Source organism: Ornithodoros turicata, chromosome 10 (assembly GCF_037126465.1).
Source record: "Ornithodoros turicata isolate Travis chromosome 10, ASM3712646v1, whole genome shotgun sequence".
Classification (NCBI taxonomy): domain Eukaryota; kingdom Metazoa; phylum Arthropoda; class Arachnida; order Ixodida; family Argasidae; genus Ornithodoros; species Ornithodoros turicata.
This window is the reverse complement of record NC_088210.1, coordinates 2,576,544-2,648,632: the sequence shown is the minus strand read 5'-3', so window position 1 is coordinate 2,648,632 and position 72,089 is coordinate 2,576,544.

Sequence of the window (72,089 nt, the reverse complement as noted above, 5' to 3'; positions counted from 1 at the left end):
TTTTTTCCCTTAAAGCAAACCTGAGTGAGGAGCAAGGGAAAGGGATCGTTTGTACCCCGGAGGAAAAGGCGCGCCTGGATTGGCCCGAAATCGTAGAAGTGCTGTCGTTCTACCAGCTTGGGTAGTAAGTTTTACCCCTTTTTGTCCCTTAAAGTAAAACGTGAGTGAGGAGCAAGGGAAAGGGACTTTTTTTACCCCCGGAGGAGAAGGCGCGCCTGGTCTGGCCCGGAATGGTAGAAGTGCTGTCGTTCTACCAGCTTGGGTAGTAAGTTGTACCCCTTTTTTTCCCTTAAAGGAAACCTGAGTGAGGAGCAAGGGAAAGGGAGCGTTTGTACCCCGAAGAAGAAGGCGCGCCTGGATTGTCCCGAAATGGTCGAAGTGCTGTCGTTCTACCAGCTTGGGTAGTAAGTTTTACCCCTTTTTTTCTCTTAAAGCAAACGTGAGTGAGTAGCAAGGGAAAGGGACCGTTTGTACCCCAGGAGGAGAAGGCGCGCCTGGACTGGCCCGAAATGGTAGAAGTGCTGTCGTTCTACCAGCTTGGGTAGTAAGTTGTACCCCTTTTTTTCCCTTAAAGGAAACGTGAGTGAGGAGCAAGGGAAAGGGAGCGTTTGTACCCCGAAGGAGAAGGCGCGTCTGCATTGTCCCGAAATGGTCCAAGTGCTGTCGTTCTACCAGCTTGGGTAGTAAGTTTTACCCCTTTTTTTCTCTTAAAGCAAACGTGAGTGAGTAGCAAGGGAAAGGGACCGTTTGTACCCCAGGAGGAGAAGGCGCGCCTGGACTGGCCCGAAATGGTAGAAGTGCTGTCGTTCTACCAGCTTGGGTAGTAAGTTGTACCCCTTTTTTTCCCTTAAAGGAAACGTGAGTGAGGAGCAAGGGAAAGGGAGCGTTTGTACCCCGAAGGAGAAGGCGCGTCTGCATTGTCCCGAAATGGTCCAAGTGCTGTCGTTCTACCAGCTTGGGTAGTAAGTTTTACCCCTTTTTTTCTCTTAAAGCAAACGTGAGTGAGTAGCAAGGGAAAGGGACCGTTTGTACCCCAGGAGGAGAAGGCGCGCCTGGACTGGCCCGAAATGGTAGAAGTGCTGTCGTTCTACCAGCTTGGGTAGTAAGTTGTACCCCTTTTTTTCCCTTAAAGGAAACGTGAGTGAGGAGCAAGGGAAAGGGAGCGTTTGTACCCCGAAGGAGAAGGCGCGCCTGGATTGTCCCGAAATGGTAGAAGTGCTGTCGTTCTACCAGCTTGGGTAGTAAGTTTTACCCCTTTTTTTCTCTTAAAGCAAACGTGAGTGAGTAGCAAGGGAAAGGGACCGTTTGTACCCCAGGAGGAGAAGGCGCGCCTGGACTGGCCCGAAATGGTAGAAGTGCTGTCGTTCTACCAGCTTGGGTAGTAAGTTGTACCCCTTTTTTTCCCTTAAAGGAAACGTGAGTGAGGAGCAAGGGAAAGGGAGCGTTTGTACCCCGAAGGAGAAGGCGCGCCTGGATTGTCCCGAAATGGTAGAATTGCTGTCGTTCTACCAGCTTGGGTAGTAAGTTGTACCCCTTTTTTTCCCTTAAAGCAAACGTGAGTGAGTAGCAAGGGAAAGGGACCGTTTGTACCCCCGGAGGAGAAGGCGCGCCTGGTCTGGCCCGAAATAGTAGAAGTGCTGTCGTTCTACCAGCTTGGGTAGTAAGTTGTACCCCTTTTTTTCCCTTAAAGGAAACCTGAGTGAGGAGCAAGAGAAAGGGAGCGTTTGTACCCCGAAGGAGAAGGCGCGCCTGGATTGTCCCGAAATGGTCGAAGTGCTGTCGTTCTACCAGCTTGGGTAGTAAGTTTTACCTCTTTTTTTCTCTTAAAGCAAACGTGAGTGAGTAGCAAGGGAAAGGGACCGTTTGTACCCCAGGAGGAGAAGGCGCGCCTGGACTGGCCCGAAATGGTAGAAGTGCTGTCGTTCTACCAGCTTGGGTAGTAAGTTGTACCCTTTTTTTCCCTTAAAGGAAACGTGAGTGAGTAGCAAGGGAAAGGGAGCGTTTGTACCCCGGAGGAGAAGGCGCGCCTGTATTGTCCCGAAATGGTAGAAGTGCTGTCGTTCTACCAGCTTGAGTAGGAAAAACATAATAAAGAAAAAATGGTGTTCCTTCACGAATTCTTTTGCGGACGATCTAGCGAACGGATTTTTGTTTTGAAAACGGCTACGATATCAGGTCACCAAAAGGAACACGTGTTCTTATTGGGACAACTTCGTATTTTCATAATTAAAAAGTTAATTAACGATTTTTAGGTAATTAGTCATTTGACGGTCGAGCAACATTTGGCCAAGAACGTCCGCCGGCCCAGAGATGATAGAAGTGAAAACAGCATGCCTATAGTCCTTACAGTTTTTTTATGAAAAATCTGTATCGCCTAAAAAAAGATACCCTGTATGCAGCTACTTTTGAAGGGAAGCCCCAGGCAGAAACTTCGAGTAGAAGGTGTCACTGACGTCGTCTTATTTCTGCTCTGTGTTGTTTCGTAACAGTAACCCCTGAAGGGGGGGATCAAAATATTCGTTCGGTCGCAAACTCAATGTACAGAAGGTGCGCTGGGGAACCACAAGACGTGTCTATGGTCCCTAGGGTGCTACGTAGATGTCGTCCAGCTCTGGTATGTCAGAGGCTAACTTGTAAGTCCCCGTATAGCCCTGCACTCTTAGAAATGAACTTCACTGTACTGCGCGCTCACTGACAGCCACGATCTCTGATGATATCGTCATCTGCCCTGATTTGTTGATGGCTTAGTGGACTGGCGGCGGCCTTTTGTGTAGGAAATTTGGTGTCACGCTACGACAAATGCCTGAACCGGAAGGGCGATTATTTTGAAAAGTAGCATAAAGGCATTGAAATCTCTCGCGAATTGCCGCATTTTTAATTTGCTCTAGGTTCCCTGTTGTTGCTGTGTGGACCTTGAAAAAAAAAAAACTGGTGCCTATGAAGTATTAGTGCATAACTCCTAAACAACAACAACTTTATTTTCAGCTGGAGAGTGGGGAGGTTCATCGCCAGAGGCCATACTCTAGCCCATTGCTGGTGGGGATGTGCATAACTCCTAAAAGCACAGCTTTTACTGTTGGAAAGTCTACCAGCTGATGATTTGTGAGTCTAACAGCTTTTGGAGGGGCACCACGGTAATATTATATGGCGGTTTAGGCCTTGAAAATATGCGGCCATCACCGAGAAGAAAAAAAATATGTAGGAATACAAGGGGAATAAAGTCGAATGAAATGCTTCCACCAATGATGTAACCGGCAGGCACGAGGTCAACAAATGGAATTCAGATTGCATGATATCCGTACATTGAAGATGCCCCCTTCGAGATTATACTCAATGCAAAATTAAACAGCAATTCTTCGTCTACTCTTGAAAAAGAAATAAAGAATGAATATCCGCGCAAAATATTAAAGAAAAAAATCCCCCATTGTTCAAAAGCCACGACAGACCACGAACACATGGAGATGAGATCTCAAAACCTATAATATCGTTAAAAAAATACGCAAAGCACGTCTTCTCTATGTAAACCAAATTTTTTGACAACACTACTCACGGTGCCCACAGCCCTCTTGCCTTATGTGCTTCATTGTGACAGCCATTCCCAGAATCGTTTTTCTTTTTTTTTTCTCCTGAACTTCTCAGCAACGTTTTGCACCAAGATGTCCGTGCAGTGAAATGTCCGGATCCCGTATCGGAAGCTGTGAACTACCGTAATTTCACTCGTATAAGCCGCACCGCAGATGAGCCGCAGGACGCATTTTTAGGAACATTTTGAAAATTTTCTGACAGATAAGCCGCGGGCAATAAGAGACGACTGATGTGCGCGACAAAAAAGACCATAGGGAAGGCCATATAACCCTGTGGTCCATACTCCGGGGTCAGCTCTAGAGTTCTATCAAGATCGGATTGTGCTCTTGTTGGGCGTTTTTCATGGATTGATGGGCCAGTGGTCTTCCAGAAGACGTGAATCACTGTCACCACTTTCATTAAAGCTGCTTGAGAGAAGGCACCAGAACGGTCAGTCTACTTGAGTATGGACGCGCCCCTGTTACGTATTGTTCGTGCATTGGCAGTGCGGTGCTCTTCCAGAGACACTGTCAGCCCTTTCGTTCAAACCAGCGTATAGGGAAAATACCAGGAAAAAATAGTCATCAGATAAACTGTACCGGTTGATAAGCCGAAAAGCATGCCCGTGAAAAAAAAAATCGCGCATAAGCCGCGGCTAATACGCGCAAAATTACTAACCGGTCATTCCATTTCATCCCGCAAGGGGCGCCGGTGACTGCCAGTGATTTTCAGCGCCTCCTGGACGAGAGCAATATATGCATCTAAAATATGTAATTCGAGTTACAGGAAGAGGTTGCCGAATTAATTTTTAATTCGATGGAGCTATAGCTAATCTCGACTTACTTGTCGAGATGCAGACATGGTTACCATGTAGACATGTCTCCATCCCATAGAGGTGCTATTACCTTGGTGAAGAAGTACGACGATGACGGACGTCGGAATAATCAACTAAGGAATCACCATAGACGATGAGAAGGATGATACAAATTGCTCGCAATGCAGGCTGTTGTCTGTCTCTGTTGGTCCTCGTTGTTGTCTCGTTACCTCGTTACGTCATCACCTCGTCACCTCGTTGGTCCTTCCGTTTGCTGTTGGTCGTCAGGTAAGTACATCTTCATTGCAGCTCTCTCGCAAGTTTGACCTGCAATAACGTCTTACTGTATCTTACCACATCTATGCGGGAACTAAGTACCGGATGACTATGCCTAGCTATCTGTCTTCTTGTCGTTGACGTACTGATTTGTCGTTTCTGCATTTTCCTCCTAATTACCGTTTTCTGTCGAAACGGAAATGAAAATGGGATTTAGTTTTTGAAAAAAACGTATTTTTGTCTTTTTCAGGCATGAAATTCTTCAGCGTCGCTTTGACCGTTTTCCGCTGTTTTAGCCTGGCGGCCACAGCCTTTTTCTTTTGTCTTGTTATCTTCGAGGACAACGATGTCCTCATGACCGTCTACACGCTCTGCGGCCTCCTCTCACTCTTCCTATTTGCAATATCAGACGAGGACATCCGGGGCATGTTCTGGAAGAGTGAGAGGGACGAAGACATGATACCCCAACTGACAGTGGACCACTCAGCATCGGCTAACACGCCCACGGGTTGGTCAGAAGAAAGCTCTACGACTGTAACTGTTGAGTGAGGTGGTGACGTGCCCCGTTTGTAAATAGCGTTCGGTTTTCTTGTTTTTGTTTTCCGTTTTTGTTTGTTTTTCTTTTTCTTTTCGTTTTTTTTGTCTCTGTTTTTTTCCGTTATTTTCGTTTTTTGTTTCTTGTGTTCTTTTTTATTTCGTTTTTTCCCTTTTCTTCTTTTTTTTTTCGTTTTTCGTTTCATTCGTTTTTGTTTTTCTCGTTTATGTTTTTCCTTTTTGTATTTTGTTGAAATTAAACACAAATCGAAAAAAAAGAACACAAGGTAAATCGAACAAAAACTTTTATATTTTATATATTTTAAATATTTAAATATTTAAACTTTTATATTTATTATTTGTATTAAATATTTTGTACATAGCGTTTCTTTTCCTTTTTTTTCTTTTGCAAATAGCGTTGATAGGGAGGGTTGGAGGGCGTGACTCAGTTGCATGACCTCATCCAACTGAGTCACAAGCGAACCGGCCTCCACGTGGCGCGCTCTGGAAACGGCAAACTTGCCGGCTAACAGGTTCGCACAGGACAATTTGTCCTGGACTCGGTTACGTACTAGCCCTTGGGGACGGAACTGTCCCATGGTGTCGGCCCTGACTTACGCAGGACAACTACCACACATTTGTGAAGTAATGAGTTGAAGGTTACTGGGTGTAACTACTGTTGCCCATGTATTCCAGATGGAAATTTAGAAAAATTTGGAAATATATATAGATTTTATTTGGAAACTCTTCAGGAACTGCTTTGGAACAGCACAATTTTTAGCATTTGACTCAAAACATAGAATATCCTCATCTTAATATATATATATTTTTTTTTTCAAATCTGTGGCATTTGCATTTAATCAAACATCCTCTATGCCTACCCCCCGTATGGGGGCAAAAGGTAGCCATTACAGTGTCGCATCGTTCATTAGGTTAACTATGCACCAGTTATGCTACCCCGCCATCGTGAAAATATAATGGAATAAACAAGTCCCCCAAATGTATAAAATACAATATATATATATAAACAGGGTGTCCACGCTAAGTGTGAACAGATTTTTTAAAAAATATATATAACACTTTTTCCAAGATTAAATCAATTGCAATAGAGCATATGCTAAAGGGCACTCCCTAGCAGGGCATTAGCAAAGTCCAAAGGCAATGTCTTAATTAACTTTCATTAATTAACTTTTTAATTATAAAAGCTACAAAGTTGTCCCAATGAGAACATCTGTTCCTTTCGGTCACCTGATATCGTAGCCGTTTTCAGAACAAAAATCCGTTCGATAGATCGCCCGCAAAAAATTCGTGAAGGAACGCCATTTTTTTCTTTATTTTGTTGATTGCGCTTCTTAGAAGACGCGTCTTTCTTTCATCCCCAATGTGAGAGGGAGAAAGAGCACACTATCGCCTCTCGCGTCCTGGAAAAAGGTTAAAAGGAAACAGAAAATGCAACCCAAGATAAGGCCAGTTCCGATAGAGTCACCCGATACATTTGTTTTTGTTTTGTTTTCGCAAGTTAAAGCTCATCTTCGACGCATGAGGTGGCACTGTGCTCCTTCCCCCTCTCCCGTTGGGGATGAAGGAAATACGCGTCTTCTAAGAAGCGCAATGAGCAAAAAAAAAAAAAAAAGAATGAAATGGCGTTCCTTCACGAATTTTTTGCGGGCGATCTATCGAACGAATTTTTGTTCTGAAAACGGCTACGATATCAGGTGACCGAAAGGAACATATGTTCTCATTGGGACAACTTTATAGCTTTTACAATTAAAAAGTTAATTAATGAAAGTTAATTAAGACATTGCCTTTGGGCTTTGCTAATGCCCTGCTAGGGAGTGCCCTTCAGCATATGCTATATTGCTATTGATTTCATCTTGGAAAAAGTGTTATATATACTTTTAAAAAATCTGTTCACACTTAGCGTGGACACCCTGTATGTATATAATAAAACATGGCCAGTGTGATTCATTAAAGGTACTGTAAAGCAGCAGGCAAGCTGTTAATATTGGCAGCAGCATTTCAAAGCTTATTCCGAAAGAAACCCGCACTGCGAACGATCAACGCTTGGTCATCGTCGGGCACCTCTATCGGCTAAGTCATGGGCTAAGCAGACGGCTTCATGAACTGCCTTTGAAAAGTTTTTGTCGATCGAGATAGTTCCAGGCATATATTCCCTCAAAATCCAAGAACACTGGTACAGCTCGAAGCAGAGTTAACTTGGACGCGCCTCCGACCTGCGGAGCGGAAAGAGAGTCGCCCTAGGTGGGCATTTTCCTGCGGCCTCACTCATCTTCACGTCACGAAGCACAGACTTTATTGGCCTCACTCACCCTCTCCAGTAACTAAACCTCAGTCGCCCTCACCCTCAAATTGCATTTTAAATTTTGGCATCACAAACCTCACCTCGGGGCATCGAGATCCCGAGAGGCCTCACCATCCTCATCCTGACATGCCTTCACCTCATGCGGCTATTCACAACCCTTATGCCCGCACATATCTTCTCCTCCTCACCTCATGAGGGGCCTCATGCCCTGACAGCGCGTCATGTACTTTCGCCTCGTGAGGACCCACATGGCCTCATGAGTCCTCATCCTCACGTGCCCTCACCTCATGAGGACCCTCATGGCCTCACGACCCCTCATCCTCACAAGCTTTTTGTTTCTAATAGCCTTTTGTTTGTAACTAATAGTTTGTAACTAATGGCCTCATGGGCTGACGTGTCTTGGTGTCACTAGGAGGCACATGAGCCTCAAAAGAACTTTCCGTCATGTTGACATGAGACGTCGGCGTTGAACTACTGCGCCTGTAGTTGGTACTAACGATACTGCGCGGCATTAAACTGTTTGTAGGGTTTCGTGTTGTGCTTGGATAAATTTGGTGACAGTTGTTACTGTCACAGTGAGGTTTAACGTTAGCATCAGAAAATGGGAGCCCGAACACATCACCTCATCCGTCAGGCCCCTCACGAAAGGCCCTCACGGCCTCATTCGTGATATTCCTCACGGAAGGCCTCAGGGCCTCATCTGTGAGGTTCCTCACGAAAGGCTTCACAACCTACCTCATCTGTGAGGTTCCTCACGAAAGGCGTCACGGCCTCCTCCGTGAGGTTACTCACACAGGGACTCACGGACTCATTCGTGAGGCTCCTCACGGATGAGGCCGTACCCTCACATAGATGACCTCACCACGACAGGCTTCATGAGACCGTCACGGAGGGCCTATGAAGCCTGCATAGGGTCACTATGCAGGGTACGACACGCAGGACTGACCAGAATTTTATTAGATATTCGCGATATGAAAAGTCGTGGAAGAACAGTTGCCGACGGTGCCCACTCAGAGTTGGTGATGTAGCGGGAGTTAGTGCAGCCGTTAATTAACTTTCAATTAACCTCATAATCAGAGAAAATAGGTTGACCGCGCAATTGCAAAGTCGCAGAGCACAGCGCGTAGGAGTATAGTCCACTAGAATCGAAACCGCTGTGCTTTTCTGTGCCCTAGTGACGCACACGCGCACACATAAGTGGGATGATGATGTGGTAGATCATTCCCCGCCATTATGGCGGTACACTGCCTCATTGCACTTGTGGAAGGGATGAGAAAGTGATGATGATGGAAAGGCGTCCTATTAGAGCTCGTCCATTAGTCAGCACCAGCTCGTATGCCTTGCATCAGATGTGAGGGGTCCCACCATGACCCGAGAATTTTGGCGAACTGAGACCTGATACCTGAGACGAGGTAACGGCAATCCTTCCTCCTCCCCCAGACAAGATGATGGGGACACGCCAGGGGTGCACTTGTGCGCGCCCGCAGCCAGTTTCCCCATTATCTTGTCCCGGGGGCATTGCCGTTACCTCGTCTCAGGCCACACTGGCCCATGATGCAGCTCAATGGCAACGTGACATCACCACCCACTCTCTACTTTACTCCGGTTAACCCCACATTGTCCCTTACTCTCCCCCGCCGAATGTCGCGTTCCTTTACCACAGTCTTCCACCGCATGAGACTTAATGTGGTTTTTACACCGGCTTTCAAACACCTCCTCGGTGTCGGTGCGTCCAACCTCTGTTCCATGTCTGGTATGCCCGGTGACCTCCATCACGTCCTCCTGGTCTGCGGACAGTACGATCGCGAGCGCGCCTTCACGGAAACTGCTCTCCACCGCGTCGACCAACTCGGGTTAGACTTAGCCAGAATTCTCGAACCATGGTCGGACCCCTCACATCTGATGCAAGGCCAACGAGCTGTTGCTGAGTTCCTCTCCAGCACTGGACTGATTGACGAACTCTAATAGGACACATTTCCATCGTCATCACTTTCTCATCCCTTCCACAAGCGCAATGACAGTGTACCGCCATAACGGCGGAGAATGACCCACCACATCATCATCCCATTTACGTATGTGTGTGTGTCTCCCCTAGTGAAAAATATGCCAAAGTGCGCTATTTTCGCTCGTTGCGCGAGTTCTGTGAGCGCTTTTTCATATAGCTCTCTTTTCTCAAGTGAAGTCGTGCTATTCCTCAAAGCAAGGGGCACCCAGCTGCCGTTGTTTCCCCATCCATCAGTACCGTTATTTTTGTTTCGTTAGAACCTGGTAAAACGTGCACACATATCGAGTAGCGGAATCGGTGATTTTATTTTTGCTGTCTGTGTGGTTTTTCAAAGTTCAAGATTATGAGTTTTATTGCCTGACAATTATCCGATGAAATCGCGAGCTGTCTTGTGTGTGGGGGGGGGGGGGGGTAGCACATCAAACCAGATAGTACTATGATGGTAGTGCAGATTGGCGGCATCACCATTCCCCCTCACACTCATTCCTGGGGACAAAGCGGTGTGCTACATGCTTCGAGGAACAGCCTGATGTCATATGAGAAAGGGTGAGATGGGGAGAGGAGAAAGTGGCCGCAAAACCCGCGTAGCTCGAATATGTTGTATTTTCGCACATTTTTTACTAGAGCTCAGAAAAGAGCTGCGGTTTCGATCTGTGAGGGGTAGACTTCTCAGGGCTGTGCTCTACAACTTTGCAATTACGCGGACAACCTATGTTCACTAATCATGAAGACTAATTATGAAAGTTGATGAGCGGCTGCGCTAATTACTGGTACACCACTTTTGAGTAGGTATTTCAAATAGAGACTGTTCTTCTGGGCAGAAGAAGAATACCAGAGAACAGTCTCTCTTCGAAATATTGGCGGCCCTCGTCCTGAGACAATTCCTTTCATAAATACTCACGATGCTTTTTTAGGTGTCCTTTGTTTTCGCAAGTTATGTGCAGTATGACACTGAAAAAATGGCTAGGAAGCAAGCGAGCTGGTGAAGATGATGCATAATGTAAAAAAAACCCCGAGACTAGGGAACACGAAGGGACAGACACAACACGAAGTCTTGTGAGTCTTGGTGTTGTGTCTGTCCCTTCTTGTTCGCTAGTCTCGGGGTTTTTACATTATGCGTTATGTGCCGTGTTTGGTGGCACCAGTATACTAGAAATATGTTTGAAGACAGACGAAAAGCCGGGAGAGGTCACGACGAAAAAAGATGAAACACCGGCTTGACACAACAGGAAACAGAATTTACTTCTAACGTTTCAATGTCTATGCGGGCGTCCTCTTCAGGTGTCGTGGGGAACGAGCAGGCCGACAGCGCCGCAGAAGCAGCACTCTCTTCTCGGAAACGGACCAGTATTGTTCTGCTGAGAGAGATCGCCGTTTCATTCACGCCAGTAGCCACATTGATTGGTATCGGGTGTCTCGAAACCTATTATATCCAGCACTGGTGGGCTTTAGAAGAGCGGGCTTCGAAGTGGACTTTGTGTTAAATGTCGTAACCCATCTAGGACAGGCTAGCAGACTTTAGACGTCAAGCAAGCGTATGGCACAATGAGCCACAGCATATGGGTTGTTTTCAGCGGACGTTACGGGAAGAGCTGTAAGGTGGATAGCTGACAATTTATGTGATAGTCGGTGCACATGCAGACCTCAGATGGAGTACCATCACCGTACAACAGTAGATAGCCAATAGGGTAGTGTTCTTATAGCTCACTCCTCTCCAGCATGGTCATGCATGGCTGCTTTACCAGGCCTCCTTGCACGGAATGTGTGCATAAGCTTGTGCGCTGATGACATATCAGTATGGCCATCCAGAAGACAGTGGCCAGTGTTACAGAACGCCCTCTATTGATGTCATAAATACATTTCTTGCCCGCATGCACATGCATAGATATATCATATGCGGAGATTGTATAGTTGTCTTTCACTCGTTGACATCTGCAACATCTGAAGAACGTCCAGCTCTACATAACCGGGCACTTGGTGCGCCGCCTAACACATCGGATATGCCCTCGACTGCAGTGTGTCGAGAGCAGGAGTGAGGACACATATAAGACAGGGCGCTGCTCCGACTCAATGTCCTACGATACCCCGACTTACACACTTTCTGACTTACCCTCATACGTCAAGTGATGGCACATACTATTCCTATTTTAAACAACACGTACGTCATAACAGACATTGGAAACGATAGCAAAGAGTGGTACAAAAGCCGGGACATGAAAAGCAACTGCGACAAGACTATTATGTCGGTACTGAATAAGAAACCACCTCCCAAGTATGAGTACAAGGTATCTATAGCAGCCCCTCAAAGCCGCCGAAAAACGTAAAATACTTGGGCGTCACTATGACAAAGAAAACACGAATTGGAGGAAGAACATCGGTGTGTGGGCAGCTGCCTTATACGGAAACTAGTTTGTTTGGGATGCGGCCTGAGGCACGCGACAAGGGAAACAAAACTATGACTGCGCATAAGACCCTAATTCGAACCACCCCCCTTGGTTCCCTTCCCTCGGCCTACTCAGTGGGCCGTAACTACAGCCCTGCTCCGCTTCTTGAAAGACTTGGGCCTTGCGTCTGCCCTCTGACTGGACATTCATGCTGTACTGCACTGCAGTGCGTGCCTATTTTTCTTTTCATTTTTTTTTCCTTTTCCTTCTTTCTTTTTGTTTATTTTCAGTCTCCTTTTTTATCTTTTTCTTTATTTCTCTTCTACGGAATAGCAAGCTGGCAATAGCCTGGCTGACATTTCCTCTTTTTTTCTTCTTCCTTTTTCTTTCACTCTATTAAACATATCCCCCCCTAATTCGACCACCACAAAGAAAAGCTTCCGTATTGTGTAGGGTGGGATCCACGTACAAAAGATCACATATATCGACTAGAAAAACTGTGCACTAAGATTCATTTTCTCGCGGTATGGTAGTCTAGAATTAATCGACTCTAAATGTTTTTTGTTGTTGTTTTTTTCTCTATTCTACACCAGACCTCTGCCTGTTTGTCACATACCACAGTACTCGACAGCGCCACGAATTTGGTAGACGTGAACTACGCTCGGAGATATAGGGGGCCGAACAAGGTCGCGCCGGAAAGCTACGGTCTTGAGAAGACTGCGATGATCCCTCAAAGGGACACGACTTTCGGTCCTACTTTTCTTTCAGTCGAAGGCAGGGAACAATTGTGTCCATTTGTGGAACCCAGCCCTTCCCTTCCGATTTGTTTCGGTTTCAGTCTGTTCATCAAACCTCATGATGACGTTTCTCGGGTAGAGGTCTACTGCCTAAAACTCGAGAAAAAGAAATATTGCAAACCGGGTAGGTGGTGTCCAAGCAGGGTAAGTCACAGCGAAGCTGTTGCGCCAGTAGTAATAGGGGGCGCATGTCCAGGCTTCGGGGGGTCCAAACTACGGCACCCCTACCCCTGCGCGTATTTTTCCCTGTGCGGCGCGTGTGCGGAGGGTTTTCCGCGCGCTTATAACATGCAGAGACATGCAAAGAGGGGTCATACACAAAAAGTACAAGTCAACATATATTTATTAATGTCAATCAAGTTGTCAATTGTAATGCCAATCAAGTTGCCAATTGTAAAGCCAATAGTGCTGGGAATTGTGCCAATCAGGTGAAGGAGAAAAACCCAGCCGAAAAACCTTCACGACCTGTAATAGAAGAAACAAAAACACAAGACAGTACATGGGAATAATGTACAAAATTTATTATATCCAGTCCCTAGATTCTGAACGAAAACATAAAATCAACATTCGTCTGTTGGATATCTATCTGATTTTTACAAAAATGTACAATAGGTGGCGGTTACATAATAGTTTGTTTAAGTGAACACAGATGGAGTTATGCGGCGATACCTAACACATGCCCCCCAAAAGATAATCGAGCGTGTCAAGTCTTTTTTTTTAACAAAACAGGCATATACACGCACACAGAAGACTTGACCAGCGATGATTTCGGTCAGTTCACTTCTGGAAAAAGGTCGGGTGAAATGTTCATTTGTGGTTGGTCGTGGAAGGTCTTTAAAGATTGTACGTGGATGACCTTAGTAGTGGGATTGGCCTGGTTTGCAGTTGGCTTCGATATTTCGTAGCAAACAGTCCCGATAGGTCTCACTATCTTGTATGGGCCTTTAAAGATTGGTGTCAACTTGTGATCGGAAGCTTGAGGCCAATCATAGAGGACAAGGTCGCCGGCACTGAACTTTCTGTCAACACGGCGTGCGTCGAACCTTGCTTTGCTTGCGTTGTGTGCTTTCTCCAAATTGACTGATGCGGTTGCACGGGCAACTTGTAACAGGTCGAGTTGGTTTTCACGTGTTTCATCTGAAGTCAGAGTTCCAAAAGAAAGCTCTTGTGGAAGTCGCGGTTGGTAGCCGTGAAGGAAGTAAAAGGGAGAAAGGCTAGTAGAGCTCTGAACTGCAGTGTAGATGGCTAAGAGCGCGTGAGGGAGAGCTTTGTCCCATGCCTTTGGGTTGGAGTAGGACAGTTTCTTGAGCATTGTTACGAGTGTGGCATTGGCCCTTTCCACTAGTCCATTGGCTTGTGGCGTATATGGTGGTGATAAACGGTGCTGAATGCCGTACTTATTGAAGAACTGCTCAGCTGAGCGTGAAACAAAAGCAGGTCCATTGTCTGATATGTAGACACATGGAGGTCCGAAACGTAGCATGATGTCCTCCTCGATTATGTCGATTACGGATGCTGAAGAAAGAGAGCACGTTGCTTGTGCGAGGAAATATCTCGTTGCGTGATCAATTTGCACAAAAAGGTGGGTATTCCCGGCGTCAGTTTTCGGCAAGGAAACGATGTGATCACCGGACACACATTCCCACGGTGTGTGCGGAATTGGAAGAACTCCAAGTTTACCGCTAGCGAGTGTCGTTCGGCGGTTTGTGCGTTGGCACAGATCGCACCCACGGGTGTACGCACGAACATCTTGTCTTACACTGGACCACCAGTACTTGGAACGCACTCTTTCGAGCGTTTTTGCGTCGCTGAGGTGGCCAGCGTCGTCGTGGCAAAGTCGTAGGACTGTTGAGCGTAATGCAAATGGAACTAGAATTTGCTCTTTCTTGTGCCCTTCGAGGTTTGTGACGTGAAGCAGCACTGATTCAGAGACGTTGAAAGAATCGTGCACTTGTCTCAAATGGTGAGTGTCAGGCTGTTTGCTCAGCTTTTCAAAAATCTGGCGGCAGTATTCGTCTGCCTGCTGAACGCGGATGAGTTCTAAGTCTTGAGAGACAATCACTGCAAGGCAGACTGTCTGTGGTTGCGGGTAGCGGGACAGGTGATCTGCAATGACGTTTTCCTTTCCTGCTCTGTGTACGGCAGTGAACTCACTCGCTACAAGGTCTACGGTGTAGCGGGCAAACTTGCGGTTGATTTTTGCTTTGTTCACAACGTAAGCGATCGTGAAGTTGTCAGTGATGAGTGTGAACTTGTGTCCGTGTAGATACAAACGAAACTTGTCCGTGACGGCCCAGTGAACTGCTGTACACTCGAGCTCGTTTATGTGGTACCTCTGTTCCGGGTCCTTGAGTGATCTGCTCGCGTACTCGATGACGCGTCTTGCATTTCCTTGGGTTTGGGACAAGCAAGCTCCGAGTCCTTTGTGTGAAGCGTCTGTCTCGACAAAAGTTGGGCATCCTTGCTTGAAGAATGCAAGCAACGGCGGCGATGTGATCATTGCCTAGAGTGTGTCGAAGGCACTTTGTTGTTTTGCGTCGAGGACGATCTGAGGCTGTGTAGTCAAGTCGTCGCTTTCGTTTGTTTTGCGGCCTTTCGTTTTGAGAAGCTCAGTGAGCGGCTTGGCGATTGTTGCGAAGTGTTCGATGTGCTTTCGGAATGTGTTGGCGAATCCCAGAAAACTTCGTAGTTCAGGAAGAGATGTCAGTGTTGAGTAACGACTGACCGCTGCGGCACGCTCTGAGTCTGGAAGAATGCCCTCGGGCGTGATGACCCTTCCTAGCAGGTTTATGGTTGACGATGCAAATATACATTTGCCTGGTGAGAGGGTGAAACCCATGGTACGAGTAGCGAGGAAAATCTCACGGAGGCAGTGGATGTGCTGTTCGAAACTGTCGTGCGCACATGCGATATCGTCTACATAGGTTACAACTCCTAACTTGCGGAGGTGTGCATAAGCCATTTTTATAGCTCTCGTCATAGTTGGTGGACCGTTCTTTAATCCAAAAGGCATTCGTAAGAATTCATCATGATGGTCCTGTGTGACGAAGGCGGTTTTGTGCACATCTTCTTCTTTGACTTTGATAGTGAAGAAGGCGCTTTTGATGTCCATGTTAGACATAAAGCGGCATCCAGCGATTGTTGAGAGTACGTCATCCATGCAGTCCACGGGCTGTGGGTCAGCAATGGTGATTGGATTTATGGTGCGGGAGTAGTCAACAACTAGACGTTTCGGATTGGTTTCGTGAAATGGTTGTTCTACGATGAAGGCTGGTGATGCATAAGCAGATGTCGAAGGACGACAGATGCCTTGCTGTCTCCAGGTGTTGACATGGTCAGAGGAGAATTGGCGGTCAGGTTGTGATAGGCGATACGGTTGGCATCGAACTGGTCGATCGTGGGAGAGGTTGATGTCCAGCTCGACATATGGACAGTAGCCTACGTTTGTCGTTAGTGAGAAAATGTCTGCAAATTCGTCGACTAGCGAACCTACTTGCTCCTCTTCTTCACTTGACAGAGACTTTGAAATGGAAACTTTGTTACGAATAGACATGTCCATATATGTGGTTAGCTCGATGTGTGAAGTCGGTTGAGGTGAACAATCCTGAGACGATAAAATTGCGTTGCCTTTGCTAGGAGCAAAAGACGAAATGCTGTAGGGTGGATTGTCACTGACGTCATGTGTGCGGCTGAAATTCTCCGGTTGGAAGACACAGTTGATGCTGAGCGAGGCGGGCTTGATACACTGGTATTCCTGTATCGACGATGGCGTGGACATACACAAACTGCCGTCTGGTTCAAAGATGTAGCGAGCGTGAACAAACACAGTCCGTTACACAGTCCGACACGTGGCATGACGTAGTCAATGTTTCCGACCTGAATGCGGAGCGTTATCCATCCCGATGGCGTAGTGTTGCCTCCGGCTGTTTCCAATGGCCCATTCTGCCACTCATGTATATGAATTTCTGATGGGGCCATGCATTCACGAATTAGTGTCACTTGTGATCCAGGGTCACAGAGAGCATCGATAGTCGTTGAGCCGTTGATGATGGTGTTCACAATCGGCATATGAGCACAGTCTGCGAAAACACAGTTCACTACGTTGGAGTTTGGTTGTTTCGAAGTCTCTTTTGTTTCGCGGTGTGGCTGACGCTGAAAAACCGTCTTTGACTGCGGTGGTGTCTTGGACTGCTGATTGCCGCTGTTGATGTCGTGTGTGTCGTCTCTGTCTTTGTTGTAACGCTGTGGCGGCTGTCGTGGAGATTCTCTTTGTATGTCTGGCGTTGCGACTATTGCAGTGCCTGGCTGCGGAGCTGGAAGATGGCACTGGTAGGAAATGTGTCCTCTTTTGCCGCATCTCCAACAAGAAAGATCTTCAGGGCGATCGCCAGAAGTAGGATTATACTTGTGTAGATACGGTGCGTGCGTCGTTTGGCTGGAACGTGATGGTTGCGGACAATTTTGATTGCGTGTAATCTCTGGCTTGCTTTCTTGTTGATCAACTTGCCGAATTGAGTCCAGTGAAGCTGCTCGGTCAACGAGTTGTGTTACTGAATGAATACGTGTGGGACGCAAGGGGGATTGCCCACACGTTTTCCTTAATGTCTCCAATTATCATGGATATGCGTTCCTCAGCTGTGAGCGGGTGTGGCGACATTTCTAGTAATGCGTCCTTCTCAAAAATGTATTGTACATTTGTCTCATTGCGTCTGAGCGTCCTCTTCGCCTGAATGTCGATAAAATCCATTATTGAAAGGCGGCGCTTGAAACGTTCGAGGAAAGCAGATTTCCACACCGCCCAGTCACTGTGTTGTTTTCCGCACGTTTTTTGCCAGTCAGCAGCAAGCCCAGAGAGTCTTGAAACTGCGTTCAAAAGTGTAAGGTTCGGCGACCAATTTGCTTGTGCTGCGACGCGCTCGACCTCGTTGGTCCATGTTTCCGGTTCGTCAAGTTTTTCCCCAGAAAACCTGGGCAGGGCTGCAGCGGTGTCAGGAATTGAGGTGACTTGTATTGGTTTGCATTACACCTCGGCGAGTTGTTGTACGGTGATAGCTAGCTGAGAAACAACGGCAGTAAGCCCCTCAAGAGTCGCTAGCTGCGGCGCGTGAGTCATGGTGTCAGTTTTCTCGTTCCCTCCCCGGCGCGCAGAAATGGACTCGTCCTCCGCGGGCGACGCTTGAGCGGATTGCTCTATGGCGGCCAAAAGGCGGGAAACGAGAGTACTTTTGTTCCCTGATGTCTGGAGCAGTGATTTCCCCAGAAATTCACTGCTGAGGGGGTGCCGAGCTTTCAAGGGGGGGGGGTATGCTTGGTGAAGGTTCCACTTACAAAATTTTTCTTAGACACGGAAAGAATCGTGGCACAATGGTGACATATCTGCGGAGCTTTCCCGTTTTATTTGTACATGTTAATACGTTACAACACAGTACAGTAGAATACAGATTCATTATGAGCGGCATTTCAACATTAAGATGCATAATTGCACGACCGACAAAGAAAAAAGACTTTCACCTTGGCTCACGAAACTCAATGAATACCTAGCAACCAACGGTGAAGACCTCAGACGAAAAAAGCAGAATACCTCGCTTGATTGAGTTGGGCGCAAATGATTCCTTGTGATCCACATTGAATTTGCATGACCGAACACATTTTTTCTCGTATGCGCGTACTATATGAATGGAACAGTGATTTTCAGATGAATTTGGACAAATGCATGGTAGGATCATCTGCATCACTGTGGTCCTACAGACCAAGTTTGATAGTACAGGATGTAATTCACTGCGCCGGACTCACTACTAGAATGTGTTGGTGGCCGAGTTGGGTGGTGTCACCTGAGAAATTTCAGAGGGGGGTGTAGGGAAATCCCTGGTCTGGAGTTTACGTTGTTTTAGCTGTTCTTGGAGCGCTGACTTCGACAGTGCTTGCAATATGCTAATGTCCCTGATGGCGGGTTCCATGGCAGAAATATAAGTTCACGAATGAGAGTTTGTTGCGATGCATCGTGACAAAGAAGGTACATACGTTGCTGTCAAGTGGTGAGCGTTGCGGGCGGGCGAACGAGCGAGAAAAACGTTCTGGTCACGTTGCAAAACACATCAAACTTCTTGTGGTGGCGTTTTCGTTGCGGCGATGATGTCGGGATTGCTTGGAAAACCGGGTGGTTTTCGCACTGCACAGTTACGTGGCAGTCGGCTGCGCCATGTTGGATATCTATCTTATTTTTACAAAAATGTACAATAGGTGGCGGTTACATAATAGTTTGTTTAAGTGAACACAGAGGGAGCTATGCAGCGATACCTAACACATCAAACTGCTTACCAATTGATCGCTTACAGACCCCCACACCAGCGACCTGAAAGACGACTTATCTTTATATGACACTATATTCGCACTGAATAATACATACAATATTGCGGCCACACTGGATAATCTGGAAAACATACATTTCATCATCACACTGTCATTATAGCAACAATAATATCAACTCCAATAATACATACGTGATGCTGGTGGACCCCAAGCGTCTGAAAGAGAATCTCATTTATTATCATATTCTATTTTCAATAATACATACAATATTGCGGCCACATGGGATAATCTGGAAAATATACAATTCAGTATCATCACACTGACGTTATAGCAACAATAATATCAAATCCAATAATACATACACTGTGGTGGTCTGAAAGAGAACCTCATTTATTATCACAATCGTATCCTATAACTTTTACTCACATTCCTGGTGGTGTGGTCGTCCTTCTCTAGTGGCTAAAAAGATACATGCAATTAGTAATAACTAAACTTAGTCATATGTTACTACATACAAGACCAATCGGTAGCTCCAGCAAAATCGTCTGAAATGGAAGTCATATATTAAAGTCAAAATTAATCAGATTTATTACATACATCTTGGTGGAGGTGATTCATGATCTGAAACAAGAAATAAAATTTGAATACTTTTTCATAAACATTATAATTCCTTACCGTTTTCAAAGAAAAACAGGGGGCTTGTGCTGAACACTGAGAAAAGACAATATTCATGAGCAAAAAACAACACCGCCGCAAAGCAAAAACTTACCACTCTCGTCCGTCATCTTTGAAGTGCTGACAGGAAGGAACTTTCACTTTAAATGTGCTCAAGCCTCATTATCAGACAACCTCCTCTCCACTCGATTCCATTTATTACATGTGGAACAAGGTCAGCTCCTCATTTTCCTATTCGTTCCCCAAACTATCAACTTTCTCACTCCCAAAAATAATTATGTGGAAGCTCTTTCGCCAATGTATTGGAAAGGAACAGGAGGAGGAGGAGGTTGAGTCAACTGAAGGGAAGAAATGGCGACTGAAACAAGAAATTTATGAAGCGAAAGCTGATGCTATCAGGCGTGTTTTGTCACACGAACGTCTCCTTGCACTCAAACGACAGTCGGCGAAAAGTCAATTTGATCAAATCCATGGTTGGGGGAGCACTGCATGGTAATAAATCTAGTTTTCAACTCATCTTATTTTCAGTTTCATTTCTACCTCTGCGACACAATGTCGGACATAAGACCGTTTTCTTTCATCCACCCAGCGCGAATTATTATATGTGGACCTTCCATGTCAGGAAGAACTTACCTAGTTCGTAACATCCTGAGAAACTTATCAGTATTCACAGTAGTCCCAGAACAAATATTTTATGTCAGTAAATATGATGCTAGCTGGCAGAATGAATTCACTAAAATTACATTTAGTAAAGAATTACCAAAGACATGGGATGAGAACATACCAACACTGATTATAGTTGATGATCTCATGACTGAAAAGAATGTTATGCAGGATATGGTTCATCTCTATACGAGAGCATCACATCACAAGAATGCATCAATTATTTTTCTCTGTCAATACTTATTCCATAACCATGTAAACTATCGCACCCTATCACACAACAGTACATATATAATATTATTCAATAATTTAAGGTCTCGAGCGCAACTCGAACTTTTAGGACGTCAAATCTATGGGAAATCGCAGTTACCATACTTCATGAATGCATTCGAACAGGCAACAGAGAAACCGTTCGGTTATCTAGTGATTGACCTACATCCACTTACACAGTCTGATAAAAGATTGCGAACGGGTATAACCAAGCTCGAGTCACAATTTGTTTTCATACCAAAATGAAAAGTTACGTCATCATTTAACTTTCCTTAAAGTGCTTCCAACTTGTACTCCAAAAGAACGGGAAACCATTTTGAGGGAGGCTCCTCCACACAGCATTGAAGCTCTTTCCAACGTTTGCAAGAATATATTGAATGGTAATGTTAAACTTTCACTGAAACTATACAAAGATTTAAAGAAATATAAAGCCACCATTCGATACATTGCATATAAATCATTGCACAAATCGCCAAAAAAAATACAAAAGTTTCTATATCGCCAACAAGGAGGTTTGGCTCCATTACTCCCACTGTTACTAACAAGTTTGACCAGTATATTAGGTGGTGTAGCAGGGCGGGCCATAGCTAAACTGGCCGGTGTTTGAAAATGGCAACAAAAATCGAGGTATTAAACCCAGTGGACACTATTTTGGAATCTAATGAAAGTGAAGACGTAAAGGTAAAACGTATGCTAACAGCTATGTACTACACCATAAAAAATCAATTGAAACCAACAATAGAATCAGATCCGCCGATAATAAAACCACTACAAATGACGGAAAGCATTAGTAGAAAATTCGATTATGATTCTCTACCAGATGAAATAAATATTAAAAAAGTAAGACGAATAGTGTCAACGCTACCAAGGAGTTTGTCATGGAATGAAAAATGAGAAATCATTCATAACGGCAAAGCCATTCAAGGCTCCAGTATAATGGAATTGGTATTGTACCTCTCCGGTCATAATCGAGTGAGGCCCGCTTGGTTTGTAAAGGTGTCAAAACTTCTACCATCGCATAAAATCAGACAGAAAAGAAAATCAAAGAAGAAAATATTGTTTCAAGAACAAAGTTGCTTTCATCTTCGGACGAAGAATATTTCTCAGAAGAAGAATGAGCTACAGGTCACCTGACGGTGGGCTCGGAGGGGTCAAACGTTATCAAAAGGCACAGAAAATCACAAGGAAAGAAGCACAACAAGAATTACAACGTGATGATGTCTATACTCTCCACAAAGATGCAAGACGCAGATTTAAGAGAAGGAAAGTCATCTCACTACACCTGAACGATCTCCGCCAAGCAGATCTCATTTCATTCATTCAATACAAGAAATACAATAAAGGATTCTCCTACATACTGCATGTGATAGACTGTTTGTCAAGGTAAGTCATGGTCATGGTCAAGTCTGAGTTTTATATGTACCTCCTATCCAATGACTGTACTGGATTATATCCATCAAATACACTGGACAATTTTACAGTTGCTTTGAATGCACCCCTACAACTGAGTGGAAAGTATGAAGTTGGATTACAAGAACTATCCATTTGCAATCTATTCTATAATATACCACGGAGTGATGACAGTGTCATACAGATTGATTACAAAGACTTTGCAGAGGTTCGCGAGACTATCGTCGTTAAAGAAACCATTCAAATGGCCCTTCTAGAGCTTTTCGAAGACTTGAACAGTTCTCTCCATTATATTGATGGGAGATATGTATTCAGTTTGCCACATTCTATTCAGTCAATTAAATTTATAGATGAAAACTTGCAAGAGGCTATTGGAGTGTCATCCATTCAAGGCAATACTATAATAGGTTCTAAGGTGCCTCGTCAGGACACATTTATTCGAGAGGAAATCGCTTCGCAGCTATGCATACTAGAAGAAATTTCTATTCTTACTTCAACTGGCTTGATCGCATTCATTCCAGGTTGTCTATCAAGACCACATTAAATCGTTTTTTTTAGAACGCACAAAATTGAAGCAAGTGTAACATTCCAAGAGAATAGTTATAGATTGTCACAATCATTACACACTCTCTTTGCTATTCCAGAACAGCTCAAGAATCTCCTCAGATTAAATAATTTTAATATAAAAGATGATACAGCCTACTACTATGGAGATCCATTTGAACGTGCATATCACTTGACTATAGAGAAAGAAGTACTTCTTACAAAAAGAATAACTATTCCACCAGATCATTATGAAACTCCGAAATTACTGCTACATACAATCAACAATCAATTAGAGGGCAAAGCTCTACTCACATATAGTAATGAGAGAAAGTTCTGCACTATCAACCCAATTGATGGTGTCACCATTCATCTATCAGAATACCTCTCTAATATGTTGGGTTTTGCACCACTTACGAGTTTTGCGAGCAGTACAATTGGAAACACGCACCTCAGGCTTACACCCTTATTCCATCATTTTATAGTTCATTGTGACATTATCGAATCATCGCATTTAGGTGCAAAGGAGTTTCCAATATTAAAATTAGTCCCATACTCTGCAAAGGAAGACAATATCGTTCATTATGCATTCCAAAACATACAATATTTTAAGCTATTGCATAATGAAATAAATTTCATTTCAATTAAGTTGTGTGACAACTCTGGTCGACCTCTCCACTTCAAAGGTCCAGGCAAAACAGCTTTAGCTCTACACTTTAGACATGTTTCTTAAAGAAATCCCAGAAATCCACTATGGGAATGGATTTGGTGGCCTTACGCCATACTCAGGACCAATGTTCCAAAGGGGTAGTGGATTCTTTAAATCATTGCGCAAGTTTGCGTTACCACTCCTGCGCCGAGCACAACCATATGTTACTAAGACCGCAATGAATGCTGCAAAAAATCTCGCACGGAAATTATCAGATGGACAACATTTGAAAGAAGCTATTAGAAACAGTGCGTCTGAGCTTAAAGCACAAGTCTTAAAAGATTTCGCCGGAGGCGGCAGACGGAGAAAAAGAAGAAGAAAAGATGTCTTTGACAAGAAACCCGATTGGAGTGGTGAATAAATATTTTCGTCAATGCAGTTGTCCATTGTTTGACTAGGAAAAAGGAGCCGTCCAAAGCTTGCAGTGGGGGGCCAAGATATGGCAAAACGGGAAATAAGGCAAGATAACTGATTGCGGCGGGCCGTTCGCGACATGGGACGAATATTTTCGTCAATGCAGCTCAGCTGTCCATTGTTTGACTAAGAAAAAGGAGCCGTCCAATGCTTGCAGTGGGGGGCAAGATATGGCAAAACGGAAATAAGGCAACATAGCTGATCGCGGCGGGTCGTTCGCGACAACTTTTACAATCGCATTCGGGTTCAGTGCCTGTGAGATGATACGAAGCCTTCGCGAAAAGCGGAAATAAGAGTCATATAAGAGTCATATAAGTGGTCTGGCAAGCCCTGAAAAAATAAAACAAAGGAGAGGGTAATACTTGTATTCAGTCGCAAACATGTCACTGGTCAATGTAGTCCACGCCCAGTCCGAACTGGTTTTGAAGGGAGAGTGTGAGCTATTTCAAATCCCGCCAACTCAAATCTCTATAGAATCATGTGAGAATCAATTGTTCTACCCTTACCGGTGGCAAATCTACAATTGAATGGAATATAAGCAATCTTTCTGATCTCTATCTTGATGTTTGTAGCATGTACATTAAACTAACTATGCAGATATTGAGAAGTGATGGAAGTGATCCATATACAAGAACTGCGGATGGCGTAGTCAACGATGTTGTATTCCCTGTGAATAACTTGGGAGCTGCAACGTTTAAGTATATTAACGTATATATAAATCAGCGATTAGTATCATCAAATTGTCTGAATTCCTATCGATGTATGCTTGACACTTTGCTGCACACAAATACTCATCTTCAGAAAACAGTAGATGATTGTGGTTTGTATATTTATGATTCAGGTGAATATGCTGCAAATGATCCAAATTCCAAAGTTGCTAAAGCACTCATTTCTAGAACAAGTGGTGGTAAACTATTCGAAGTTGTCATGCGTGTTATTACAGATTTGACAGATCAAATTAAGCTATTATTACCTGGATTGAATGTCAGGGTATCAGCCGTGCACGCTAGCGATACGCATCGCTTATTGACTGGTCCAGGAGAAACACACCAACATCAAATCAAGATACACAATGCAGTATTGTCATTACGCCAAGTCAAAGTCACTAACTCAACTTTCCTGTCTCACCGGTCTATATTAAAGAAACGTCCAGCATGCTATACTATGCGAGGTTTAGAGAGCAAAATTAAGACATTAACTGCCGGCTCGGTGGATGGAGTTTTTGATAATCTATACACTGACCGCATTCCAGATCGAATCTCAATGGTTATGACACGAACAGAAGCCTATCAGGGTGACTTCAAATTGAGTCCGTTCAATTTTGAACATTTCAATGTGAGTTCAGTAACGTTAACGATTGACGGACATAGAAAACAACTCTCGTACGATTGGGACAATGATCTATGCAGAGGGAGCTATTATGAATTCTTCTCTCAACTGAATGATAGAAGCGTCGAGCTACGTTATCAGAATTATAAAACTAATTCGTTCATATTGCATTGGAACCTCAGTGCAGACGAATCCGTTGGTGGTTATTTTAATCCAATACGTAAGGGAAATTGTAGAATTGAACTTAAATTTGCAAAACCATTGCCTCACGCGGTGTCGATTATACTTATAAGTGAGAGCCCCAAGATCTTGACCGTCAATGCTGACCTTGCAGTTCACGTGGATTAAATCATGGACGTTCTAGACCTTGAATTATTGTTTTCAATGAATCCTCAAACTGTGAGAATGTATCGAGGAACCTACGCTGTCGACAGAGTTTTGCCACTTCAAGAAGAAGGTTTCATTGTCATTAATACGCATCCACACGACGGCCCAGGAGAGCATTGGTTGTTGTACATGATGGATCGCAACGATAGATTCATCTATGTGGACAGCTTTGGTGTACCACCAATTGAAGAAGAATTGCTAGATCTACCTGTTGACGAATATTGTGACAAGTGTATACAGAGTCTCTACAGCTCCCACTGCGGTCTCTTTGTTTCCGTATTTGCTTCCCGTCTTTGCAAGAATTATTCACTCAAAAGCATTATGTCATTATTTGACAATAACCTTGTACATAACGATCGCAAGGTAATAAAAATGACTGAAGAGGAATACCTCGTTTAAAAAATTGTTTTTATTTGTTCAATGTAGAAGCTCTTTGAAGATAATCCTCCAGACTCACTATCTTGCGAGAGCCGTCTTCCATTCGCTGGACGATGTAGTGCGAATGTTGAATGTAATAATTCCGAAGGATTGGTCTTCTCAAACCGGCATTTATGAGGGCCCGTGAAATCTGTTCACCATCGCGATAGCGTCTTAACAAGTCACATTTCACAGCGACAAACTTTTGCAGTCTCTTCCTTAGTTGTCCACGCCTTGTTCTGAGTTGATATGGTAAACTTCGCAAGATGAGTTTGAAGTCACTTTCAGGTCCGTTGCAGTTCAAGTATGAGTTTAATTTCAAAAGGTCCTTGTACATCATCCACTGTATAGTCAATTGAAATCTCTCAGCCGAGTTCATGCTGATTCCGAGTTGGGGTGGCATCCAAGATATGGCCTGATATTACGATCTAGCTAGTCTGATGATTTTGTTGAAATCAATCCACCGCAGCGACATCTTCTCAGATGGTCACCATTTTGTATAAAGAAGCATCTGGGTGGTGTCTTCAATGTTTGAACAATGGGCAAATCGCCTGTCAGGAGGCACTCGTAATCTAAAACAAAAAATCTTCTTAGAGTAAGTGGAATAAGATAAGAAAGCCGTAAACTCACAGTCCTCCAGGGAGAGTGAATAGCACACGTCTGTTGTATATTGAATAGCACACGAAAAGTGTACGAGGGGATTTAAAACACAGGAAAACCTAGTGTCACATAGGAGAGTGTGCAGGAATTTTGAGGAGCTTTTGTTGGAGTTCCCTGAGCAAGGTAAGAATGTTCTAAAATTTGACACGTTTGGTCACATGTCTGCATTTCCATAAATTATCGGACTCGATACAGAGTCTGTCCTCGACCCTAATACGAACGTGAAAAGTGCCGTGCAGAAGCATGTTATGAGCTCCTTCTGCTGCATTCTAATCAGAACCTATGATTCGAAAATATTGACAAATGAAAAATATTTAGGCCCAGATGCCGCTTCCAGATGCGTTAACTGCCTGTTACGTTTTCATGACAAGGTGGTCGATATCAGTCGTTGCCCTGCCCCCATTAAACTCAGAGACGAAGAGACTCGTAAACATGTCGCTGCAACGCACTGCGAGTATTGCGGTGTGTTGTTTAGTGTTCATAGGAAAAAGGTGCGTCATCATGATCACAGTCGTGAAAGCAGTGTCAGCAACTTTTTGGCTACCATTTGTAACAAATGTAACATCAGTTGCAGCAATCACGGCAAAATTCCTGTGCTCATCTACAACCTTCAGTTTGACATCAGCTCCCTACTGCATTGCTTCCATGCTTTGAAGTGGAAATGTCCGCCCAAACTCATCGCGACGAGTTCTGAGAAGATTCGGAATGTTGAATACGGGAATCTCATGTTCAGAGACACAACGCAATTTCTAAATAGTTCCCTTTCTTGCTTGGTAGATAGTTTGAAAGTGTCGGAAGGAATTGAAGCATTTAAGTGCCTACAGCAGGTGTATGGTAATGACTTTGCCCGTTTAACCAGGAAAGGCGTGTACCCTTATTCATGGATCAAAAGCTTTGAAGTCTACAATGAAGAATGCCTGCCAGAAAAGGATGTTTTTTATGATTTGAATGGTATACACATCAGCGATGATGACTATGCTTTTGCTTGGGAAACATATATGATCATTTTGAATGCAAATCGCTGAAAGATTATACTTTGATCTATTTAGAATGTGATGTCTTGCTCCTGTTAGATGTTATGCAGCATTTTAGACAGCTTTCTATGAAGACATATGGCTTGGAAGTGCTGCACTTTGTCAGTCTACCTGGATTCAGTTGGCAGGCTGCTCTCAAGTATACAAAGGCCGAGATCGAGCTGCTTACAGATGAAGATATGTATCGAACCATCGAGTCTTCTATTAGAGGTGGTATTTGTCAAAAAGGATTGAGGTATGCCTTTGCCAATAACAAATATTGTGCAAACTTTGACCCAGAGAAAGCACAAAGTTATATCTCCTATTGGGATGCAAACAGTTTGTATGCCAGTTGTCAAACATTGCCATTGCCTATTGGAAGATTCGAGTGGGTGCCCGAATCCGAATTTTCGAGTTTGGACATCATTAACCATCCTCAGGATGCAGAGTATGGCTACATTTATGTGTGCAACCTCGTCTACCCACCGGAGTTACATCAGAAGACCAGGTATTTCCCACTAGCTTCAATGAAGCAAAAGGTTGACGAGAGCTGGTTGTCTGAGTATCAGTTGGCTCTAAAAGATCAGTTGAATTACAAACCTGCGGCACAGAGTAAGTTACTTCTCACTTGTAATGATAAAACAGAGTATGTTGTACATTATCGTTTGCTGAGTCTATATTGTAGGTTAGGTATGCGGGTGAGCAAAATTCATAGAGTGTTGAAATTTCGTCAGGGTACTGTCTTTGGCCCATACATCGAAATGAACATTAAGCGACGCATTGCAGCGCAAACGGACTTTGAGAAGCAGATACTGAAGTTAATGCCCTTTATGGTAGGATGCTCCTTTCCCCCAGGCGATTTAGATCAATTAAGATAGCATTCAGCAAAGAAAAGGCCCAGAGATATAGCTCCTCAAATGATTGCATTCGATTTGAAATTTTGTCAGAGAATTGTGTGTTGTATGAGATGAAGAAAAGGAAGGTAAAGTGTAGCTTCCCATTACAGATTGGTTTTTGTATTTTAGATTATAGTAAGTTGGTAATGTATGAATTTGTCTATTGCACTCTATTGGAAAAATTGAATTGTCCCATCACCATCATGTATTCGGATACCGATTCTATCATTGGTGTGTTTCATACGTCAGAGTATGAAGAAGAAATCAAAAAGATGGCAGATGATCACCTCGATCTTTCATCCTATCCCACTGATCATCCACGCTATAGCAATAAATATAAAGGGGCACTGTTCCGCTTCAAGGATGAGACTGGAGGTAGGATAATTGAAGAGGCTGTTGCCTTCAAAGCAAAAATGTATTCTATCCGATTGAGTGACGATAGTCAAATTGCTAGAGCAAAAGGTGTTAAGAAAAGTATTGCTCGTAAGGAATTGCACCACGATGTATATAAAGATGTTTTGTTTAATAGTGTGAAGGTGAGTCATCCACAAAGGACCATATGTAGTAAGTGCCAATGCATGTATACAGTGGAAACAACTAAGCTTGCACTTATGCCCTATGATGATAAGAGATATCTCTTTAATGCCATTGAGTCATATCCATATGGAAGCTGTGAAATAGGTAATGAGTAAGTATATTCTTTGTTACGTGTATTGTGCTTCTTCTATTACAGGTGGTGAAGGTTTTTCGGCTGGGTTTCTCTCCTTCACCTGATTGGCACAATTCCCAGCACTATTGGCTTTACAGTTGGCAACTTGATTGGCATTACAATTGACAACTTGATTGGCATTACAATTGGCAACTTGATTGGCATTAATAAATATATTTTCACTCGTATTTTTTGTGTATGACCCTTCTTTGCATGTCTCTGCATGTTATAATCGCGTGGAGAAGCCTCCGCAAACGCGCCGCATGGGGAAAAATACGCGCAGGGACGCGCCGCGCAGAGAAAAATACGCGCAGGGCTCAGGGGCAGGGGAGCCGTAGTTTGGACCCCCCGAAGCCTGGATACCCCCTATTACTACTTGCGCTATTCTCCCCTTCCGTGGATTCCTTTAAGTATTCCTTCGTACCCATCCGCACCCCTAGTTACAGATGTGTTAATGGCTTACCACACTGTCTACGCAGCAGGCCACAGGCTAGCTCTCCAGTGGGTTCCAGACCATTGTGGTGTCGTGGGGAACGAGCAGGCCGACAGCGCCGCAGAAGCAGCACTCTCGTCTCGGAAACGGACCAGTATTGTTCTGCTGAGAGGAGATCGCCGTTTCATTCTGCGACGCCTCGTGACACCCCTGACGGCTTCCCGCCAATGGACAACCGACATTCTCCCCCATCTATGTTGAGCAGAGTTGATCCAACGCTCGCTTTCCGCATGCCACGAAGCACCTCTCATCAAGATGCTGCTTTAATCCACCGAACGCGACTCGATGTGGCCTTTACCGCTCAGTGGAGTTACCACTTGAGACGAGTTGACTCTCCCACCTGCTGCCACGGTGGTGCTCTTGAGAATCTAGAGCACATTCTTCTTCATTGCCCCCACTACCACCCTTCCCGAACCGCACTCTCCGAGTCTCTTAGTCAGCTGGATTCTGGCCCCTTCTCTCTATCGAAATTGCTTGGTCCCTGGCCCAATCCAGCCCTGCAACGATCTGCGCTCAAAGCTCTTTTGACATTTCTGGACACCATCGGACTTCGATCGTTATTGTGAAGGGGCACATTATTTTATTCCCCACATCCCCACCAGCAATGGGGTAGAGTATCGCCTCTGGCGATTAACCTCCCCATTCTCCAAAGTCAAAATAAAGTTGTTGTTGTTCCTTCGTACCGCATACTTCAGAGGAGTGGAACAGCCCACTCAACGCAGTTTTGTCCGAAGCGCGTAAACGAATTTGTAAGAGCCGTGGAACAATTACCCAATCTAAAACCTCGTTAGGCACTTTATTATTCTGCAAAGACCTCCATAGCTCCGCAGTATTGGAAATAAAGATCGTCAGATGTGGAGTCCACAAGTGCATGTCAACAGCTGTTCTCTTGGCGGAAACCAGATAGCCACTGATAGGCAAGTCAGCCCATACGGCACAACATGAGATAACTCGCTACCACATCGCCACCCCCTTGCTGGGGCCCACGCGACCTGCCTTAAGCTACAGTTACACTCGCTATTGCGCCATCATAACGCCTATACCCCAATAACAAGCGCTCGACGTAAACGCAACCACCTGTTGTGCGTATCAGCATGCCTGGTCTTTGTTCGAGGAAATCGATCTCAACGGCTGTTACACAGTGTTAGAACGGTTCTTAGATTCTGGTGTTACCGAGTTACACGCAGTACGCGTAGCTGGTACCTTCATTGCCTCCTGCTCATATCCAGCTCTCTGGTCGATTTACAGCGACTCAACGTTAGAAGCACTGGGTCAGACTACAGGAATAGGCTCCCTGTCTGCTGCAGTGAACGACGTCTGACACGTGTATGCATTTCATCAGTCGCACTGGAGCACGGGAGAAGTCGATGGTGAATTCTGGAAGCAGTTTGCGACGCAGATTTAGACGCAGCTGGAGTGCTATACTACCATCCGCCAAGTGGACACTTTTAAGGAGCGCGCGAAATGTCAGAGGAGGTCCGAGCATATGTTTTACAGAATGAGACCTGTCGCTGGCTGGCTCGACATCGCTAGATGGAAACTTTCAAGAAAGCCAGCGAGCATGGAGGGGTCCCGAGTGGATCGCACCTCAGTGACTGAAAGGAGTTGTGAGCGCGGCTCATTGTGGCGCGGATCGTGGACAAGGGGGAAGAGACACAGCTAGGATAGAGTGCGGCATACTTTGAGCTTGAGGGAACGACAGGACAGACGAAGAAGTAGACAAGACAATGCTCAAAGAACCTTTTAGCCTCGTCCCGTCTACTTCTTCGTGCGTTCCCTCAAGCTCAACGTATGCCACCGTCGTTGAACCTTCACCAGCTCGCTTGCCTGCTCACCCTTATTTCATCTAGGATTGAGTTGTGCCCGCCGAGAAGATTCTTGTTTTCGGTGCGGACCTGGCCGGACATATGCAGAACAATTGCCCCCATAAGCGTTACCGTGACAGAGGAGGCATAGAGCAGGGGCACAGGGTCCAATGGGTTGGTGGCACGCGTAGCAACGATTGATCGGCAAGTTGGTAGTTATGAAGAAGGCGACGGGATCGACATTGTGGTAGATGGGCACACGGTTGCGGCAAAGCTCGATTCAGGGGTGGGGTATAACTGCGCTACGAAGTAGTGACCAAGCATTGGCGGGACAGGCCTAGAGCGTGGGGTCTATTCGCTGGATAGGCGCGTTTGGCACTGTTGTTGAGACCTAGTTACGATACGTGCTTATTGCGCTACGGCGTGATAGTGGGGAACCGGGGAGACTAGCTCAACTACTATGCGCTGTAACTGACCGGCTGTGTGATGGTGTTGGCAAAGGCGGATTCATGGTTTCTCTGAGGGAGTCCTGCCTTAACTGGATAGCGCGCTGTTACACTGTCGAGGTCACTCTATGTAACGACAGAAATTGAAGGGACACTGATTGCCCTGCAAGACTTCGAGGATATTATTGCCGTAGACGAGGCGTTAAGAGAGGAGGCGCAGGAACACTGGACTGTAAAAAAGGAGGTCGATGCTATTGACGTGCCTGTGGTTGGGAGCCTGCACTCAATGGGACCTACACTCCTTATTGAGGATACTGAGGAAACTGAAGTGGAGGAATTTGACGCGACGGAGGCGACTGTTGAGCTTGTGGACGGTCCTGGATGTTGGCAGGGACCTGACAAGTGTAAGTCTATAAGAGGCAAAGGGGCGACTCGACGCTACCGGATGCGTGGGCGGCGGTAGAACAGGGGTCGCATGGAACGCTGGGTGAGGATGGTATTCCGTTCCTAATGACTGACATTTGTGGAAGGCAGGTTAAACAGCTTGCCTAGCTATCTCGACGCAGAGAGGAAGTCATTCGGTTAGCGCATCATGACCTACCTGCAAGACCAAGTTCCGGACTGGGAGCGCCTCTTTCTGGGTCACGACGACAGCGGATATCCGCGAATTTTGTCACGTAGGACGTGTCAATTTGCATCACCCGGCGTCAAGGACAGAGTACCGACCACACCTCGGCCGAGACTCGGCCGAGAACACCGTCTGAGCTAGTATACATCGATTGTATAGGGCCGTTGAAACCGCCGTCGGCGTCGGGGTTCCCGTATGCATTATTTTTGGCTGGTGTTCGGCTAACTCCTGCACGGGCGCAATGGGCAGTGATCAAACGCGAGGCGTACGTCATCGTTTGGGTCTTGGGGAAGCTGGGCACGAGGGTATTCGGAAAGACTATTACCGTCAGAACTGACCATAGCCCACTGCTGTTTCTGGCACGTATAGCGTCAACGAGCACCGACCTTGCACGATGGGCCCATGCGTTACAAAAGTAAGATTTGTGCATACAATATCTTCGCGGGAGTGGGTGGCTGAAGCCCTGAGTCGCGTTGACCGCAGGCAATTGCACTGAGATGAAGAAATCTCTAGATACAAGGGACACTTGGGGATGATTTAGCTTTGGGATTGAGTGGTTGTGCTGGATGGGTTGAAACTATGACAAGGTGTCCCGGAAAACGTGTCATTGAAATATAATTTAAAAAACTACATCACCAAGATTAATGGAGTCAACGACATCTGTTCGTACTAGGTTTTTGCCACCTCCTGATGTGAATGTCGTGTAAAGTAAGTTTAATTATGTAAAATTTTTGTGAGCTGAACTCGGAAATTTACCGAGTAAATATAACTTTTTCACACACCAGTGTGAGGAGTGTGCCGAATTTACTAAAAATAATCATAGTTGACAGGGATATTCAGACGCTATCCCATCAGAAAAAATAGCCGACCATCATGCTCTGTGGAGCTCCCAGAGGATAGCGCGCGACGAATATTTCAGCGCAATCGTTGTCAGTCCGATGAAAGGAGGTTAGAAACCCAGACCATGGGGCTGTTGCAGTGAAGTTTCAACAGCGCCAGTTCGGGCCCAAACGGCCACGGATCCCAACAGTAGGTAGTTTCATCAGTGGGTTTTGCATGGTGTTTCAAACGGTATGGTGCCAAGGAAAGCTGCAAAACCTGTAGGAAATCCACAGAAAAAGCGGTGCTTCTTCAAAAATGCGAACAACTCGAGACCGTGTATTTGAAAGTGCCGCGTCGTCTGCTCAACTACCGAGTGTTGCATAATTTGGGGCGGGGGGGGGGGGGCTGACGTTGCTGCTCACTCGCACCATCTGGCCCAGAGAAACAGGTCTCGTCGAAAGAGATAACACAGGCATGGCTTATCGCGTCGGGCTTTCGCTGGGATCATGCCTTCGCTCTCCCAATTTCAGGAACTGACACTTTTTCTGCTATCACGCTGTGGGCTGGGTTTGCAACCTCCTTTCATCCGACTCACAGCGATTGCGCTCAAAAAGTCGTCGCACGCTATATGTTCGTGTGCTCCGAAAAGCATGGTGTTCGGCTAATTTTTCCGACTGGGTAGCTCCTAAATATCACCGACATTTATCACGAATTTTAGTGAATTCGGCATGCTCTTCATAATGGTGAAGCAAACAAGCAACAACAACTTTATTGCGAGATCATGAATGGGGAGTTACTCCACCCCATTGCTGCTCTGCATTGCTGGTGGTGATGTGGGGAATGAGATCACGAGTCCCTAGATAATAAGGGTCGAAGTCCGATTGTGCCTAGAAAGGTCAAAAGAGCTTTGAGCGCAGAGCGTTGGTGGGCTGTATCCGTCCAGGGACCAAGCAATTTTGATAGGGAGAAGCGGCGAAAGTCCAACTGACTAAGAGACCTTAAAGTGCGGTTCCTGAAGGTTGGTAGCGTGGGCATGAAGAAGAATGTGCTCCACATCTTCGAGAGCACCGCAGTTTGAAGAGTCAACTTGTCGCAAGCGGCAAGGCCAGTGAGCTGTAAAAGCCACATCGGGTCACATTCGATGGATTAACGCAGCATTTTGACAAGGGGTGTTTCGTGGCATGCGAAAACCGGGCGTTGGATCAACTCTGCTCAGCATAGATGGGGGGAGAACGTCGGTTGTCCATTGTCGGGAAGCCAGGGGTGTTACGTGTTACGAGGCATCGAAGAATGAAACGACCGTCTCCTCTCAGCAGTACAATACTGGTCCGCTTCCGATACGAGAGAGCTGCTTCTGCCGGCGCTGTCCGCGTTCTTGTTCCCTACGACACCACAATGGGCTGGAACCCACTGGAGAAGCAGCCTCTGGCCTGCTTCGTACACAGGGCGGTAAGTCATTAACGCATTCCTGACTACAGGAGCGGATTTTAGGAAAAATCTGCAAGGGAACAGCACTGCAAGCGACACTGCCCCGACGACCGTTTTATGGGCGGCGCATTCAAAGACACGCCCCACCCGGGAACGGACCGCGTTATCAGGAGATGTTTCTTTTTTTTATATACCGTATTTTCCGGTGTATAACGCGCGTGTTATACAGTAAAAAAGTGTTCTGAAGGGGTCCTGTGCGTTATCTAACGGTGCGCGTTATACACGAAAATATTTTCCTGCGGAGTTCCTTTTCAGGTCGGTGACGTACAAATTCTAGCCTCTTCCAGAGTGTGCCGTGGCTTTCTCCCATATCTCTTAGGGTCAATTGACAAAACCGGCGAAAGGGCACTGAACTTCACAAAAGATTAACGCTACTGCTTAAGGATGCTATTCAGCAGTCAATAATCTTGAAGTCATTTCAGAAGAATGGCGTGATTGAGAAGGGACGCGAAACAGAAAGCAGAGAGTAGACTGAAGTATACTATGACAGCGACGCTGTTGCATCGGAGTTTAACTGATTTGACTAAATATGTTTCAAATATAGCATATAGATATATGATACACCGCTTTGATTTATTGTGTATACTTGTGGCACTACAGAAGCTTGTAGCACAATTGTGGTGCGCGTTATGCACCGGTGCGCGTTACCGGGAAATACGGTAATTTGCGCCTCTTGAGTCCGTCGAAAGCCTGATTGCCTTGTCCGCGGCGCGCCAAAACCATGGCATAAAGCTCCGATATTACAAGGTTTCTTAGTAGTTAATATTGCTACTATACTACTACTAGTAGTATTTTAAAAGTAAGAGGGACGGGCAGCCACGCTGCTCCAACACAAACTCACTTACGAACGGACGAACGAACGAAAAGTAACATGGTTTTGCTTCTCATTGTTTCTTAGTTTTGTGGAAAGAATTCAGACACGAGAGGTTATGTACATATTTCCTGTAGTCGATGAACCACATGTTAAATACATTGCATTTAAGAAGCTGTATATGAGTATGTTTTCTATTGACAGTGAATTACTATTGAGTCTGTTTTTCATGGATTGGATTGGATTAGATATGGAGAGGTCAGTTCCGACCACGACCCAGTCAGGACTGACTACTCCACACTGCTTCAAAACGCTTTTCAGTATATAGAGTGTTTTTCCCCTGACTTTTTAAAATTTTTAAGGAAGAATTGGTAAGATTAGCTGTATAAAAATCGCTGACACCCCATAACTGGGGTGTATTGTCATCAAGCAGGAGTGCTACCTATGAATGTAGTCCCCACTTGACAGACACTAACTTCGTATTGCCAACTGTAGGATGGGACAAACGGAAGCTTGCCCACATCACAATTGGAAAATAATTCTGCTCTCACACAAACACGCACTAACTTTACGTTGCCGTCCATAACTGGGTGCCAAAAGATCTAAGAAAAGACCTTACCGGAACAGCATCGCAAGCGGTACTGCCCCGACGACCTTGTTATCGGCCGCGCGTTCAAAGAAACGGCCCACCCAGGGGCGTTATCAAGGCACCCTTTTCCAAATATGAAGGACCAGCTCCCAGTGGAGGATGACCGCATCAGAAGAGCCGCAGGGGAGGAAGAAGAACGGGCGGAAGATGAGCGCATTAGGACAGCCGTTAGGGAGGAAGAAGAAGGAAAAAGGGGCTGTAGATGACCGTATTAGGACAGCTGCGCACTCTAAGAAAAAAGGAGTAATTTTACTCATTTTGGGGAGTAAATGCATTGCCACAAAAAATAGTCCCTTTCGGGAGTAAATGAATGTCACAGAGTGGAGACAGCATTTCACGCTCTGTTCTAACAGTCCCAGGCGTAGGTGGGCATTTTCTTGCGGCCTCAATCATCCTCACCTCACGATACACAGACTTCATTGGCCTCACTCACCCTCACCAAATTTTCCTCACCAGTAACTAAACCTCAGTCGCCCTCATCCTCACATTCCATTTTAAATTTTGCCCTCACAAACCTCACCTCAGGGCATCGGGATGCCGAGAGGCCTCACAATCCTCATCCTCACGTGTCCTCACCTCATGAGGGCCCTCATGACCTCACGTACCTTCTTTTCATGAGGACCCTCATGGCCTCATGACCCTTCATCCTCACGATCCCTCGCCTCGTGAATACCTTCATGGCCTGACGTGTCTTCAAGTCACTAGGAGGCACATGAGCCTCAAAAGAAGTTTCCGTCATGTTCACATGACACGTCGGCGTTGAACTACTGTGTCGGTAGATGGCACTAATGATATTGCGCGGCATCATACTGTTTATAGGGTTTCGCGCTGTGCTTGGATAAATTTGGTAACAGTTGTTACTGTCACAGTGAGGTTTAACGTTAGCGTTTGGCACCAGCAAAGAGGAGCCCGAACCCATCACCTCATCCGTGAGGTCCCTCACGAAAGGCCTCACGGCATAGGCGCCGACTGCGGGGGGGGGGGGGGCCCTTGCCCCCCCGGAATATGAACTAGGGGGGGTGATCTATGAATATGAACTAGGGGGGTGGGGGGGTGTCGAGTGATATAAAATCTTACGACTTACATAGAGCACAATTTACGAAGAAAGAAGCGCTAACTGTTTCTTACTCTGTAGGAGTGGAAAATTGCTAAGTAGGCTGAGTAATACAGCCTTATATCGCTTTTTCCGAGATCAAATCAATTGCAATATAGCGTATGCTGAAGGGCATTCCCTGGAAGGGCATTAGCAGACTCCCAAGGCAATGTCTTAATTAACTTTAAATAATTAATTTTTTAATTATAAAACCTACGAAGTTCTTCTAATGAGAACATCCTATCGCTCCGGTCACGATACAAAAGCCGTTTTCAGAACAAAAATCCGTTCGATAGATCGTCAGAAAAGAAATCGTGAAGGAACACCTCGTTTTTGGTTATTTTGTTCATTGTGCACCTTCGATAAAGCGTCTTTCGTTCACCCCCAGTGTGAGAGAGTGAAAGAGCACAGTGCCCCCTCATACCTCGAAAACAAATGTATCGGGTGACTCCATCGGAGCTGTCCTTATCTTGAGCTGCATTTTCTGTTTTCTTTTAATCTTTTTCCAGGGCGCAAGAGGGGATAGTGTGCTCTTTCATCATCTCGTGTTGGGGACGAAGGAAAGACGCGACTCTAGAGATGCGCAATGAATAAAACAAAGAAGAAAATGTTTTTTTTTTAGATGTCCCTTAAAAATTATGGTCACATTTAGCTGAGACACCCTGTATATGACAATAAGCACGCATGGCATTTGGCTATTAGAACGAGTTAACCCGTAAGGACATTACGGCCTTGCACAATGCTGCCTGAGAACGAGAAATTTGGCGAGTTAGAGAATAAAGGAAGTTTAAGCCACATGTCCGAAAGTAGCAGAGTGGCTACTGTGCTCGGTTCCTTTGTATTAGGTCCGGCAATCGAATCCCCTCCCGTACAATACTTTACCGGCCTCGGTGGCTCAGTCGGCAGCGTGTTCGCCTTCTGATCGCGTGTTCGAACCCGGTCGAGGACGGCAGCAACTTGGTGGCAGGGTACAAGTTGCTTAGACACGCCGTCTTCCGCGAGGGACGTTAAATACGGGGTGCCGGGTGATGAGCTTTCATCGCACGTTAAAGAACCCTCAACGTTAAAGAGCAATCCACAGACCGACCGCTGTGGCGTCGCTCATGATCTCAGTTGTCTCGCGACGTCAACCCCCCATTATTAATATTGTCGTCGTCGTCTGTTTCGAAAACAAGGCATTCCACGTGATTCTCCTCCTGCTATATTATTGGCTCAGAGTGCAACGTCTCGTTCCCGTTGACGTCTTAACGACAGTCAACAAACCAAGCGTACTCTCGTTAAAAGCGACATGGGAATACCAAAAGTGGCAGGTATCGTTCCTGGCGATCGTTATCGCCTTGTACCGCTACTCCTCTATCGACACCGTCGCTAGTGCTGGACAGCGGCTCGGAATAGGGCCACTTTCCGACACCTTCCGACAAGTCACCGTTTCTCTTTACTTGGACGTAGGGGGCGCTGTGAGAGAGAGCTTACCCTGCACACCGTTGAAGCTGCATGCTGACGAAATCGTTACTGCTAACTTCCCCATAAAGGTGGGTGTCCGCCAGGGCTGCCCCCTGCACTGTATGCCCTAGTGTTTGGCCCGCTTTTAGAGTCCCTCGCATCCTCGGTTGCATCCCGGATGCTTGCCCTTCCGGGCACATCTGCGTTACCGCTTTTTGCGTATGCGGACGACCTGTCTCTCATCCTGACCGACGAGGAAGCTATCGGGAATGTTCTCCAGGTAATTGAAAGCTACGGTAGGGTTTCTAATGCACAGATCAATAGAGATAAAAGCGCACTACTTTTCCTCAACCTCATCCCGTCGTGCTCCGCACCCTTTGGTATTCCTGTGAAGAATGCCGTGCGCGTTCTTGGGTATGATTTCCTGCCTTCAGGAATATCTCCCAGCACATGGGCACGTGTCCATATGCGAAGTATTCCTGTGCTCCGGGACTTGAAAGAGCTCGTACTCCCCATTACCTGCAGAGCGCGAATTTGCTGCGTCTTGGTTTCTGAGTAAATATTGGTATTTAGCCAATATCTCCATCCCTCCGCGGACTACTCTTCAGGCCGCTACACGTGCGGCGTTTCAGTTTATCTGGGGCGGTTCTGTAGAATGGGTATCGAGAGGTCGTATGTATCGGCCTCGCGTAGATGGCGGCCTTTTGGTGCCCGATTTCAAAGTGAAGTGCCTTGCCTTAGGTCTGCGCGCGATCTTTCAGGGTCTCCTAGAGCAGCGGCATCCTGCTCAGGGTCTACTAACTTTTCTGTTAGGACCCGACATTCGTTTTTTTTCTGAGCTGACACACACTCGCCCGCGCTCAGAGTGCGTGGCTCCCCACCTGAAGGCATACGTTGTGGCAATGCGCAGCCTGCGAGCTTCTTTCCCTGATGGTGACATAACATCATGGCCCGTGCGGCGCCTTTACATGGCACTTCTTGCGCTTAATCGGCCACCCCCGAACTCGACGCCTATTCAGCGCCACATAGCGTGGCGCACGACCACTGCTGGCTGGTTGGACGCCCGTCGGGCCAGTCTTCAGTGGCGCTTAGCGCATGACGTCTTGCCGCTGCGTGAGCGTTTTTCCCGTTTTGGTGTAACGTCACCCGGCTGTCCCTTCTGCGAGTACAGGGAGTCAGCAGAACATGCTTTCAGTTTATGTTTGTTGCCGGGTGCCCTGTGGCATCGTGTAGCAGGCCTCTATAGCCTGACGGATGTTGAGTGGAGCACAGTTCGTGGTCTGTACCCCCTCCCTGTCTCGCAGCGGGATAGGCGGCATTTTGTGCTCTTGGTGGTCGAAATCAACTACCAAGTGTGGATTTCACGCTGTCGACGAGTGCACGCGCAGGAGAGCCGCAGTGTGCAGGAGGTGATTCGGCTAGTTAACGCCGGTATTCGCAAAGTTCTTTGCAGGGAGCGTGCGGTGCTTGGAGCAGTTGAGTTTCACCGTCGCTGGATGACCTCTGACATCCTCTTCAGGGTGGACAATGGCAAGTTCCATGTTAACCTATGAGGTGTCCACATCCTCGTGTTGTTCTCCCACTTGCAGCTTTCCAGTGTCATGAACTGTTGCATGGCGAAACGGACACGTATAGCAATCTCTGACCAGCCTTAGTCGGTGGGCGAGAGTCGGTATTCAGAATGTTGTTCGAGTCTATTTGAGATGCTGCAGGAAGCCTGCCCCTGTGGCCGGCCTTCCATTTGATGCCAATACACTCTCTCTCATCGACTTTCCTATAGAGTGTTGTTATCTAGCTTGTTGCGTTAAAGGGAGCCAGCCAATATGGCTGGTCTTCCACGATGATGCCAATACATGTATCTAGCTTGTAGGACAGTAACGTAAAGTTAGTGTCTGTCCAAAGGGGACTACCTCCATAGGTAGCTCTCCTGCTTGATGACAATACACACATCGACTCAGCCGCCGGCTCAGGCAGTGTCACGCGTGGAATTCCTTCTCGCTCTGGTGAAGAATGCTCCTGGTGGCTGTATACAATCTTTTCAGCACCAGGATGAGTCAGATTTTGAGCTCAAAGCTATGTCTCTCCAAGGGGCTGCAACCCTGAAAGGTTTGGCCTCTGTAGATGTAAATGGTGTTGCCATTCCTTTGGTTTCTTTGGAAACCAACCTCACCGTAGTTACGGTTTCTAAGGCACCGGTTGGTATGGATAACGCGCACATTGTTTCAGTGCTGGGCCAGTATGGCACAGTAAAGGACATTGTCCGCGAGACATACGACCATCCGGAACTCAATTTCATAGAGACCGGCAACCGCCGTGTGATTATGGAAATGAAGTCCCCGGTGCCAAACTTCATCCGCGTTAGGGGTAGGCGACTTATATTTCGCTACCCAGGCATGCGGAGAACTTGTTTTAGGTGTGGGCAATCCGGACATTTTAAAAAGTCCAGCTCGGTGCCTGTGTGCTCTAAATGTGGGGAGGTAGGTCATGCTACCTGTGAGAAACCCTGCCGTAGGTGTGGGGGAGACCATGCTGCTAAGTCATGCTCGGTGAAAACCTGGGCGTCCCGTGTGGTGGGCATTCCAAATGTCTCGGAGACCGGTGGCGCTGGGTCTGCACCAGCAGAGAGTGCGCCTTCTGCGGTTGTAGTGTCGGAGGTCGCGGGTTCTGTGGCATTGGAGCCTGCAGCTGTTATCGCTCCTAACACAGTGGATGGGGTGGAGGCAGGGATGTCCTCCGTAGTTTCCGTGCCGCTTCCGAGCGACTCAAGTGAGGATGAGTGTGACCATGACAACTGTGATGCAGTCGTCATAGTAGGGGGCGAGAAGGTGCCTCGGGGAGAGCCTGCTGTAGATGATGGTCGCCGGTTCCGGAGCGACGTATCTCTTTCGAGTGACGACCAAGCGGGGGGAAAAATGATGGTGACATTGACATGGAGGCACAGGCGTCAGCTGTTCTCTCAGAGGAAGCAACATTCGTGTAATGGTAGTTTTTGTGAGGGCATTATTTCAAATTATGGCACTTTCTGTGGCTACGCTGAATTGTAGGGGTTTTTCTCGCTGTACTAAGCAACTTTCAGTATTACAGTGGGCTTCTAGTCATTCCATTGATATTCTTTTGCTGCAGGAAACTCATTTTCTTTCAGCAAGGGCTGTCAGGAATTTAGAGGCGAACCATCATGTTAGGGTGTTTTTTAGTCATGGCTCACCTCGTCGGTCAGGAGTTGGCATTATAATTTTTCCATCTTGTCGCGGCGTGGTAAAGTGGTTTGATCGCGATTGGGATGGTCGCGTTATTTCGGTTGAGTTGGACCTAGCGGGCACAATTCTCACAATTGTGAACTTGTACGCTCCGGTCCGCCGGGGTGACCGCACGGAATTTTTTAGGGGACTCGATTATTTCATGGTGGGTAACTCAAAGCTTGTGATTGCGGGGGACTTTAATTGCACTATTGACGGTCATGGGAGTGGAAGCAGGCCTGTAAACCAGGGCCTGATGCAATTAGTTGGCGGCCTAGGACTCATAGATGCATTTTCGCACATAAATACTGGAGTTTACCAGTACACGTGGTGCAATGCTCAGGGTGCACATAGCCGACTTGACCGTTTGTACGTTTCTGCTTGTTTGGGTAGCCATGTTTTGAAATGTGATGTGCTTCCCTCTAGAGATCTTTCTGACCATGAGGGTGTGCGTCTATCGCTCACTGGGTTGCGAGGTTCTCGCTCCGGATCCGGCTGTTTGAGGCTTTGTGCCGAGCTACTGCAAGACACAGAAATTCGCAACGACGTCAAAGCGTTCCTTGTTGATCGCTGCGCTGACACTTTAGTCTCACCGGAATGGTGGGAAGAGACCAAATTAGGAGCCGCGAGACTTTTTCGTCAATGGAGAGCTAGGCGTGCAAGGGAGAGCCGGGAGGAATTTGTGCACCTCCGGCAAGTGCTGTCTATTTTGCGCCATCCTGGGTCGCGAGGCCGAGGCAATGATCAAGCCATACAGGACGTGCTAGGGAGGCTAGCCTCTCTGAGGTTACGTTTCTGGGACCAGTTTGCGGCAGCACAGACTGTCGAGCGCTGGTCGCGAGAAGCATATTGCTCGCGCCTTTTACTTGGCCGTTACCTCCGTCGGCCTCCCAGTGTCATCGAGCAACTTGTTGCAACCGACGGTTCGGTTCAGGAGCACCCTGATGGAGTTTGATCACTGCTGCGTGATCATTTTATGGTGCTTTTTGACTCCGTGCAGCCTGCCGACGTCGAGGGTCGAGCGTTTTTGCCGGACGCACGACGTATCAAGCTCAGCGCAGCTCCGTTCTCTGTGGACGAATATACTGCTGCCGTCAAAGCTCTTCACACAGGAAAGTCTCCCGGTTCCGATGGCCTCCCAGCTGAATTTTATAAATGCTTCTGGTCCACTCTTCGGAGGCCTTTGACAGTTCTGTTGAATCAGTGCTTGGCACGACGTCTCCTCTGTCCGTCCATGCGTGAGAGCATTGTCACCTTGTAGTGCAAGGGTGCTTCCAAAAAACAAGATCCAAATGCCTATCGTCCTGTTTCATTGCTTAATACTGACTACAAAATTTTATCAAAAGCGATTTTGCAACGGATCTCTCCAGTCCTTGGTACAGTCATTCCTGCTTTCCAGGCCTGTGCTGTCCCTGAGCGGTCCATCACGCTTCATACGCAGGCTTTAAGAGACGCCTTGTACTGGGCACATAGTCGGCGGCGACCTTGTGTTTTAGTGTCGTTTGACCAGAGGAAGGCCTTTGATCGTGTGCTTCACGAATACATGTACCGTGTGTTGGAGGCGAGTGGGTTTGATCGCGAGATCATATCGTGGTTCCGAGCACTGTTTGCTGGTGCGTCAGCTTCCATTGGTGTCAATGGGGGTACCTCTGCTAAGTTCCCCATAAAGGTGGGTGTCCGCCAGGGCTGCCCCCTGTCACCGGCACTGTATGCCCTATGTTTGGCCCGCTTTTAGAGTCCCTCGCATCCTCGGTTGCATCCCGGATGCTTGCCCTCCCGGGCACATCTGCGTTACCGCTTTTTGCGTATACAGACGACCTGTCTCTCATCCTAACCGACGAGGAAGCTATCGGGAATGTTCTCCAGGTAATTGAAAGCTACGGTAGGGTTTCTAATGCACAGATCAATAGAGATAAAAGCGCACTACTTTTTGTCAACCTCATCCCGTCGTGCTCCGCACCCTTTGGTATTCCTGTGAAGAATGCCGTGCGCGTTCTTGGGTATGATTTCCTGCCTTCAGGAATATCTCCCAGTACCTGGACACGTGTCCATATGCGTAGCATTCCTGTCCTCCGGGACTTGAAAGAGCTCGTACTCCCCATTACCTGCAGAGCGCGCCTTGCTGCCTCTTGCTTTCTAAGTAAATATTGGTATTTAGCCAAGATCTCAATCCCTCCGCGGACTACTCTTCAGGCCGCTACACGTGCGGCGTTTCAGTTTATCTGGGGCAGTTCTGTAGAATGGGTATCAAGAGGTCGTATGTATCGGCCTCGCGTAGATGGCGGCCTTTTCGTGCCCGATTTCAAAGTGAAGTGCCTTGCCTTAGGTCTGCGCGCGATCTTTCAGGGTCTCGTAGAGCAGCGGCATCCTGCTCAGGGTCTACTAACTTTTCTGTTAGGACCCGAGATTCGTTTTTTTTTTCTGAGCTGACACACACTCGCCCGCGCTCAGAGTGCGTGGCTCCCCACGTGAAGGCATACGTTGTGGCAATGCGCAGCCTGCGAGCTTCTTTCTCTGATGATGACATAACATCATGGCCTGTGCGGCGCCTTTACATGGCACTTCTTGCGCTTAATCGGCCACCTCCGAACTCGACGCGTATTCAGCGCCACAGAGCGTGGCGTACGACCACTGCTGGCTGGCTGGACGCCTGTCGGGCCAGTCTTCAGTGGCTCTTAGCGCATGACGTCTTGCCGCTGCGTGAGCGTTTTTCCCGTTTTGGTGTAACGTCACCCGGCTGTCCCTTCTGCGAGTACAGGGAGTCAGCAGAACATGCTTTCAGTTTATGTTTGTTGCCGGGTGCCCTGTGGCATCGTGTAGCAGGCCTCTATAGCCTGACGGATGTTGAGTGGAGCACAGTTCGTGGTCTGTCCCCCTCCCTGTCTCGCAGCGGGATAGGCGGCATTTTGTGCTCTTGGTGGTCGAAATCAACTACCAAGTGTGGATTTCACGCTGTCGACGAGTGCACGCGCAGCAGAGCCGCAGTGTGCAGGAGGTGATTCGGCTAGTTAACGCCGATATTCGCAAAGTTCTTTGCAGGGAGCGTGCGGTGCTCGGAGCAGTTGAGTTTCACCGTCGCTGGATGACCTCTGGCATCCTCTTCAGGGTGGACAATGGCAAGTTCCATGTTAACCTATGAGGTGTCCACATCCTCGTGTTGTTCTCCCACTTGGAGCTTTCCAGCGTCATGGACTGTTGCATGGCGAAACGGACACGTATAGCAATCTCTGAACAGCGTTAGTCGCTGGGCGAGAGTTGGTATTCAGAATGTTGTTCGAGTCTGTTTGAGATGCTACAGGAAGCCTGCCCCTGTGGCCGGCCTTCCATTTGATGCCAATACACTCTCTCGTGAGATTCTTGTGACTCTCTCCTGCTTGATGACAATACACACCTTGTGACTGGTTTTCCGCCTCGATGCCAATACACGCGTGAGATCCGATAACTTGCTACAAGAAGCCGGCCCCTGTGGCCGGCCTTCCATTTGATGCCAATACACTCTCTCTCTGATATCCAATAACTTGCCTTTAACGCAACAAACGCTCTAGTCTACAACCAAATAACTTTCCAAATTTGGGTACGCCGGTGCCGGCTTGCCTTCGGTGGCCCCGACTGCGGGAGTTTAGGTCTGTTTCTGGCAGTTCGTACTGGACTGCAGGCGCTGATCACCAGGGAGCACGCAGTGCTCGGCCCAGCCGAGTGCTCCCGTCGGTGGTTTGCTCCACTCGCATCTTCCGCTGTGATCAGCGTGAGTGGCACATCCTCTTCTAGCCAGTTTGCTAGGCTTGTACTGTCCTCCGTTGCCACTCTCCCGTATATCATGGATTGTTGGCATGGTATGGCCCGTAGCAGCAATCTCCCTTAGGAGCGTTGTTATCCTGCGTTTCAGCATAGTGCTACACTAGTGTTCCTGCTCGTGTAAAGGAGCCTACCTCCATAGGTAGCTCTCCTGCTTGATGACAATATACCTATGAGTTCCAGGCAGTTTGCTAGACTTCCATGTATATCATCTCCCGTATATCATGGATTGTTCGCATAGTAAATGGCACGCAAAAACAGCAATCTCCCTTAGGAGCGTTGTTGTCCTGCCTTTCAGCATAGTGCGCTTCTAGTGTAAAGGAGCCTACCTCCATCAGCAGCTCTCCTGCTTGATAACAATACACGCATAAGTGCAAAGTGGCATCTAGAACGTACATCAATCCCAGACCTGCCGTGAGCTCGTCTTCGGGTGTTGGCGTTGCGATGGTTGTCGACTAGTGCGTTTGTTGCGTTAAAGGGAGCCAGCCAAGAGATATGGCTGGTCTTCCACCATGATGCCAATCAGGGTGACATACTGAGGTATACTGATGCCAATCAGGGTGACAGGGGCTAAGACATACCCCTACCCCCATTCCGGCAGATTGTCTTGCCGCACGCTCCGTTTTCCCGCCAATCCCGCGTGCGCCTTTCGCCCCAAGATTGCGCGAAGGGCATGACATATACTCGCCGACGAACACTTCATTGCCTGAAAAGGAGCGAAGACGCAGGTGGTGCGAAGAGGAATCACATTCGCCTCCTCTCAGCGCGCGGAACGCGCCGGACACTGCACAGTGGATAAAGTTCTGGTGTGAAATGAAAGCGCAGCAGCTCGCTGTCTTACATGGCGACCCCCCCGTCTTTTCTCTCTTTTTTTTAGTGCCCTCCCCCCCCCCCGCCCGAGGATCTTCCGTGGATCCGCCCCTGATGCCAATACATATAAGTGCAAGTGGTAGCTCTCCTGCTTGATGACGATACACCTGTGTAAGTGCAACCCGTAATTACGACACTCACTGAATGAATTTTTCCCAAACAACTTGTAAAGTGTAAACTGTGGTGTGTAAAGATCGCTTCTTGGCGTTTTGGCTAAGATCAAAGTGTAGATATGCAGCACGCAACAGGATCCCAGCGTGCAGCCCACGAGTTGGGGAATACGGCTCATTCCCCAATACTCATCAACACAGGGGCTGTTGAGAGACATGTTAGGATGTCAGAAGTTCTACAGGGGCTGCTTAAGGCACTTGGTAAAGACGCCAGGGGTGTGAACTCCTTCGGGCAGGGACGGTTCACACTTACGACGACTCCGACGAGCGCTGCCGAAGCGCTGTTCAAGTATGGGGTGCTGGATGTAGCTGGCAGAGAATACCAGCTCGTGCCTCTTGCCAGCATTACGACTCTGGTTACGGTGCATTTCCTCCCCGTGGAAGTGCCGAACGAGGACCTTGCCGACGTAATGAAGATGTACGGGAAGGTCATATCGGCCTAGAGGGAGTATTTTCTTGAAGCTCCATCGGTAAAGAGAAAGGTAGCAGGAGGGTCATCATCGAAGTAAATACTGACACTCCAAACTACGTCGAAGCCCGGGTTCAAGGACGGGTTCAAGGTGATGTGCATTTAAGGGATGAAAAAGGCATGCAGGCGGTGTGGCATGGAGGGTCATTTTTCGTTCCACTGCATTACGCCACAATGCAAGAGATGCGGGGACTTTGGCCACCTTGCCAAAAGCTGCAAGAGGACCACACTACCACCACGTGTACGGTCTTCGCTTATGCCAGCGTGGTGACGTCAGTAATGAACAACACATGTACCGGGGACTTCCAACCGGACGAGATTGATCTGTTGAACTGTTCAGCTGTTCATTGAACAGTTATCATCCTGCACTGAGTTACAAGCTTCTGAGGACGCGACGATCGCCGATTATCTGGAGAAACGTGGCTACACACGCAGGTTTATCAAGGACACTCGCAAGCGCATGCAAACATCTGGACCGCGCGACGGGAACCGCACCCGCCAGACACGCGTTGTCTGAATCTATCCGGTGGGCTTTGCTTCCGTTGGATATCAGGACTACGTTCAAACCGCATGCTAAACTTCGAAGAGTCATATTGAAACCGAAGGACCCCGTCTGAGTAGACCAGTCTGGAGTAGTCTACAAAGTACAATGCAAAGACCGTGACACGTGCTACATTGGCGAGACAGGCAGAAAACGGAACACTCGTTTCAAAGAACATAAACGGGACGTAAAGAGCGCGACCCACGCCACTCGGTTTAAGACGGAGCTTACAGAGCATTGTTGGGACACGGGACATTGTTTCGACTTCGACAACGCGGTGATCTTGGCTCGCGAACAAAGATGGGGACCCAGGAAGCTTCTTCAGTCGTGGCACATGCGTGGTGACCCCTCGGTTTGTAACAAAAACCGTGGCCCCCTTTCCGAACAATACTCCCATCTCGTTAAATAGCGACCGGTTGTATATCTCTCATCCAGTTGGGCACTGATGATGTCCGTCGCATGACGGACGAAACGTCTGAGTAAAACTTGTTATTTTGTTATGTTAAGTAGGAGTTCTCTACTTTTTTTGCCCAGCTATGTCGTCTCCCGGCTTTTGGAGTATTTTTGTATTCAGTCTTACTTCAGGTACCCTGTATACAGGGTGTCCCAGCTAAATGTGCCCATATTTTTTTTTAAATATATCACTTTTTCCTATATCAAATCAATTGCAATACAGCATTAGCAGACTCCTAAGGCAATGTCTTAATTAACTTTAAATAATTAACTTTTTAATTATAAAAGCTTCGAAGTTGTTGCAATGAGAACATCTTATCTCTTCGGTCACCAGATACCAAAGCCGTTTTCAGAACAAAAATCCATTCGATAGATCGTCCGAAAAAAAAATTGTGAAGGAACACCTCGTTTTTTTTTTCCTTTGTTCATTGTGCATCATCGATAAAGCGTCTTTCGTTCACCCACAGTGTGAGAAAGTGAAAGAGCACAGTGCCGCCTCATGCGTCGAAGATTGGCTTTAACTTGCGCAAAGAAAACAAAAACAAATGTATCGGGTGACTCCATCGGACCTGTCCTTATCTTGAGCTGCATTTTCTGTTTTCTTTTAATCGTTTTCCAGGACACAAGAGGCAATAGTCCGCTCTTTCATCCTCTCGTGTTGGGGAATAAGGAAAGACTCGACTCTAGAGATGCGCAAGGAATAAAACAAAGAAAAAAAAAAGTTTTTTTTTAAATGTCCTTTAAAAATTGTCACATTTAGCTTGGACACCCTGTATATGACAATAACCACGCATGGCAGTTTTAACATATTCATTATTTTGCTATTAGAACGAGTTAACCCGTAAGGAGGCTACGGCCTTCTACAATGCTGCCTGAGAACGAAAAATTTTGCGAGTTTGAGAATAAAGGAAGTTTAAGCCACATGTCCGGAAGTAGCAGAGTGGCTACAGTGCTCGGTTCCTGTTTATTAGGTTCGGCAATCGAATCCCCTCCCGTCCACCACTTTACCGGCCTCGGTGGCTCAGTCGGCAGCGTGTTTGCCTTCTGATCGCGGGTTCGAACACGGCCGAGGACGGCAGCAACCTGGTGGCAGGGTACAAGTCGCTTAGACACGTCGTCTTCCGCGAGGGACGTTAAGTACGGGGTGCCGTGTGGTGAGCTTTCATCGCACGTTAAGGCGGTGCATCACCACCGACGCTCTATGGGAATTCCCATACATTTTTCAACTCCCGTAGCGCCGCGAAAATTTGGTTGATCTCCGTGCAACAGCTTTTAAATGGAAGAGGATGCTTAGATCTAGTGCCTGATCGAAGCAGATTTTCCGTTTTAGACTCAGAAATTTTTAGATCGTCGTCGAAAAGTTTGGGAAAAGCTATATTTCGAGATTCCGCTCGCTTACAAAATAGAGCCGCCCAAAATCGAAATTCTGGCTCGATCACGCACTAGAAAAACATGTCAAGAACCAATACCAACAAAAAGATTTCATCTATGTTAGGCCGTTGACTCGGCACACGACTTTTTGTCAGGTATGGTCCTCCGTGGAGTACGCCGCTTCAGGATGGGCAGCGTAGTGCTGCCATCTGTCATCGAGTGTGTCGTCACAAGCAACAACAATTTGACCGCTGGAAATGATATACCGCTGCACGTGGCCGGAAGACGACGAGGCCGACGTTGACCATGTCGCGGGAGCACGAGCACGGGCAGCGTAGCCCAGCCCCAAATTTTATTTATTGTTTTTCAACGATGCTCATTTTCTCGGGGGAACAGTAGATGAAACTTATGTGTCTTGGAATTCCCAGTCGCAGCCACAGAAATGTGGAAGGATCATGCTTGTCAAAAAAATAGTGGCGCTGTATAGGTTATACAGTGAAATCTTTTCTTTTACACTGGATGCGGGAAACCTGGCAGCGATTTTAGCAGTCATCCAGTAAGATGTCAACGGGAAGGGGGTCTGTTGTTTCATGGGACAACTTTACAATAGTTATTTGAACCGCACTGGGTATCCCCTCGTCCCATGAACGTGGTTAGGAGCGTGGATCAAGTGCGGTCCCCTAGACTCTAAGCATTTGGAATTTCGGGCGGCGGATGGAGCTGGTTGAGGCAGATTTCAGACACATCCATATCGTTTAGTGTACAATAAGGTACAGCGGACAATTTGACGGGCAAGTGTGCAGATATGCTTCGGCTGAGAAAAGTTATTCAGGATCGAAGTTGAATCAGAATGGAAGCTGAAATGGAATCGGAGCACTTGGGACTCAGGTCGAAGTACGGTAAATAAATGCATAGAAATGTTGGCTCCCTCAGATTGGGAAATGAATCTCATCGTTACGGCGTCATGAGCGAGCACTGGGATGACAGAATTGCGTCAAAAACCGGCGGCACGGCAAACCCACCGTGCCGTCTTCCTCACACCGTTACACAATGAGGGCGTCAGGGCGGACACTGATGAACGTGAGCATATGATGACTGTAATACCTTAGTGGTACCTCAGAAAGTTGTACATGTATAGTTGCTCGCACGATGAAGCAAAGATTACAACACCTGGATGCTCACATGTCAACGCAGACTTGTGCCCGTTACCAAAAAATAGGAACTAAATACCGTTACCCGTTACTTCAGAAAAAAGTAACTAAATACGTTACTCGTTACCAACATACAAAAGTAACGAGTTCTCGTTACTCACAGGTAACGAGTTACTTTTTCGTTACCGCCGCATAGTTAAAGGAGCCAACAAACATGCCGTCACTTGCCTTCAACTCATTATTAATGAGAAATTGCACTTCACAAGAAGCTGATACTCGAAATTTACATCAGTGATCTTCGTTCTCTTTCGTGTGATGACATCTGCTGCCGAAGTGGGGGTGATCGGAGGTTATGAAAACACAAGAAAAGACACCGGTTTTCGTGCCACCGATCACCAACGGTTCCCAAAAACGGACGAGGGGCTGCGTCATAATTTAGGGCTCTCAGAAGATTAGCAAAGACAAGAAAAGGCTAGAAGTCGAAACGCGTTTCTTATAGCCACAGCACAATTGGTACCCATGCTTGGGAAGGAGTGATGGTCGGAGATTACGGAAACAAGAGAAAAGACAAGGGCCTTCGTTTAAGACGATTCAGCACGTCAACAACACATCCAACGAGGGACTGCAATAATACTTTGAGTCACACGTGGTCGTGGGTCACGCAGGTCCACGCATTGCGCCACACGGAGTGCCGAAATGTGCTCCCCCGCGCTGAAGAAAAGGAACGAGTAACGTCAGTAACGACTTACCAATTTTTGTAACTGATTCCGTTACTATTACCACTTTTTAAAAAGTAACTGAATCGTTACTTCGTTACCAAAAAAAGTAACGGTTACCAAGTAACGAGTTACTTGTAACGAGTTAGGCACAACTCTGTGTCAACGTTTTGGCCTTTAGTTACATGTCAATATTGTAAGCTTTAGTTCCGTCTGTCTTCACTAATGCATCTGTTCAGTAGCTTCAAGGCGCTCGGAATCTATCACCCATTCAGTTGTGCACTTGCGGACATGGAAGTCGTTTCTGAACGCAGAAAAGGACTGCGCAGTGAACTAACACTGCAGTGCAAAATGTGCACGCTAAAGGGTGTGGCTGACACTCAGGTTCCACCAAGCATCGGAGAAGATCATATGGACGTGAACACCGCTGTAGTTTTGGGAGTCCTCTCTAGTGGAACGGCATATTGAGCCGATGCTCAGTTATGTGCCGCACTAAACATGCCGCGTATGGTGACCGGAACATTCGCGAAATATCAGGACCAACTGGCGGACGGTAGCAAGCGTACAGGACAGAGTCACGTACTGGAACTGCGGTCTGTGGAAGTGCGCGCATGTCTACTGGTACCAGATCAACGGCCAACTCCACGTATAACCAACCGGCAGTACTGCCTCTTCGTTGTAGATACTGGACGACTGGAAGGGTGGTGTATCTTGCGCGAATTTGTAACGACTACCTCCTGCCAGAGCCTGTTGACCCTCGCTATCCTCGAAGCATGCGAATTAGAGTTCCCGATTACTGAAGGAAGTATGCTAAGCCAGAAGAATTGTAATTACTGTGCCGTGTGCCTTTTGCTAATCGAGACAAGGTCATGCGGTGTCGGCAGCCTCGACGAGGACGAGAAAGAAAGCTAGAGTGGATTTCTGGAAGTTCCTGCGCGGATAGGCCAGATGACACTCACAATGACAATTTGTTATGAAATGCTCTCACTCCGAGATCCACGAGCTGAAGGTCACCTCCAGACGAATAGGACATCAGAGACCCAGTTCACGGCATGCTGATCTGTACTTGGGCGAAGTCTGGGACCGTGGTTAGTGACGACCAGGATGAGCACAACAGACCCGAATTATATACTCGACCAAACTGGAAACCCCCATTCGCACTTACGTTCCAAGCAGATGTATGGTCCACGCACACACATTTTTCTCCTCTACCCTGCTTTTCTTCCCTTTTCTTCTTCTCTTTTGCCTTTCTCCTCCTCCTCCACTGATGTCCAATGATATGGGAAACGCTATGCAGCCTCTTTGCAGTTTTATTTCATTTCCGTTGACTGTGCAAGTAAATGAAGCGTTTTGCACCACCACAACGTGGTCTTAAATTTGTAAGCCCAGGGTGACAGGAAATAAAGAAGACAGGTTGCGGTTTCGTTTCGCAATTTCCGCGTAATGTCGGTAGGCTATAACATGTCGACACCAACTTGTTTCAACCGCGTCGTGTCCAACCTAGGTTTTTTGTGTTACGAGAGATTTCGTTTATTATATGCGCAAGCATTGCAGAAATCACACGAAACGACTGGTGACTAACCCTTCGCCCGACAACAACACAGCACGGAACAGCAACAGATCAACGAAGAAGTTCAGGAGACAGCTGGACAGCCTGTGCGCATTCAAAAGCCGCGCCACTAATTGTTCCATCTGGTCTGGCTGAGCGCGATATGCGTGTTTAGAGTATTGGACTTCGCATGGGAGAGCACGAGCGGTCATATGTTTGCACAAGATTTCGCTTGACCCGTCGCGCGCCAAGAGAAAACAAAAATAACACAAAAAGAAGACGTTACATCAGCGGTACTGCATTTCCAAGCAAGAGCCAAAATGTTGTGAAGCGCTGACTGCGCGAACCATTTCGCTCGCTGCGCCATCCCTCGACTGTAGACGACGAAGTGCCGGCTATGATGCACCGAACCCTCAACGTTAAACAGCAATCCACAGACCGACCGCTGTGGCGTCGCTCATGATCTCAGTTGTCTCGCGACGTCAACCCCCCATTATTAATATTGTCGTCGTCGTCTGTTTCCAAAACAAGGCATTCCACGTGATTCCCCTCCTGCTACATTATTGGCTCAGAGTGCAACGTCTCGTTTCTCGTTGACGTCTTGGCAGTCAACAAACCAAGCGTACTGTCGTTAAAAGCGACATGGGAATACCAAGGCTGCGTTCCAATACCTCGCGCCCGCGAACCCGCCTGACTAGGCAGCTGAGTAGACCCCTTTGCTTGTCACTGTAGGCCTGTTCGGCTGGAGTTTCGGGGGGCGACGGCAGCGCTGCTTTTCTCTCCTGGTGAGCCAGTCTTGCAACTCTGCTAAGTACACCCGTATTCGCTTCGGCTACAGTCGCACGTGTTGGTTCAAGTTTTTCGCTTAATCACTACCGTTCGTGCCACAAGCGTTCGTAGGATGAGCGAAAACGTTCCTCCGAGGAAAAAGAAGAAGACAAAGCCAGTTTACTGTTGCGTTGTAAGCTGTACGAACAGTGCACTCAACACAGTCGGCGCGTCCCCCCCCCCCCCGGCGTTTTCCACCGATTCCCGGTCCTCAGATGTGACTCCAGAGGGCTCCATAACAGTTGCTGGGCACGCCGCCGTCTCTGCGCCACATTTCAAGGGTCCAGCTGATGATGAAGTATAGGTGTTATTGCATGAGGCAGCAAAGGGGAAAACAGAATATGTGTATATAAATGTAGGAGTGAAAGAATATACAGCATAGAGAGACAGTATGGCAACACTTGTACAGATTGGAGAAACAGAAGACAAGTTATGTAGTTATGTATTGGTAACTAGCACACCAGTACATCACATTCGGGGGAACTGCGTGGACTAAAAAAAAATGTATGTACATGCATATATATATATATACAAGGTGTCCACTCTAACTGTGAACATATTTTTTTAAAATATGTATAACACTTTTTTCCAAGATGAAATCGTTGCAGTATAGCATATGCTGAAGGGCACTTCCTAGCAGGGCGTTAGCAAAGTCCAAAGGCAATGTCTTCATTAACTTTCATTAATTAAGTTTTTAATTATAAAAGCTACAAAGTTGTCCCAATGAGAACATCTGTTCCTTTCGGTCAGCTGATATCGTAGCCGTTTTCAGAACAAAAATCCGTTCGATAGATTGCCAGCAAAAAATTTGAGAAGGAACGCCTTTTTTTGCTTTATTTTGTTCATTGCGCATCTTCGGAGACGCGTATTTCCTTCATCCCCAACGGAAGAGTGGGAAGGAGCACAGTGCCGCCTCATGCGTCGAAGATCAGCTTTAACTTGCGGAAACAAAACAAAAACAAATGTATCGGGTGACTCTATCGGAACTGGCCTTATCTTGGGTTGCATTTTCCTGTTTCCTTTTAATCTTTTTCCATGACGCGAGAGGCGATAGTGTACTCTTTCTCGCTCTCACATTGGGGGTGAAAGAAAGACGCGTCTTCTAAGAAGCGCAATGAACAAAATAAAGAAAAAAATGGCGTTCCTTCACGAATTTTTAGCGGGCGATCTATCGAACGGATTTTTGTTCTGAAAACGGCTACGATATCAGGTGACCGAAAGGAACAGATGTTCTCATTGGGACAACTTTGTAGCTTTTATAATTAAAAACTTAATTAATGAAAGTTAATTAAGACATTGCCTTTGGACTTTGCTAATGCCCTGCTAGGGAGTGCCCTTCAGCATATGCTATATTGCAATGATTTCATCTTGGAAAAAAGTGTTATACATGTTTTTAAAAAATATGATCACAGTTAGCGTGGACACCTTGTATATAGCATCTTTTTAAATTAAATTCCGATCTCTTCACAAAGAAGACAGTATGTACCAGGTGTTCCAGCTAAGTACAGACAAGGTATCTTACAGAAAGCTCTCCCATGACGTTTGTGTGAGAAACAGGCTCCTGTTACAGTGGAGAAGACGTTTGCAGCACAAGTTTCGCCTGTAGGGCTACTTCCATCTGAGGTACTGTTCGCACTTGGCTGGGACACACTGTAGATATATGTACCGTTCTCTGTTTCCGCTTAATACATTTGCGGTTGTAGATATAATTGTCAATTGTGTGGTGAAGACGGCGGTCTTAATTGTTACCTGGAAACAGGGTCGGAATCATCTTGTTTGGATCCCGGCGCGGCTTCTCGCTTGGTTTGCCCCACGCCTCAGGCCTACTGGTTCGGGATTCGACCTCGGCACTGTTAAAGGTCAGACATGCCGATTTTGAAGTGCCGCAGAACTGAGCGATACTCGCGCTGTGTGTTCATTACCGAACACCGAATATGTGTGCGAAATATCTTGCTCCAACTGTTCATAGTTTTTTAGAAAACAGTTTTTTTTAGTTCCCACGCCCGGCCGTCAGACCGTCGGCAAACCCTGCGCACGGGCGCCCCAACGTCACTGCTCTCGGTTTATCTGTCTGTGGCTTGGCATGGACTCTTGGCTTGGCCGCTTGGCTTCTTTCGTTTCGTCCTCTGTGCATCGTACATAAGCGAACAGCTGTTATGTTGTTGCTAAGCCGGAAACAAAGCATGTGAATATTTTTTTTTTTTGGCACGGCGTCGTTTGGAAAGTGCACTTCCTTGTTCTGACCTTGCCTTTTATGGGCTGGAGCGATATGATACGTGATATGCCACGGCGAAGTTGTCGAAGATGCGACGGTGCTGCGCTGTTAAAACAATTCATCGGAGTATTCAAGTGTTACCTATTATAAGCTGCCAAAAGACCAAGCAGTGCGAAGCTCTTGGCTGACAGTGGTGCCTGCTAATTTCCACTGCAAGGATTTCGTCCACGAATGTTATCATAGGTTACGCGCGACTCCAGAGGCACTTTGGAATCTCGGCACGAAATCGTCTGATGAAAATCTCAGGTGCCCGACGCACAACGTTTTGCACGTGTCACGGAGGATCAAAGCTAAAAACGAGAGCAGAAAAGGTAAGTCGAGGTTCAGATATAAAAAATAGCAAGCTTAATGAATTGATTGTGCACCTGTCCTACTGCGCTTACTCTGATATAACCACGATTAATAACACAATAGTATTGATAATCTAACTTCTGAATTATCACAGGTGCACGCTGAAGGCGGAAATCAAGCATGATCTGGCTTGTATCTGGTGCATGAAGAAATTGCTGACACGTTAGTTGCAGTCTACCCCCACCAATAGGTACGACAATGTGATGTTATAATTTGAGTATTCACCTATGTTCAACTTTTCATGTGCGCTCGCATGCAGACATCTTGACACCACTTTCAAATCTGCCCTCAAAGTAACAACCTGTGCTTTCAGGGTGAAAAACAAAGGTCGCCATTCCGATTAGCTGCTATCTCCCAGGTCAAGCACTTTTGCTGTCTAGACACTATTTCCTGTGGACGGGGTGTTACAAGCTTCACTGTCTGATATAGAAGGTACGCCACATTAGCTTATTTTGTGCCATTATGCACGGCAGAAAATAGGCTCCGCCTCCTGTTTTCAACAAATTAGGGGCGAGAACGTTGTCATTCGGGATGCTGGTTGGCTTAGAGCGTGCCATGTGGTGAAGTTCATTTTTAAGAGTGTGCGGTACCCCGGTGGGGGGTGGGGGGGGAGAACTCCGGACGTCTCCACAATATTCCCTCCCGTTTCATCTTGCGCCTCCAAACATGACCATATAGATTATAATCCGTGTAATGTTGCTTTTGTTCTCGTAGCTTCGAAGCAGACGCTGCCTGCCGTTGTGGAGTGCCACAGTCCTGGCTGTCAGTGGCTGCAGCAATACTTGCGAAGCATACCCAGAAAAGTCGAACCTTATCAAGATTTCTCCGCTCACGCGTGCGATGGCGTCGACGTGGATCTGATGACACGAGGAGTTGTCAAGTTCACGCAGGCAACCGGAGATGTCATCCTTAGGAGTGCTGCACGCTACGAAGGACAGCATGCGTCAGTGTTTAACAATTGCATGCAAGCCAGGTAAAAAATGCCAAAACCCCAATCTTTTTATGCTGTCTTTTTGGAGTATACACCCCCAAGACGGAACCACAGAAATCGCACGTGGCAAACGATTTTTAGAGGGAGGGTCCGCACCAAAAAAGGTGTTGAGGTAACAATACGACATCGATCAGTTCCGTATGATAATTCAGTGAATACAATTTATCACCCCCCCCCTCAGCGGGGGCACATATAATTACAAAACGAATATTTTCCTTTGAGTGATTAGACGCTCCGGGAAAGCAGTTCAACAACGCTGGTCTTCACGTCACCGGTATTCCTCGGTACGGCTTTCTGTAGGTTCTGCTTTACCGCTGGCGAATATTTTAGAGCGAAATCGATGAAACAAATGGCTGATCGTCATCGTGGCACGAGGAAGTTAGACAGCGCGTGCCCGAAAAGCAGCTGGTGGTTTCACACGAGACTACCGGTGACGTTCAGCATGGTACAGGAGGCAGCAGAGGGAACCTTCAGGAGTTTGGGTTTCGCTTTGAGCTTCCGAGCTCTAGGGCGGTTAACTAGTCCCCGACTACCAAAGCAGCTTTAGTTGAAAGTACGGCATCGAAGGCAATGTGACGTGCAAGTACAATACCTGGCGGGAAGGATGATTCTCCAGAAGGCACATGCGCGCAGTGACGTCCTTTTAGTTTAGCTGCGATTGATGAGCCGTCCAAGGAAGGGTCCTCGTCAGCCCAGTTCAATTTTTCGACATTCGTCGTCAGCGTATGCGTAGACACTTGTTAAGGGACCAATAGGAGGCTGTCATGAGTGCATTGAACAAAAAAAGAAAAGCTATCCCTCACTGCTCTCGTTCGTTTGAGTATGTGCATGTTGAACCACAGAATAACAGGCTGCCTCAATAGGTCATCATTATGCGCGTTCAGCCTGCAAATTACCGCATTTTGCCGTTATAGTTGATACTGATAAAGCTGGGTGTTAACCCCGAGAAACACGTATGTGACAACACTGGCAAAGCGGTGGTTATTATTGCTCTCGTAGCATATCCTTATTTCATATCCTCGCACACTAGTTCCCCCTGTGCCCAATTCGTTCCGGGTGTCCTCTCTCCATCTGTGCACGTCTGTACGTGTCACATAGCCCCAGTTGCTTCGTGGCGCTAGCACAGAATAATATACATGATTCAGCTCCTAGTGCCATGGTTATAGATTGTCTCTGTCCGCTCAGGGACATAATGCCACGTGATCTGTGGCGGATTAAAGATGACGAGCCTTGTATGCTGGCATCCAAAGTCCCCTGGTACGCAGCTCCGTTCCTGAAAGAGGGCGGCAACGTCTCTGATGACCTCCTGTGGATGTTGATCCACTCTCTGAGTCCCGGGTTGCGGGATGCCCTCAATCGACCTCCCACGGATCTCCCATGTGGCTGGAACCGGATGGATGTACAGTGCGGCTCGCCGAGTTAAACACGTTGCACAGTGCCACGTGGGAGCATCGGGCGAGGCTCAGTCTGGGGAGTTCTCCTACAGTGCCTTGTGGATTCTATTCTATTTCGCACCATTTCTGGGTGAGGAGGTGAGGACCTTCAAAGTGAGCTATGGGTTTCGTTGCTAATGCCATTGCTATCCGACAATCTACCAGGCAGTTATAAGCGTAATATGCCCATCGCGTGGTACACCGCAAAGCCCAGATTGATTCGTCACATAAAAGACAAAACATCTCAGCCTTGACTACAGCATAACTAACGACGCACGCGCGGTTGTTGCTATAAACGTGGTCTCTTGGGGAGGTCCCACGAAAGTCTTTCGGTAGGTGTCTCAAGTGTCCACGGGGCTAGCGATGCTATACTGTGTATGTAAGTGCAGACACTCTTTACTCTCCCTATATATCTCTCTGTACTATGTGCTTACCGCATAAGACGCTCGGTACCAACCGTTCCTTCTCTTTCCTGATTCGTTGACAGTGGGAGCCGTACGTCTTTTGTGGCAACCTGCAAACGACGTACTCCTCATTATTTACTCTCATTGGAGAGTAACAGTGCTATTTGGCGCAATCGTTGAAGCTGAGCGTGTGATGCGGTGATGTTCTCTTGTGGAGAGTGTATGGTAACATCCGGTGAAAACGAGCAACCGGGCTCGATCTATAGGAGATATAATAGACCGCGTCATAATAGTCTAACAGACTGCTGTGCATGTCAGTATTTATGCGATATTAAATTTTGCTCAATTATGACGCAGGGCGACGTCTTGATGAAGCACGTGTTTCGTGCCACCCCATTTCCTCGCCTTCAGGTCTTCCTCGGCATCCTGGAGGACAACTTCCGGACGGCAACTGAGAAGGCTGCCTTCGCGGTCCTTACGGATATGTTTGACGATCCCTGAAGTACCGTTGGCCACGTCGTCTGGGTGGCTAAGCAGGCATCTAGAAACATGATGGCTACATTGCTGGGACAGTCAGTTGTGCGCAGAGTAGACGTCCTCGAATACCAGCTTCTGGGACCTGCAGAGATACGTGAAGCCACGGAGTCGTCCGTGTTCTCTTCACAGATAGGACGTCCTGATGCTGCCTCGGGGAACGGAATCAAGAATTCAATATTAAAATCGTAAAAAAATTGTGCTACGCCTTCTTGAAGTGTCCCATGTTTTTCGGCTTCCTCTGCATGCTACTTTCAATACCAGATTTCTCGTCAGGCACGTGATTTCCGCGGTGATTTTTCTATCCTTTACCTGCCGTTTTACTTCTGTACGACCAAGCGCTTATTGTGGTCAAGTACTGCTTTGGAAGAGTACCTTATAAGTGTAGCGTTCGATACCTATATGTAACTATATGGAAAAGTAACGGGTTGCCCTCCTTGAAGTAGGTTTCCAATTGTACTTTGCATTCAGGCTAAATGTAAAGAGCGGCCTCCGCAATAATAAGGTGATTACGGTGATTACTGCGTAATTATGTGCAATAATGCTTCTTGACGGCTTCATGTGGTGAATCTTAGTTTTTATAGAATAGAAAAACTCACTTACTCCAGTTTTTGTACTCACATTCCAGGTCGCTATAGCTGCTTGTGCGCCATAAAACCTCAATCGTTATTTTCTTCTGGGTCGGTTTTCGTTGAGACACGAATACGAATAACCGGGCTGTTATCACACGCAGGTGGTGTATTCGCCAGAAGCCCACAGCTTGTTGATTCCGCCAGCATTGCTGGGCAACATGTTGAACGTGACATCTACCATCGAGCCCGTCTTTGTTCCTTTGCTCGACGGTCCTATACGTGGGGCGATGTTCCAGGCACCGTTCCAGGTGTTCCCGTCGTACACTTGCTGTCTTGCCAAAAGGTCTGGGGAGGGTCTGACCCCCCCCCCCCCAGGCACGCACTAGGCGGTGCGGGCGTCGAGACTGTGCCCCGTGTTAGGTCAGAAGGTCCTCAGCCAGGATGGCGGATCTCCATCAAGAAACCGGCGATAAAATTTAATTTCTATACGTTTCACGCAATATGCGAGGGTCATTCCTGTTTAATTTGGTTACTAATTAGCTCCGCTTTCACGTAAAAGCGCTTGATTTTTGTTTTTATTCTGTTTTCTTTTGAAAAAGTCAGTGGTCGCGATACGGAACTATACATCCCGAGAAGGCACGTCCAGGGGCACTACCGATGAACATCAATATGAGACATCTTTTCAGTTTCTGCACCGATAGCTCCCCAAGCGGTACCAGCACAGAACTCTCTTGGGACCGCCATATTGCCCTATTCGGAATCCGATGTTTTCGTTGCTCTGTTTATTTTCTACTTTGAGTATGATTTTTCTGCGGCTTTCGCACGCATATATACGCGCCATTCTGCGCCATCGGAAGATTGAGAATTAAGTAGACCTCGGGTTACGTGTGCGTCGCTAAAGGAGCAGCGAAAATCCGCCACATACCGTTCTCCTGGAGAACGTGTCCCCAAAAGCCTCCTCTTTTCCTTCCCCTGTTCCCTTCCGCTTCAGCCTCTACAGGTTTATGTGCACCCATCCTGTATTTCGGGTGCTTATATGGGGACTCTACATGGGAGAAAATGCTTTACCCCTCATCCCTGCACTGCTAAACGTACCACTTCCGAGGATTGATCTCCCAGAACCTCCCGGCCTGGCCACGCCAGTATCCCCTGTGCATGATTGTTAGCGTCAACGCGGTGTTTCTATACGGGAAGTCAGAGTAAGCTTGCAGATGGTAGTGTACTGTGAGAGTTCACTACAGTAGTAGTGTATCAGCCCAAGAAGCCGGCAAGTCACACAGTCGCCTGGACGCCATTAATTAGCAATTAGAGCAATTTGGAACCCCCCACATTAATCAGCACCCTCCAGAGAGTCATTACACTAATTGGGGACCATCTAAGACACGTCCAGACCACTGTGTGAGTTGCCGGCTACTTGAGCTGATAAAAAATAAAAAAAATAGGTAGAAAATAAAATAAAAAGATAGAAATAGAGTGGAGAGAAACAATTTATTCGAAAATCAACGATGCCGCGGCGAAGAAACGGCTCCGGGGTGACCAGCGCTTGTTGACATCGGGTAGTTGCAGAGATCGACGACAGGTGGCCACTTAGTTGCAAGGCATCACACCAGATGGCGCCACCATCATAGCTCTAGAGGAGAAAGACAGAGAACAAGATACTAGCGGCAGGTAAAAATTGCAGCACTGCTAAACAAGTCTAGGCATGCGAGAGAAAAGGTCTAACCGCTACTGCTAAAACAGCACGGAGAAAACAGTACACATCGGGGAAAAAGGCTTACGGGGACGATCGCTTAGGCCTAACCTCAACGTCACAACACTACGCAGCTAACACAAGGTGTGAACCACTGGGCACACATCGCTAAACATGCGTCAACACGAACAAAAGGCTTGCTCACCGCAAAACAAGTCTCAACATGCGAGAAAAGGCTTAACACGAGCGCGGTCAAATCACCCGTTGGTCGCCGCTAAACACGGCAAACATACGAGGAAAAAGGCTTACGGGGGCGATCGCTTAGGCCTAACCTCAACACTACGCAGCTAACACAAGGCGGGAACCACTGGGCACACATCGCTAAACATGCGTCAACAGGCTTGGACACAGCAAAACAAGTCTAAACATGCGAGAAAAGGCTTAACACGAGCGCGGTCAAATCACTCGTTGGTCACCGCTAAACATGGCAAACATACGAGAAAAGGAGCGCGTCAAATCACTCACCTTTTCCCCCGCGGCAACTTCCAGGCAGAGTCTGAACGAGCGCGAGGAACACACGTCTGCCCTGTACGACAGCCAGCCAGAAACTGAGCGAGCGCACGTCTGCTTTCCACGGCAGCCAGACAGAAACTGACTGAGGCGACGCGCAGCGGCAGCTATGGATGCGCGCGCGCGCCCTCTGCTCCACCCGTCCGCGCATGCGCGCGCGCGCTCCTAGCGGCGACAGGTGGCTTTTGAGTTTCGGTTTCACTCTCCGTTCTTTGCGCGCGCGCGTTTATCTGTATAAAGGCAGCGCGCACCGCGCTCGCGTCATCATTCTGACCGATACGTGGAAAACGCCATGTGTGGTTTATTCTCCTGCGTTTCTCGTCGTCACAAGGAAAAGACAAAAAAACGAAGAACTTCGCGAATTTATTCGCAGCATCGTGGAGGAAGCCTTTCAAGTCCACCGCCTGGAATGGTTGCAAGCGCGTCAAGAAATGTGTCAGGACAAGATGAAGACGCTCGACCGCATCTTAGCGGCGGACAGACTGGCGAAAAAGAAGTCCAACTTTAGCCTGGATAATCTGTATTGGGAACGCAGTTCCGATGTAGAGGACGACGACGACGACGACGTGTAAATGAGGCAGTGCTTTTTTTTCTTTTTTTTTGGGGGGGAGGGGGTTCCTTTAGTGACTGCAGGCAGTCAAAGGCCCTCCTTTTCCATAGGTTTTTGTGTACTTTTTTCGCCTAGAAGCTGCAAATAATCTCTCATGTTTGGAAGCTCGCCGTTCCATCAATCATTGTAGATTCCTTGGTTGTGCCCTATTTTTTTGCTGCCACACCACAAGTGTGATTTGTAGTGCTCTGCCCATGACTCGAGAGCATTTCTTTTTCGTGCACATTGTTCTGCATATAGCGGTGATTCTGTAGGTACTAGTTGCCCTCAGTAAACATGTACATAGAAGTGTCTGCAGAGTCTTCTTTCTTCCAACTCACTCAAACAAAAAAAAATACTCCAACTCTGCTCACGTTGGCTCCACGTTGTTGTCCTTACGGGTATGTCTCCTTATGCTCCCTCTCTCACCCCCCCCCAACTCCCTCTCAAAGTTTCTCAATCGCAGGTATTCTAGTAATAACTAAACAGCCCTCATATGTCCCAGTGGCCCCCTCTTCATGACTTCAACTTGCTTGACATGACTTGTATGACCACGATATCGCCAGAGATCCACTCAGGACATCACTGCTCCTCAACCTCACACTTCCTCCCTGGCTCCTAATTAAAGCCCAAAGGTTTCCATTTTTTTTTTCTAAATTGCGGAAGTCAAAATCTGGTAAACAAACATGTCCTCGAAATTTGTGCAGATTCGGGTGAAAAATCTTCCAGCACGCTAATTTGGGGGAGAAATCGGGCTCAGTTACTCAAACTAGAAGAACAGAACGAAAGTACTAGGAGTACATTTTTCGGGAAATTTGTCCTGGGACAATCATACATCTTATGTTAGAGCAAAAATTTCTAAACCCATTGGGCTCATGAATCGGCTCCGCGTTGCTCTGCCAAAAAGGATGAAGTTGATCATTTACTATTCATTTATACTTTCCGTACTGCGTTATCGCCTGTTGGTTTGGGCTACGGGAACCCAGGTTTCGATTAACAGTTTGTTCATAGCACGAAAGCGCGCTGTTAGAATTATAGCTGATGTACCTTTCGACAGTCACACTGACGAACTGTTCATTACACTTAACATCATCAAGGCAACAAACCTATATAGCTATTTTTTGTTAAAAACCTATGTAACTGCTGTAAAGCAAAATAGTACCTTTTTTCTTTCGCTTTTTTCACTTCATTCTTTCACCGAGCATACGCGCCACTGCAAGATGGAAGATTCCTAAGTTAAGGACTGATTACGGACGCCAGTCGCTAACCTATAGCCTTCCACATATACTAAACTGGTTTTCTGCACTGAATTTGCACGTTAATGATGTGTCATTGTCCTTCCTAAGGACACTAAGCATACGTGGTGCATTGTGTAGCTGATTATGCTGAATTGTTGTCTCCTATGTGCAGTGCCTGCATTTCGTGTACATGTTCCTTGATGTTTTCTCTTTGGTTAGATTTCTGATATAACTATCAGTGATGAGTGACAAAGGGTCGTGCCCTAGTCAAGCAGCTTTTTTTTTTGCTGCTTTTTGGCCACCCTGTGATGTACAGGTTCCTACAAATGTTTCCATAAAATTAAATGAAATGAAATGAAACAAACTGTGGCGTAACTGCTTTTGCTGCCAAAGAAGTTAGTGTGCGTTATTCTGACAGAGGTTAGGTTAGGTTAGGTTGGGTTGGGTTGGGTTAGGTTAGGTTATTTTAGGTTAGGTTATTTTAGGTTAGGTTAGGTTGGGTTGGGTTAGGTTAGGTCGGGTTAGGTTAGGTCGGGTTAGGTTGGGTTGGGTTGGGTTGGGTTAGGTTAGGTTATTTTAGGTTAGGTTGGGTTGGGTTAGGTTAGGTTAGGTCGGGTTGGGTTGGGATAGGTTAGGTTAGGTTATTTTAGGTTGGGTTGGGTTGGGTTGGGTTGGCTTAGGTTAGGTTGGGTTGGGTTAGGTTAGGTCGGGTTTGGTACGGTTGGGTTGGGTTAGGTTATGTTGGGTTAGGTTAGGTTATTTTAGGTTAGGTTGGGTTAGGTTAGGTTAGGTTGGGTTGGGTTGGGTTAGGTTAGGTTAGGTTAGGTCGGGTTGGGTTGGGTTGGGATAGGTTAGGTTATTTTAGGTTAGGTTGGGTTGGGTTAGGTTAGGTCGGGTTGGGTTGGGATAGGTTAGGTTAGGTTATTTTAGGTTAGGTTAGGTTGGGTTGGGTTAGGTTAGGTTAGGTCGGGTTAGGTTGGGTTATTTTAGGTTAGGTTGGGTTGGGTTATTTTAGGTTAGGTTAGGTTGGGTTGGGTTGGGTTAGGTTGGGTTGGGTTACGTTAGGTTACGTTAGGTTAGGTTAGGTTAGACTGACGATGTATCGAACAAATTTTTTTTTCTGAAAACGGCTGCAAAATCAGGTGATCGAAGGGACCAAATGTTCTCATTGGGGCAAGTTCATTGGGCACCTTTAGGGACGCGTCTTTCCTTCACCCCCGGAGTGAGAGGGTGATGAGGTTACAAATGTAACGCCTTCCTTTTCCCGTTACTTTTAAGTTGTGGGCCATAAGAAAGCCAACATGCCTGCAGTGAATCCAACCATGCAGCTCTTGTTGCAAATTCTAATACGAGACACCAACATACATGAAAAGTGAAATTCACAAATACCTTCACAGATACAAGTAATACGTGACCAACATAACCGGTTCGTGAGCTCACCGTGCCTGTATTCAATATGTGCTGTCATGCGTGTTCGCTATTATATTTATTATATTCTATTAATACGATGCTGCGTACAAGCCTGGGATGCCAAATGCAATGACGTGTGACCTGTCTACAGATTGCTGGACTGCGTACTTCTGAGGCAGTGCTTTTTTTTTCTTTTTTTTTGGGGGGGGTTCCTTTAGTGACTGCAGGCAGTCAAAGGCCCTCCTTTTCCATAGGTTTTTGTGTACTTTTTTCGCCTAGAAGCTGCAAATAATCTCTCATGTTTGGAAGCTCGCCGTTCCATCAATCATTGTAGATTCCTTGGTTGTGCCCTATTTTTTTGCTGCCACACCACAAGTGTGATTTGTAGTGCTCTGCCCATGACTCGAGAGCATTTCTTTTTCGTGCACATTGTTCTGCATATAGCGGTGATTCTGTAGGTACTAGTTGCCCTCAGTAAACATGTACATAGAAGTGTCTGCAGAGTCTTCTTTCTTCCAACTCACTCAAACAAAAAAAAATACTCCAACTCTGCTCACGTTGGCTCCACGTTGTTGTCCTTACGGGTATGTCTCCTTATGCTCCCTCTCTCACCCCCCCCCAACTCCCTCTCAAAGTTTCTCAATCGCAGGTATTCTAGTAATAACTAAACAGCCCTCATATGTCCCAGTGGCCCCCTCTTCATGACTTCAACTTGCTTGACATGACTTGTATGACCACGATATCGCCAGAGATCCACTCAGGACATCACTGCTCCTCAACCTCACACTTCCTCCCTGGCTCCTAATTAAAGCCCAAAGGTTTCCATTTTTTTTTTCTAAATTGCGGAAGTCAAAATCTGGTAAACAAACATGTCCTCGAAATTTGTGCAGATTCGGGTGAAAAATCTTCCAGCACGCTAATTTGGGGGAGAAATCGGGCTCAGTTACTCAAACTAGAAGAACAGAACGAAAGTACTAGGAGTACATTTTTCGGGAAATTTGTCCTGGGACAATCATACATCTTATGTTAGAGCAAAAATTTCTAAACCCATTGGGCTCATGAATCGGCTCCGCGTTGCTCTGCCAAAAAGGATGAAGTTGATCATTTACTATTCATTTATACTTTCCGTACTGCGTTATCGCCTGTTGGTTTGGGCTACGGGAACCCAGGTTTCGATTAACAGTTTGTTCATAGCACGAAAGCGCGCTGTTAGAATTATAGCTGATGTACCTTTCGACAGTCACACTGACGAACTGTTCATTACACTTAACATCATCAAGGCAACAAACCTATATAGCTATTTTTTGTTAAAAACCTATGTAACTGCTGTAAAGCAAAATAGTACCTTTTTTCTTTCGCTTTTTTCACTTCATTCTTTCACCGAGCATACGCGCCACTGCAAGATGGAAGATTCCTAAGTTAAGGACTGATTACGGACGCCAGTCGCTAACCTATAGCCTTCCACATATACTAAACTGGTTTTCTGCACTGAATTTGCACGTTAATGATGTGTCATTGTCCTTCCTAAGGACACTAAGCATACGTGGTGCATTGTGTAGCTGATTATGCTGAATTGTTGTCTCCTATGTGCAGTGCCTGCATTTCGTGTACATGTTCCTTGATGTTTTCTCTTTGGTTAGATTTCTGATATAACTATCAGTGATGAGTGACAAAGGGTCGTGCCCTAGTCAAGCAGCTTTTTTTTTTGCTGCTTTTTGGCCACCCTGTGATGTACAGGTTCCTACAAATGTTTCCATAAAATTAAATGAAATGAAATGAAACAAACTGTGGCGTAACTGCTTTTGCTGCCAAAGAAGTTAGTGTGCGTTATTCTGACAGAGGTTAGGTTAGGTTAGGTTGGGTTGGGTTGGGTTAGGTTAGGTTATTTTAGGTTAGGTTATTTTAGGTTAGGTTAGGTTGGGTTGGGTTAGGTTAGGTCGGGTTAGGTTAGGTCGGGTTAGGTTGGGTTGGGTTGGGTTGGGTTAGGTTAGGTTGGGTTGGGTTAGGTTAGGTTAGGTCGGGTTGGGTTGGGATAGGTTAGGTTAGGTTATTTTAGGTTGGGTTGGGTTGGGTTGGCTTAGGTTAGGTTGGGTTGGGTTAGGTTAGGTCGGGTTTGGTACGGTTGGGTTGGGTTAGGTTATGTTGGGTTAGGTTAGGTTATTTTAGGTTAGGTTGGGTTAGGTTAGGTTAGGTTGGGTTGGGTTGGGTTAGGTTAGGTTAGGTTAGGTCGGGTTGGGTTGGGTTGGGATAGGTTAGGTTATTTTAGGTTAGGTTGGGTTGGGTTAGGTTAGGTCGGGTTGGGTTGGGATAGGTTAGGTTAGGTTATTTTAGGTTAGGTTAGGTTGGGTTGGGTTAGGTTAGGTTAGGTCGGGTTAGGTTGGGTTATTTTAGGTTAGGTTGGGTTGGGTTATTTTAGGTTAGGTTAGGTTGGGTTGGGTTGGGTTAGGTTGGGTTGGGTTACGTTAGGTTAGGTTAGGTTAGGTTAGGTTAGACTGACGATGTATCGAACAAATTTTTTTTTCTGAAAACGGCTGCAAAATCAGGTGATCGAAGGGACCAAATGTTCTCATTGGGGCAAGTTCATTGGGCACCTTTAGGGACGCGTCTTTCCTTCACCCCCGGAGTGAGAGGGTGATGAGGTTACAAATGTAACGCCTTCCTTTTCCCGTTACTTTTAAGTTGTGGGCCATAAGAAAGCCAACATGCCTGCAGTGAATCCAACCATGCAGCTCTTGTTGCAAATTCTAATACGAGACACCAACATACATGAAAAGTGAAATTCACAAATACCTTCACAGATACAAGTAATACGTGACCAACATAACCGGTTCGTGAGCTCACCGTGCCTGTATTCAATATGTGCTGTCATGCGTGTTCGCTATTATATTTATTATATTCTATTAATACGATGCTGCGTACAAGCCTGGGATGCCAAATGCAATGACGTGTGACCTGTCTACAGATTGCTGGACTGCGTACTTCTGAGGCAGTGCTTTTTTTTTCTTTTTTTTTGGGGGGGGGTTCCTTTAGTGACTGCAGGCAGTCAAAGGCCCTCCTTTTCCATAGGTTTTTGTGTACTTTTTTCGCCTAGAAGCTGCAAATAATCTCTCATGTTTGGAAGCTCGCCGTTCCATCAATCATTGTAGATTCCTTGGTTGTGCCCTATTTTTTTGCTGCCACACCACAAGTGTGATTTGTAGTGCTCTGCCCATGACTCGAGAGCATTTCTTTTTCGTGCACATTGTTCTGCATATAGCGGTGATTCTGTAGGTACTAGTTGCCCTCAGTAAACACGTACATAGAAGTGTCTGCAGAGTCTTCTTTCTTCCAACTCACTCAAACAAAAAAAAATACTCCAACTCTGCTCACGTTGGCTCCACGTTGTTGTCCTTACGGGTATGTCTCCTTATGCTCCCTCTCTCACCCCCCCCCAACTCCCTCTCAAAGTTTCTCAATCGCAGGTATTCTAGTAATAACTAAACAGCCCTCATATGTCCCAGTGGCCCCCTCTTCATGACTTCAACTTGCTTGACATGACTTGTATGACCACGATATCGCCAGAGATCCACTCAGGACATCACTGCTCCTCAACCTCACACTTCCTCCCTGGCTCCTAATTAAAGCCCAAAGGTTTCCATTTTTTTTTCTAAATTGCGGAAGTCAAAATCTGGTAAACAAACATGTCCTCGAAATTTGTGCAGATTCGGGTGAAAAATCTTCCAGCACGCTAATTTGGGGGAGAAATCGGGCTCAGTTACTCAAACTAGAAGAACAGAACGAAAGTACTAGGAGTACATTTTTCGGGAAATTTGTCCTGGGACAATCATACATCTTATGTTAGAGCAAAAATTTCTAAACCCATTGGGCTCATGAATCGGCTCCGCGTTGCTCTGCCAAAAAGGATGAAGTTGATCATTTACTATTCATTTATACTTTCCGTACTGCGTTATCGCCTGTTGGTTTGGGCTACGGGAACCCAGGTTTCGATTAACAGTTTGTTCATAGCACGAAAGCGCGCTGTTAGAATTATAGCTGATGTACCTTTCGACAGTCACACTGACGAACTGTTCATTACACTTAACATCATCAAGGCAACAAACCTATATAGCTATTTTTTGTTAAAAACCTATGTAACTGCTGTAAAGCAAAATAGTACATTTTTTCTTTCGCTTTTTTCACTTCATTCTTTCACCGAGCATACGCGCCACTGCAAGATGGAAGATTCCTAAGTTAAGGACTGATTACGGACGCCAGTCGCTAACCTATAGCCTTCCACATATACTAAACTGGTTTTCCGCACTGAATTTGCACGTTAATGATGTGTCATTGTCCTTCCTAAGGACACTAAGCATACGTGGTGCATTGTGTAGCTGATTATGCTGAATTGTTGTCTCCTATGTGCAGTGCCTGCATTTCGTGTACATGTTCCTTGATGTTTTCTCTTTGGTTAGATTTCTGATATAACTATCAGTGATGAGTGACAAAGGGTCGTGCCCTAGTCAAGCAGCTTTTTTTTTTGCTGCTTTTTGGCCACCCTGTGATGTACAGGTTCCTACAAATGTTTCCATAAAATTAAATGAAATGAAATGAAACAAACTGTGGCGTAACTGCTTTTGCTGCCAAAGAAGTTAGTGTGCGTTATTCTGACAGAGGTTAGGTTAGGTTAGGTTGGGTTGGGTTGGGTTAGGTTAGGTTATTTTAGGTTAGGTTAGGTTAGGTTGGGTTGGGTTGGGTAAGGTTAGGTTAGGTCGGGTTAGGTTAGGTTGGGTTGGTTGGGTTAGGTTATGTTGGGTTAGGTTAGGTTATTTTAGGTTAGGTTGGGTTAGGTTAGGTTAGGTCGGGTTGGGTTGGGATAGGTTAGGTTAGGTTATTTTAGGTTAGGTTAGGTTGGGTTGGGTTGGGTTAGGTTAGGTTGGGTTGGGTTAGGTTAGGTCGGGTTAGGTACGGTTGGGTTGGGCTGGGTTAGGTTATGTTGGGTTAGGTTAGGTTATTTTAGGTTAGGTTGGGTTGGGTTGGGTTAGGTTAGGTTAGGTCGGGTTAGGTTGGGTTATTTTAGGTTAGGTTGGGTTGGGTTAGGTTGGGTTAGGTTAGGTTATTTTAGGTTAGGTTGGGTTGGGTTAGGTTAGGTTAGGTCGGGTTGGGTTGGGATAGGTTAGGTTAGGTTATTTTAGGTTAGGTTGGGTTGGGTTAGGTTAGGTTAGGTCGGGTTAGGTTGGGTTATTTTAGGTTAGGTTGGGTTGGGTTATTTTAGGTTAGGTTAGGTTGGGTTGGGTTGGGTTGGGTTAGGTTGGGTTAGGTTAGGTTAGGTTAGGTTAGGTTCGGTTCGGTTCGGTTAGGTTAGGTTGGGTTGGGTTGGTTGGTTAGGTTAGGTTTGGTTAGGTTGGGTTACGTTAGGTTAGGTTGGTTAGGTTAGGTTAGGTTAGACTGACGATGTATCGAACAAATTTTTTTTTCTGAAAACGGCTGCAAAATCAGGTGATCGAAGGGACCAAATGTTCTCATTGGGGCAAGTTCATTGGGCACCTTTAGGGACGCGTCTTTCCTTCACCCCCGGAGTGAGAGGGTGATGGAGCAGCCTCACGCGTCAAAGCTGAGCTTTAACTTTCGGAAACACAAAACAAAAACAAATGTATGTCTACTGGAACTGCCCTTGTCCTGGGTTGCATTTTCTGCATGTAATACGTTACCGGTTACAAATGTAACGCCTTCCTTTTCCCGTTACTTTTAAGTTGTGGGCCATAAGAAAGCCAACATGCCTGCAGTGAATCCAACCATGCAGCTCTTGTTGCAAATTCTAATACGAGACACCAACATACATGAAAAGTGAAATTCACAAATACCTTCACAGATACAAGTAATACGTGACCAACATAACCGGTTCGTGAGCTCACCGTGCCTGTATTCAATATGTGCTGTCATGCGTGTTCGCTATTATATTTATTATATTCTATTAATACGATGCTGCGTACAAGCCTGGGATGCCAAATGCAATGACGTGTGACCTGTCTACAGATTGCTGGACTGCGTACTTCTGAGGCAGTGCTTTTTTTTTTCTTTTTTTTTGGGGGGGGGGGTTCCTTTAGTGACTGCAGGCAGTCAAAGGC